The 72,089-nt window shown below is 39.4% G+C and overlaps 1 protein-coding gene across 1 annotated transcript; it reads left to right on the top strand.

The window, feature by feature from the left end:
- The first annotated feature begins 6,014 nt into the window (after window positions 1-6,014).
- On the top strand, window positions 6,015-56,624 carry LOC131227556 (uncharacterized). Its single transcript, XM_058223357.1, has 10 exons — window positions 6,015-6,554; window positions 6,975-7,112; window positions 35,600-35,788; window positions 53,618-53,755; window positions 53,938-54,059; window positions 54,142-54,274; window positions 54,384-54,513; window positions 54,936-55,015; window positions 55,130-55,264; window positions 55,797-56,624. Exons 1-10 carry the CDS (start codon window positions 6,093-6,095, stop codon window positions 56,034-56,036), a joined length of 1,767 nt encoding a protein of 588 aa, XP_058079340.1. The 5' UTR covers window positions 6,015-6,092; the 3' UTR covers window positions 56,037-56,624.
- Window positions 56,625-72,089: the final 15,465 nt, after the last annotated feature.

Below are 72,089 nucleotides of genomic sequence, written 5' to 3' on the forward strand. Positions count from 1 at the left end.
TTCATCGAAGGTAATTTTGATGTCATCGAATGTCTCAACGAAACCTGATGTAATAGCATTTTTTATACATTTCGATTCAAAAATGGAAATGTACAAAAATATATATACCTAGCACGCAAGATCTGTGCATATACCATTGCTCATGCAGGATTCGCAAAATTGCACACATATATACTCAAAAAGAATAATGAGGCCAAAAGAAATCCTTGATATAGCATTTTATCCACAAGAACCATTTAGATTAAGCATTCTTAATTAGATATTTGGAGATCACTGGATTCATTAATCAATGTAGGTTGGATTTTAACCATTGAGACTACTAGCTCCATAGCCATCTGAATATCTGACAAAGATAGTATATATCACAAATGGATATTATGGTCCAAAATTACAATTTCCTTTGGTAGCTTTGGGACTCACCACTTTTATCTCAATTTACTTACATTTTTAGTGCTTATAACAACATTTTTGCAGTTCAAAATTTTTCCTTGCTCACTTATTCTTGTGACTGACCCATTATCGAACATAAGAATTCATCATAGAAATGGGTCATGATCACTAAATGTTTTACTTAGAGCAATCACTACAAGTGCCCGTATAAATATTAGCATGAATCTTAGGGCAATTGTTTTTTATTTGATGCCACACATTTGGTAGCCACTTTCTTTTAGTATGATGTTCTTTTAAAGTAGTTATCTGGGGATGCTTTGAATTCTTGAGATGATTGATCCAAATATCCTTGTTTTAAAGAATTCCCTAATTTTTGTATCATTTTTTTGGTTGATTTGAATTTACTTTTTTAGCTCAACCTGGAAGTGAAGTGAGGTTGTCTGAGTGCAAGACATCAAATTTGTGGTACCCTATCTCTCTACATAAATGACAGGACGTGCCAACCAAAATTTTCTTACTTTAAGTAGTTGAATTGATCACCACAGGTGGTGTAGGGAAAGAGTTAGATTTATCGGTTTCATATCCTGGGCCACTTATATTTTTAGAGTTCCTACCTAGGCCTAAAACTCTTTCTAACTTTTCATTACTTTGAGTAAATTTATGACTAAGTTCTGTTGTGCAATCAGATTTTTCTACTTCTATTTTAGATTTTTGTTTTTGTTTTTTTTTTTTCAGTTTCTCAATTTCGGATTCTATAAGATCAATTTTCTTGATTAGTTTTTCAACAATAATTCTATAATCACCAGTTCCTCCTCCATACTTGATTCTCTCAAGATTATACTTACCTTTCTCTTCAAAGTCCTTGGGAATGACTGTAGTGGTGGACTCCATGAGTATTTTTAATGACTTCTGGTCTCTATCACTTTTTGACTCACTTTTTTCTGAGTTGAAGTCATCATTGTCATCCCATGTGGTTGCCATAGCCTTTCCGTTTAGTCTCTTAGTGGGACATTCCGTGGATATGTGACCATACTTCCTACAGTTGTAACATTGGGGTTCTTTGGACTTGTTGAAAGGTTTGCCTATTTGGCGCTTGTAGTCCGATGATTTCCCTTTGTTGTTGTATATTTTTCCAAAGTTCTTATTGAAGAATCTTTTGAATTGTTTGGCCAGGAGAGCCAATTACTCATTAACATTCCCATTCTCACTTTCTTCTTTCTCTATTGGTGTTATAGTTTTAGAGGCCTTAAGAACATTATTTTTGGATTTTGTTGGAGTTTTGAAGTATAATTCAAAGGTTTGCAGGGAACCCACTAGTTCTTTTACCTTCATTTCATCAATGTTTCTACATTCTTCAATGGAGGTGACTTTGGATTGAAAGTGTTCCGGTAGAGATCTCAAAATTTTTTTACAAACTTTTGGTACTGGTATAGCTTTCTCCATACCCCACATGGAGTTACATATGTCATTCAACTTTGTATAAAACTCTATAAATGTTTCATGCTCATCCATTCTTATGTTTTCAAACTGAGTGGTTGGGAGCTTTGACTTTGATCTTTTTACTACGCTTATTCCTTCATATGTGGTTTACAGTAAGTCCCAAGCTTCTTTAGAAGTTCCAGACATACCGATTTGTTTGAATTCTTCTTGTGAAACAACACAGTAAATAACATTCATTGCTCTAGCTTTCATGGATTCTTTTGTTTATTAAAATCAGTCCACATAGTTTTTGGTTTTGGTTTAGAAATAGTTGTGCCGTTATCGAGTACCACTTGTTCAATTGGTGGTACATATCTGTTCTTAACAATTTCCCACACATCGTGGTTTAAGAATCGTAAAAAGATGTTCATCCTAGCTTTCTAATAAGCATAGTTTGATCCATTAAAGAGAGGAGGTTGAGAGACCAACGGTCCCTCTCCTTTGGTCTTAATTCCAACTTTAGTTAGGATCTCCCTCTAGGTTGTTAAACCCTTTGAGAGGAATCGACTTTGATACCAATTGAAATTGCAGTTAGACCGCTACACTTGAAGTATGGATGTATGACCAAGCGTCATAGAGGGAGGTGAATAGGACTTTTAAAAATCTATAATCCTACTAAAAATAAATTCTACCAATTCAAGTCTAATTAAGCATGATTATCAATAAATCATTTATATTCATGTTCTAAGATAGTAAGATATCAAGGTGCTACATTTCATCAAACATATATTGTGCATAAGTAAACATTTCAGCAATCAATTCATATGAACAAGAATAATCAATCACAAACACAACACTATATAGTGGTTTGACTATGTGCTTACTTCACTCATGGCTGATGCACTCTCCCTTAGAGTGTGCTAGATTTTCACTATCAAATGGTTTTAAATCAAGTTAACCATTAACCTTCACAACCTACAAAAGGTTAGCTAAGGAGTCTATATAAGACAACCTTAGAAGCCTACACAAGACAAACATGTCCTATATAAGGACCAAACCAGGAGCCTACTCAAGGCAACCTATGCCTACACAAGGCAACAAATCCTATACAATGACTCAACGTATTCTCCCGTCGGAGGCCTATGAAGGTCTTAGTAAGCTTGTGAGATAATCTCTGAATCACAGTCCTACACAATGAAAGGTTTTCAGGATCTATGAACTCTAATGACTTTCTTGTAAGTAGGTGAGCCCTGTTTCTAGCACATGCTAAAGATGACCTTCCTTGTCGATGAAGTGTCTTCAGCTCCCTTGATCCACAATAGCTGTAGATACTCTGATAAAAGTTGCTGGTGTTGGGTAAAGGTATTCTACGTAATTTTCTCTATTAAATGTTGTTCTTTAAGTGAATGAGAGATTCCAAAATATTAATCATTCAAAGGATTCCAGCTTAACAATTTGTCATTAAAAGTGTTGCTAAAAGGATCCTTGAATGGTGGAGTTTATTCTTCAATCCAATCTATTGATTTAATAATGATTGCATTTAATAATGAAATGAATGATGAGCTCCCATGAAAAAATAGATTTAAGATAATAGGTAGATATTCTATAGCAATAACTCTCTTAAATATCTCTTTTTTTCTTAATATGGAACCTAAGAAGCAAACCTCTTTAAATAGACAATGAAGTTCAAACGGTAATAAAACGGGCACAAATCTATCAAGGTTCGATGTCATCGAAGTTTCCTTTGATGACTCGAACTGACTTCGATATCATCGAGATTTTCTACTAAAAGTACTTGAGGCTTGCTTGGAGAGTTTTGGGATTCAAAATTCAATGTCATCGAGCCTACCTCGATGTCATCAAAGTTTGAATTTCGATGACATCGAATAATTAATGATTTTCTTCACAAACTCTCAGGATAGAGTGGTCTTAATTTTAATATCATCGAACTATGTTTCAATGTCATCGAAGTTTGAACTTCAAGGTCATCGAATGTAATTCGATTACATCGAGTAATTTGTGATTTTCCTATTGACCTTGCTGGACATTTGGTGCCTATTTTTCGATGTCATCGAACCTACTTCGATGTCATCGAAATTTGAATTTCAATGACATCGAACGAAGTTCGATTGCATCGAGAAATTCTTCAGACATGTGGTTTGGTTGTTAGACATATTTGAACACTTTTTCAATGTTATCGAATCAGTGTTCGATGTCATCGTCAGTTGTAGAAAACTCGTGAAATTTTTATATGCTCTTGTAACTTGATTTTATGTTTTATAATCTTCTAAGGATGTTTTCCTAGTTGATTTTGGGACAGATTTGAACATTTTTAAAGGGGATTATTACCTGAGGTGTTTTGGTTATAGGATGTGAGGTTTAGTTTACCTTTGGAGATCATTGAATACATCTATTTTGTCAAGTCTTCAGCTTGTAGTCTTCACATGGGGCTCACTGAACTCTATGACACAACCGTCACGTTAATTGACAAACAAGGACACTTTCAACACCTCTCATACAATGGATCAATTTGGTTTTGCTCACATTAACAGTAATCAAGTAACTGTTAATTTTAGCTGTAATTCGAATATACGCTCATACGCTGAATTCAGTTCAAGTATCAAACAAATTTGTTCATTTAGAAGAGTTACGTAATTGTTCTCCATTGCCGACTATATGAATTTTCTTTTTGTTTTATTTGTACTAAAGAGAAAAAGTCAATTCATACCAAAGGCAGATGTGTGACCCATATTTAGAGAGCAAACCTCACTCCATAAGGATAGCCTCATTATCTTAAACAATGCTGTGTGAGTAGCTGAATAGACGACTTGTTTTACTAGATTTCAGTTATATATGGTCAATTTCCAACATATTTTCCTATCTTAGCATTTGGAACTGTAACTGTTCAGTTTAAATTGAGTTGCACATTCAATTGTGACATACCTATAATAATCATGTAACCGAGATTGAAATAACATCAACAATATGCATAAATCTACTTCACCCATCTAAGAGAAGTATTATTTTTGCGGTATATTTTGGAGATAAGCTAAATAAGAAACTTATATAAGCTCCACTAACGTGAACCGTACAAATTTTCTGCCAAAATCACTAAAGTTCACACAGGAAAGTTTGTCCATCTTTTTAGTCCGTTGATCTTTTTTCATTTGGTTGATTTTATGTTTTTTTTTTAATTATCTCAATGAAGTACATTTGGTTGAATTATGTGGGGGTAGACTGTGTTTTATGCAAAAAAAAAAAAAAAAAAAAAACCGATCCACCTGTTGGAGAGAAATATTATTTGCACAGTATAAGTTAGAGATAAGCTTAATCAAAACAAACTTTTTTCAATTGGTTTTTTTTTTTTTTTTATTTAAATTTTATCTCAATGAAATACACCTCATTGAATTACACCTATTTAACATTTATGATGAAAGATACGCATTATAATTGGCTTATCCATAAACTTACGGATGTCATCCATTCTCATTTTTCCATATGTTGAGGTTTACGTTGGTCATTGATCAGGCTGATATCTGGACCCACGCTTATGGTTAATGATGGAATCAAATGGGACGGAAAAGCTTTTATATACATTGGGAAGCGGATTCCGATGTGAGTAACCCATTATGCTTAGCATATTGAGTAAACTGTTTGAGGTCTACCAGGATTTATGTATTTTATCTGCTCCGTCCATCCATTTTACCAGATAATTATAAGGCTTTAGCCCAAAAATGAGGAATGTCCAATGATCAAATGGACCACACCATGGTAAACAGTTGAATTGAATGTCTACCGTTGAAAAGTTTTTGGAGCCAACAGAAGTTTTAGATCAAACTTTTATTTTTGTTTTCTCTTTTCCATAACGGTATGTTCTTATGAACATGTCGGATACAAATAAACATCATTGTGGGGCCTTGAAAGGTTTCAACGGTGGAATTTATTGCCCCTACCGTTTTCAACGGTTTGATCCACTTGATCTTTGGATATGCTTCAATTTTGGCCTCAACCCCTTAAGTTAGATGGAAAAATGGATGGACGGTGTGGATAGACCACATACATTCAAGGTGGACCCAACTGAGTATACCCAGAACGATAAGAGCGTAACGAGTAATTCAGTACGCAATCCGATTTCTATACGCGCTGAACGTACTCGGGTTTCGTATAAAATCAAACTCTTCACAGGAAATTCTATTTAAATACGCAGCATTTTACTCATATAAGACCTCTTCTTCTCCGCCATTTCTCTCTCCTTGCAAAAAAAGGGTTGAAAAAAAAAAGCAATGGAAGAAAAGCTCTCACCCGAATCCTCCTTTCTCAATCAAGAGGATCAGAACGGTTATCATCATCATGGGTGGCAAAAGGTCACCTATCCGAAGCGCCAGAAGAGAAAGACACCTTCAGATCCCAACGGCCCCACCACCACAACCCATCTCCCAACCGCAGGATCAAGCGCCTTCCGATCTCTCGAGCAGCAGGCCGATGAACGGATTCGCCTCCGTACCCTTGCGGAGTCTCAGAGGGCCCAGGCCGAGATCGTCTCCAAACCCAAACCCAAACCCCATGCTGCCACCTCCGACGACGACGACGGGGACAGCGACGAAGCAATCGATGGCCATGCGGAGAACGGGACCGATGTGAAGAAGCCTAAGCAGAAGAAGCCCAAGAAACCCAAGATCACCGTTGCAGATGCGGCCTCCAAGATCGATGCATCCGATCTCGCTGCCTACCTCATGGATATCTCTGTAGGTTCAGTTTTTTTTTTTTTTATTTCTTTGTTTAGGTTTCGCGATTTTCTCGGATGCATGCGGTGTAGATGGGAATCATAGGGTCATGTTGATGGAATGCATGCTTCCGTACACGTGGGGACCATGGTTTGTTGATTCAAGTCGTTGATTGGATGGCCTCATGGTGGATGGGATGGAGATCTCCAAGATTCAAAGATCGTAACCATTTGACTATTGGGCAGTCTTCCGTTAATTTATTGTGGGTCAGCGATCAAAGGATCACGAGATTTCATGACATTCGGCTAAAAAATGGAGATTTTTTAGGGATAGCCCATCCGTGATGGGGACCATCAGATCAATGGTTCCGACCACGCAACCATGCAAAGAACGATCATCGGTATTGCGTTTCTTTATCATCCTTCTTTTCCTTGGGTGCAGACTTCTTATGAAGCGAATCAAGACATTCAACTCAAGCGATTCGCAGATTATTTTGCCCGTGCTTTCTCCTCTGTCAGCGCATCGCAGTTTCCATGGGCAAAGATCCTCAAGGAATCACCTGTTGCAAAGACCATGGAAGTAAGCTCCTTCGTTTGAGGGTTTTCATTTTAATTTCATGGGAAGCTGAAGGTGGAGGAAAAACTGAGAATATCCTTGTCATTGTTCTAACAAGGATTTGTGAAAAAGCACAAACTTTGATTGCCTAACATATGCATGTCCATCTAGGGTTCCAATGGGCCGTATAGGGCCAGGTCTGGGTTGGAGAGTGACAGTTATCCGTATCCTACTGACGTGTGTGACCACCTGATAATTGGACCAGCATTTCACTGATTCGTAGGGTTGCCTAGATCTCACACATGGACTGTTAGATAGGGACCAAAATTGTCCACATTGAACTGGCATACTATTTAGACCATGGCAGATCCACTTGATGGGGCCCCCTGATGAACTTTTGCGATCTCACACATGTTGTTGGCAGGTGTGGTAGCAAGTGGATGGTTAAGAGGGACCAATTGACCACATCTAATCTACATGTGTGAAAATGTGATGGTTGTACCAACTTTTTTTTTTTTTAAAATTCCCAGGGTATCTAACTGATCAACTGTCCAGATCTACCACATGCCACATTGGCACGTGTGGTAGCAGATGGACTGTATGGTGGGAGAAATTCTCCTCTTCCAACCTACATGTGGGATCACTTGATGATTGGGCCAGTTGGTTGGGCCATGGAAGATTCATTGGGTGGCCCACCTGATGAATGGTCCAGATTCACACATGTTGCAATGGCACATGGTGGCACATTGGCACATGGTGTGGCATGCCTCGGATTTGGCAAATCCAAGCTTTTATGGATTGGTAAATAACAAGTATTTTAGAGGAAATTTAGACCAAATAACAAGTATTTGACAAATCCATATACTTCGAGAATACCCATTGAAATATAATCAATGGGTTTGATCTTTCCATGAATTTGACAAATCCTTGAGACTAAGCCAATATTCCCAAACAGCCCCCATGGTTGACCACATACATGACCCACCAAACTGTGGATCTCCTGTTTTCCTCACACGCTCATGTAAGATTAGAAGGGCTCAAAGGATTTTGGCCCCAGGTCCTTTGAACTGTTTCTCTTTTTTGTTGTTTCTTATAGAGATTGAATTGGTAACATGCATATTTCTAACTAATTTATAATGTTTTTATTTTATTTTATTTAGGAAGAATTTGCATTAATTCTGGTAATGCAATATTGTAAAACTAATAATCTCTTGTTAAATTTGAGAACACCAAGGTGGTTATTCATTGAAGAGAGGGTTTGAGAAATTGTTACCTTAAATTATCTTCTTAAATTAACCATAAAAAGGAGGAAAAAATGTTAATTTTCATCTCATTGTATTCCTTTCGGTAGTTTGATTTCATTGATTCTGTTTACATTTTTTTCAAAGTTACCTTTTTTTCATCTTTCATTATTAACAATCATTCTTGGATGCTCTTGGAAGTTGTCCTACACTTGCATCGATGACATGCCTTTGCATGTTTGGCTTACCCATCATGATGGTAGTTGGTCTCTTAGTACTTTGATTTATGGTGATGGGCCATAGTGATTGAAAAAAAAAGTATGTGGGACTTCCATGTTATTTTGGAGATGGGAGATGCTATTGTTGTTAGCCTTCCATGTTTTGCCTTTTGAATATTTTTGTTGATTCAAGGAGCATTGGTGAGTCCCTCACCTCATTGTTCAAATCACTTGATCAAATGATGGTAGATGTCGATTGACAAGTGTGGAGCCATATTGGAAGTGCTTCATTGAGTTGCACTGGGTGTGTGCAGTCTCAAATCCTTGCCTGATTTGTTGTTACTCAGTCTAATGATTTTAGGTCTTGGTATAATACGAGGTGATGCTAGATGGCTCACGAGGACATTCTAGCACCAAAAATCAGTTCTGAATTGATTTCCGGTGAGTTGTGGAGGTACAAGAGTGGATTCTAGTGAGATTTGGAGGTGCTGGACTGCTCTTTATATAGATCCGGTGCAAAAGCATGATTAAAATTGGTTTTCGGCAAGGTCTGACAATGCAAGGCTCCTTAAGTAGATTTGGTGCCATATTATGTCCCCCCTCTTGTGAGATCTGCTTCTAGGGATGGCTGCCGTTGGAGCAATCTCTTTTGAATGAGACATGTGCATTACTATTGCATATGCAGGATGGTGATGGGAGTTTTATCCAACTTTCACCATCTTACAGAGAGAAGAGACTCTGATTGACTTTCAAACCGGGAAAAAAGAAAGCAGAAAGGACATAGAGGGATTTGGATAAGAGAAGCTTTGATACCATGAAAAATGGGAGAAGAGGAAGATAGAAAGAGGAGGTGAGAAGGTTTAATTGTATTTGGCGACTGTAGGAGGGCCAACAATCCTGCAAGCTTTTCGAACTTGGTATTGGGTAGGTTTTTATGACAAGGGGGGTTCCACACAAGTGACTCTCCAACCATAGAATAACATTCCATCACACGAACAAATCTGTCAGGGGCAAGACTAGCAATCGCCGGAAACAGAACTTGAGGCGGCTAAGACCCGCACCAAACATCGACCCAAAGTTGAGTGCGATAACCGTTATCAACTTTAAAGGAGATGCCCGTGCTCACCACCTGATGCGTGGCCATAATCGCTTTCTAAGCTCTCGAGGTTCTGTACGTTCTGTACAACAAAGATGCATAATGAGCCTCCAAAATCTATATTCTTACGTGCAGAATCTCCAAATCCACTTGCCCAAGAGGGCTAAGTTCATGTTGGCTAAAGGTCTTAAGCTGGCTCCCCCTTCCTTCATAGGATTAGCCCAAGAGGTCTAAGTTCATGGTGGCTAAAGGTCTTAAGCCGGCTCTCCATTCCTTCATAGGTTTACACACCTCTTCCCATTTCAAAAGGTGAAACTTTCTGCCTTCCTTTGCCCTATTCCAAAGGAAGTTCCTTCTACGCTTCTCCAACTTTTCCAAGACAGATTTCGGGCATCTGAAAAAGGGATATGAAGTAAACTGGCATATTAGAGAAAGCACCCTTAATGAAACAGGGAATCTCTCCTGCAACAGGGAATCTGTTGTTTTTAAACCATACAGCTGCTTAACTTTGGTCTAGCCATTGCCTATCCCATGGGCATGGAAGAGATCATTTGTATCACGCTAATTGATGCCTTTTTGTCTTGAAATAATGTGCCATTGATTTGTTTCCAAAGACCTCATAGGATTGCAGTAGGGATCACCTCTGACTCCCATGCTAAAGAAAGCTACAAAATTTTTGACTCTACTTCCTGCATAACTAATTAAAAAAAATAGCTTGAGGATTCAATTCATATGGGCTGAATTCACTGCCCATAGATATCAAACTACTTTTAAACTGTACCCACATCTCAATGGGGCCCACAAACTAGTTCGACTGCATATCAGGCCCATCAGATTGTATATCATGCCCATCGGAACATGATTTGGGACCTGATGTTGATTCTGAACTTGATTGTTACTTGACTCTTCAATTGGTTAGGCTTTGGCGTCCATTTTTAGCCCTACAGGTATATACAGGATGGATTGATGGCCTGGATGCATAAAAAAGGTGTATGAATGGGCACACATGTTTTTCCCCTTCTCTATTCCTCTTCTCATGTCTTCTTTTGTAGAAGTTGACTGGGTTTGGGAGTACCAAATCTAAATATGTTTTGAAGGTGTTTACTTCAATGGTTTTGATCCAAGATTTGTTAAAGGGAAGTCTTTGTTTATGCTGCAGTCTAGAGTGAAGTGACACCATCCTACAGTGTCTAGTTGTATTCCAAGGAATCTGGCCATGCCATTCTTTTGTTTAGGACAGTTTTACAATGCTTATATGACAATTTTATAGTAAAATTCATCATCGTTTTCTATTTCTTTCCTTGTTTTCTTTTTTGAAATCCATAAGAGTGATCCGGAGTATAATTGCAGTCTGGATGTGGACTTGAGAGCATTCCTTCCGTGGTGCTATCTCAGTGTTTTCTAATAAAATTGCCATTACTTGAAAAAAAAGTAGAGCCAAGGCAAAGTATTTGAAATGCAACTTTAGTAGGAATAGGTATAGATGTATTTTTGGGCAACTAGAAGGCAACATTACAGTACTAGAGATTTACTGTTGTAGAGATGAGGATGTTGAGATGGATGTGTGGGAAGAGTGGAGAGGATAGAATACTAAGAATGAGGTTTAACCTAAGCAGCCTATGGAGTCTTGAGAAGAGAAATTAATGGAGTGTATCAATATGGTTCAATTATGTGCACAACACAGACTAGAGACAACTCTAGTAATGAGGGGGGCATTTATTAGGGTTGAAGTGCCTAAAAGGAAGATGATATGAAGATCTATAAGGGCTTGGATTGAAGCGGTGAAGAGGGATATGAAAGCTTGTTCACTTACCTAAGATCAATGTTTTGAAAAAAATGGGTATGTAATGTCACAAAGATTATTACTTAACTGCGTTGATCACTCTCATTACATGATATGGGGGTGAAATAATCCATTATGAAAAAATGGGCAGTATCGGTCGATTCTGGGTGATATCCTCAGTATTGGCATTATTACTTGATATGGCATGGGGCTGACATGCCGTTACACCACCGTTTTGAATTTTTTTTTTTTCAATTTTCTCTCTTTACACTTTTTATTATTATTTAAATTTCAACTATAAAGGAAGCTTTAAAACTAACTTCAACTATGAAGGAAGCTTTAAAACTAACTTTAAACTAGATCGAGGTCTATTTTGAGGATCAAAACACTAGGTTTGAATAGTATTCGATGAACATCGAAGAGGAATAGACCATTTTTGGTAATATCAGGAGCAAACAATAACTTTTCCCATTTTTCCATCTTTTCATAGTATTTATATGTAACACTCCTTAGTCCACCAAATTATGCTTGATTTGTGTTTGTCTAGGGCCTATTTGGTCGACTTCCAGCAGGTCGTGCTGACATTGTCCAACCAACATCATCATTCTTACCAAATAATTGCCCATTACATCATGAAATACATCTTAAGAAAACTATATTGGGGATCCTCTCAATTTTCTAAAAATTTCTAATATTTATGGTAACTTTTTTCATCCAAAAAGAATTATCACATCAGCCTATATGGCCTGTATTGTATTGGCTTGTATTGTGTCGGCCTGGAGCCCTGAACCATGTCGTCCAATGCGGCCAATGCAGCTTGTATTGTCTCGGCCAATAGGCTAGCCGATAAGGGGGATATACTCAAAAGTCAAAACCTTGCCTAAGATAAAGCCCTAGGGCCTATTTGAATTCGTGGAAAGCATAGGAAAGGAAATAATGTTTCTTGAAAAACCTTATTCCAAAAAATTGTGGTAAAGGAAACATCGTTTTTCCTCATTTATTTTTCAACAAGATTTTCCAAAAAAAAGAAGCATATATTTTTCAAAATTCTTGTTGGTAGAACAAAAATTTTCTGGAAAGATTTTGAGGCAGTCATTGGCATACGCCAGATTAGCACATGACACACATGAGATGCTTGAAGATGGACAATGCACATATCACATACGTGGCATGTGGGGGCTTGAAGTTGAATTGTCGCACACATGGCACATGCGGAGGTGCTTGAAACTATATGGTGGCACATGTTGCACAAGACGCATTGCACATTTTTCACATGTGAGCTCTTGAAGCTAGATGGTAGAACTTGTGCACATTGGTACCATTGGCACCATTGGGCATTGGCATGTGGCATATTGCAGTGATTGAAGATGGACGATGGCACATGTGGCATATTGGAGTGATTTAAGATGGACGATGGCACATGTTGCACATTGTTGCATGTCGGGTGCTTTGCATGTGTGTGGCGCAAGAGAAGATGAATGGTGGTTCATGTGGCGCATTAGTATGTGGGGTGCAAGAGAATATGGATGGTGCACGTGGCATATTAGCACAAGTGGATGATTTGAACATTTGGGGTGCAAGAGAAGATAGATGGTGGCACATGTGAGCATGATGAAAGATGGGCAATGGCTCATCTAGCACATGTGACACATGTGAAGTGATTGAAGACGGATTTTGGCACATTGGGTTTAACCTTCGAGAAACCCCGTTTCCTTCCATTCGGGGAAAATCATTTTCTTAAAGGTGGAGGTGGGAAAATAAATCTGTTTATTTATTTTTCGAGAAAGTAAGTGGGAATGATGTTTCCTAGAAATTCCACATAGAAATGCTTGACAAATAATAGAATTTAGTTTCATGAGAAACAATGTTTCCTATCCGTTACATGAATCCAAATAAGCCATTATATATATATGGCAAATGGTACTATAAGGTCAACCTCATGGGAACTTCCCATGAGGTCGAGCTGTGTGGGCCCCACTGTGATGTGTGTCAAAACATCAACATTGTGCATTTGATTGGTCCCCTTTAGGTTATGAGATATCCCAAAAATCAGCCGTATATGGAACTCAGGTGGGCCATACCATCTAAAACCATGTGAAGACATGCCTAAAACATATAAAAGCACTTGGCGCGGCCCAGTTGAGTTTTGGATGCAGCTGAAAGTTGGTCTGACCCCTCATCCAAGTGGGACACAATTAATGGGCTGAATTTGTGAACCGCATCGTGGTGGGCCCAATAAATGATTATGAATGTTTTAATGGGAGGGTAACCCCTCTCAACTGTTGTATGTGGTGTGGCCCACCCAAGTCATGGATTGACTTGATTTTTAAGCCCGTGGCCAACCATGGAATGGTGTATTTGACTGATGGGGTTGATGTGCGACACACACCTCATGGGAACTTCCCATGAGGTCGAGCTATGTGGGCCCCATTGTGATGTGTGTCGAACATCTTACCCCATTAGTTAGATGCACCATTCCATGGTTGGCCACAGGCTTGAAAATTAAATCAATCCATGGCTTCGGTGGGCCACACAACATACAACAGTTGAGAGGGGTTACCCTCCCATTAAAACATTCATAATCATTTATTGGGCCCACCGAGATGTGGTTCACAAATTCAGCCCATCTATTATGGGTCCCCTTTAGACCAAGTTTCAATAGCATAAAAAACTCTTGTGAGCCTCACCAAGTGCTTTTATATGTTGTAGGCATGTCTTCACATGGTTTTAGATGGGTATGGCCCACCTGAATTCCATGTACGATTGATTTTTGGGATATCCCATGACCTAAAGGGGACCCATCAAATGCACGGTGTTGATGTTCGAAACACATTACGATGGGGTCTAAACAACTCGACCTCATGGGAAGTTCCTATGAGGTTGTCCTCACAGTACCATTTCCCACACACACACATATACATACATATATATATATATATATAGAGAGAGAGAGAGAGAGAGAGAGAGAGAGAGAGAGAGAGAGAGAGAGAGAGAGAGAGTCCCCTACGAACCGTAGCGTAGACTCCTTCTCACTTGTCTCGTAGATTGTCCAAAAGAGAGCCTTACCGACTCTTTCACCACATGACTCAATTGTCTCTCTCCTAATCCCCTACACTCCCTTTTTACTACTCCACGCGGCTCTCTCATTCATCTCTCTCTCTCTCTCATATTTTCATGAGCTTGAATAATGTATAATTTGTGGGCCCACCACAGTTTATGTAAAATCCACACCGTCCATTAGGTTATATCCATGTCCGTGCAACTTTACCAATATTTTGGATGTGAAATAAACATTACTGTGGGCTCTAGGAAGTTTTTAATTATAAGCATTAAATCACCACCCTTACCTGTGGCATAGTCCGCCTAGATTTGGATCCAGTTCATTTTTTCAGAAAATGCCCTAAAAAGAGCCAACAAAATGTAATGATGGAGTTGATATATAACAAATAACATTAAGTTGGGCCCCACGGTAATTGCCTGACCTAACTGATGGAAAAATGGATGGACGGGGTGGATATCTCACAAACATTACGGTGTGCCCGCCTGGTTTTATAGGAAGTTACTGGGAGCGAATTAGCTCTTACCCTTACCGTAACCATATGGGCAGACCTTGATGTATTTGTTGTATATCCATGCCGTCCATATGTTTTCCTATCTTATTTTAGTTTGCGATCCCAAATCTTAAGAAGATCCAAATCTTAGGTGGACCATACCACTAGAAACCGTGATAAATAACCATTAAAAACGTTTTATAGGTCACTAAGTTTTGGATGAAGCTGATCTTTGTATTTTCCCTTTATCCATATCTTATTGACATTATCAACAAGTTGATGGAAAATAAATGTTAATAAAACCTTAATATGCACCCTTTGGAATTTTTAATGGTGAGGCACTCAATCACCAATATTTCTTGTGGTGTGGTCCACTTGAGATTTGGATCTGCTTAGGTTTTGGGGCCCATCTTAAAATGGGCCGGAGAAACGGGTGCACGGTGTGGATATACAAAAAATTATCAAGGTGGGCCCACAATAAGTGTAACACCTAATTTGCAGCAGGAATTTCTTGCCAAAGGGTTTCGTAGGAGATTTACTTGGAAGCGGATTGCGTGGTTTCCCACATCACCGACTTTGGTAGTGTGTTGCCGTCATCAAGTTCTGTGGCCCCACCATGATGTATGTTTTATATCCAAACCATTCATTCATTTGGCGAGATCAAATTAGGCCATGAGCCCAAAAATGTGGCTGATCCAAGGCTCAAAGTGGACCATAACACAGAAAGCAATGGGGATAATGACGACTATTGTTGAAGCCTTCTTAGTGCCCACCTCAATGTCTATTTTCAATCCAACTTGATCAAAAGGTCACACAAACATATTTAAGGGAGAAAACAAATATCAGCTTATCTAAAACTTTCATGGCCCCAAGAAGATTTCAGTGGTAGTAATTCAATCTAGACTACTTTCTGTGGTGTGGGCCACTTGATCTTTGGATCTGCCTCATTTTTTTGGCCCATGTCCGAAAATGATCTCGTAAAATGGATGAATTGTGCGGATATAGCACATGGTAGGGCCTACATAACTTGTTGACGTGCACACCAAGCAATCATCTTCCGGTGTTGTCGTGGGTTTTCAAAACACTAGACCAATGGATCCCCACATGCGCTGTTGAAACGCTCGGTTGGGTCATGCCATTACTATGGGGCCCACCTTAATGTATTTGTTATATATTCACTCCGTCTGTTTTGTCAGCTTTTTTTAGGGCATTTTTTGAACAATGAACCAGATCCAAATCTAGGTAGACCACACCACAGGTAATGGTGGTGATTTAATGCTCATAATTAAAAACTTCCTAGAGTCCACTGTAATGTTTATTTCCAATCCAAACTGTTGGTAAAGTCGCACAGACATGGATAGAACCTGATGGATGGTGTGGATTTTACATATACTATGTGGTGGGCCCACAAATTATACATTATTCAAGCTTATGAAAATAAAAAAGAGAGAGCCGAATGAGAGAGCCGCATGGAGTAGTAAAATGGAGTATAAGGGATTAGGAGAGAGAAAGTCGAGTCGTGCAGTGAAAGAGTCTATGAGGCTCTCTTTCGGACAATCCAAGAGACAAGCAACGAGTCTTTGAAGGCTAAAAAGTTACGTTTGAGATTTGGTGAACATATAGTTCTCTTGTGGTACGGTTCATAGTTTTGCATCTCTCTCTCTCTCTCTATATGTTTGTGCGTGCATGTGTGTGTGTGTGTGTGTGTGTGTGTGTGTACACACACACATAGAATGAAGGAATCTTTATTAAATACTGAAAAGAAAATACAAGCTAGAGCCAACAGTAGCAGAATTTCATCGGTATCACAATGCCACAAGACCGACGTCCCACAAGCCCATTCAATACTGACGTCCCACAAGCCCATTCAATAACTTTCTCCCACACCATGCGACTACATCTTCCTTTTTTGCTACAACATTACGAAAGGTACGGTGATCGCATGATTTCCAAATTGACCAAAGGTCTCCAAGCCATAAAAGACAACACTGCACCTTCTTTTCCTTTCCCAGTTGGACACCCTCCCATCCTTTGAAGAACATTGCAATAGAGCCCAACATGGACCAATGAACCTTGAAGGACTTGCGCACCTTGCTCCAAATAGGAAACTCACAAAACATGAACAAATGGCTCAGAAACTTTGCTTCCTAAAGGCAAAGAGGGTATCCATTAATGATCATCGGCCCATAGTTCCTAAGGTGATCAATTATTAAGAGCTTATCCTTATCAATGAGCCACTAAAAGGCCATAACCCATTGGGGACACTAATAGGACCTTACTTTTGCCATTGGGGACTTCACCTAGCAATTGCTTGCCCCCATCCCCCCCACCCCAAACACTTATAGGAAGACTCTACCTGAAAGGATGCATTATTCCACTTTTTCCATCTCCACTTGTCTCTTTCATGTAGGTTTAGATGTTGCTCATGAAGAAGTTGAAGCAGATTGATTAACTTCTTGATTTTTGATCCAACATATTTCTCCATAGCTAAATATCCCATGCCATTGAAGTGCCATTCCTAGAGACTTGATCTTGCACTAGTGCTTATCTCTAGCTAACCTCTGTGGCGGGGGAAATGCTAGTTTAAGGGGTCGATCTCCATACCAAAAATCTTATTCTTGAGCCATCTCCGAGAACATATTCAACAATTTGAATGAGCTCTTCCTTAATTTTGAAAATATCCTTCTAGACTCTAGACCAGTGTTCGAGTTGTCGATATCGCTACAAGTTTCGCTGGCCAGAGATAAAGATATAATATCGTTATCGCCGATAATATCGCCGATAACTGGAAATGCAGGGAAAAAGGGGGAAACATGGAGAAAATGGTGGAATTTTTCAGTGAAACTTCATGACATGTCTAAATACACATATTTACATATTTAGAAATGAAAAAATTACAAAAAGAATGCATTAAATAAGAAGTTTCCATTTAATGGGGGCCAAAAGGCACGCGTTGTCGTAAGAAATCACTCAAATAATAACCAAAATGAGGTTATATAATACAAATGGAAGCTTATAATAATTAAGACATGCAAAAGTAAATGCATTTAAAAAAAATACACATTTATGGCCACATTTCATCCCTACATAGAATGACAAGGTGACTCGTAATCATTGTTCAGATCTTATGGCCGTTGAGAGTAGTACTGTGGCCCACTATGAATGTGCGCGGGTTATCCATGCTGGCCATCCATTTTTTCAGCTCATTTTAATAGTTGTTTCGAAATTTGAAGCATGTCTAAAGCTCAAGTGGACCACACCACATGAAACATTGGTAATAATGATTTTCAGAGTTGAAACCTTGGTAGGGCCTACAGTGATGTTTATTTGTCATCTAACCTGTCCATAAGGTCACAAAGACATGGATGAAGGAAAAACACAAATAATATATTGATCCAGATTTTCTTAGGCCTCATGGAATTTTAGATGTTATAATTTCAATTCACACTGTTTCCGTGGTGAGGTCCACTTGAGATTTGGATATAATTAGTTTTTGGGCTAAAGCCCTCAAATTATTTGTTAAAATGGATGGACGGAGTGGATAAAATATGTAAATCATAGTGGACCCACATAATTTACTCAGTACGCAAACACATATGTACTCGAGTCAGTAGGGACGCGGCTCAGGTACGATAGGTTGAGCGGCAAAACTTGCCACCGTAGTGACGTGTAGCTGTTATCTGGCCCACCATGGTTTATGTTTCGTATCCACACCGTCCAACCATTGGAAGATATCATTTTAACGTAATAGATAAAGAATGAGTCAGATCCAAATCTCCAATGAACCATACCACATGAAAACAATAATGATTGGATATCCACCGTTAAAATCGTCCTATGGCCCACTGTACTATTTATTTGATATTCAATCTGTATGATTACGTCATACAGACCTAAATGGGGGCAAAAATCAAATATTAGCTTGATCCAATACTTTTATAGGTCCCAAAAGGTTTTTAATGATCTACATTATTCCTGTAATGTGGTCCACTTGAGATTGGGATATACCTCATTTTTGATCTCATACTCTAAAATTGTCTCGAAAAATAGATGGATGGTAATGATACAATACATACATCATGGTGGGGCCTACAGAACGTTATGGTGGCCCAACGAATTGTTTAATGGTGAAAATCATTATCTCCGCTGCTATTTGTGGTGTGGTCCACATGATCTTTGGATATGATTCATTTTCTGGATAATGCCCTAAAATAATCTCTAAAAATAGATGAACGGTGTAGATATAATAAATACATCACTGTGGGGCCCACGTAACTTTAATCTCCTTTGAACCGTTCGTACAACTCGGAGCTCGAGGAGCGTTAGTGCTCGTCTGCGCACGCCACGTACCTACAGCAGCTATACAGCTACTGTGTGTACATCACCCATTCCACTTCCCTTTTTTTGATAAACCGACCCCCGACCATGGCGATTTTAAAGCTCCCAAAAATCTCTCCCCAAATTTCGATTTTTTTTTTCAAATCCCAAATCAAATCCCCGTAAGCCTAGGTAGAATCCAGTTTCCTTTCAAAGCTATTCCATTCGAAGGAAAAAGGGGATTTTAGGTTTTTCGTTCTTCTGAAAGATCCGGCGCTGTTGACCATGATTGGACAACCAAATTCAGCCGAAGGCCACTCCTTAGGTAGATCTTGAGTAAAAAGGTAAGAGAGCTTCTTCTTCTTCTTCTTTTTCTATATTTTTTTCCGAATAAGAGGGTCGTCGCCGAAAACACGGCATTTGTTTTGCCTATTTTATCGAAATCTATAGGGGAGTTGGCTGATTTGGCCAGTGATCCGAAAATATCGCCGATAATATCGAAAATATCGGCGACATTTAGAAGAGAAACGAAATATTGGGGTTTCGGTATCGCAGGTCTGGCGACACCGATAATATCGGCGATATTATCGATTTCTCGCCGATAACTCAAACACTGCTCTAGACACCTTATATTGAGAGCCGCATTTACAGGAGATGATGTGGCACCAAAGGTGATTTGGTTCCACACTTAATCTCTATAGCCTCCTCCTTGAGAGCACCAAATTGATCCCTTCATTGATTTTAATGTCTATTCCCCTGCAACTGATTTCAGACATCCTTCCATCCTTCCATTCTAGTTGATGAAATTTATGAATGCCTATTCCCCTTCTTTGTCCCTTTCTTTTGATTGTCTTTGAATTCTTTTGATTCTCTTTGAATTCTTTCGATTCTCTTCAATAGTGACGGTAGGCATTGGAAAAGGGACATAATAAAGGAGCATGTTGGCGAGGGACATTTGATTAGAGTGATCCTACCCCCAATGGATGGATTTCTCCCCTTCCACATGGAGAGCTTTTTTTTTTGAATCTTTCTATCATGGGGTCCCATAATTGTCTCAGCTAGTTTACCAACATAGAGGGAGGCCAATGTAAGTAGACGATAGAATTCTGGTTCTCCATTTGAAGGATGCAACAGGCGAATCAACCTCCTCCTCCCCCAAATGGATACCTATGATCTTGCTCTTTTCGAGATTGAGTTTAGGCCTTGTACCGCTTCAAAACATTTTAGGACCATTCTTAGATTTTTAACTTGCTCTACATTTGCATCACAAAATATAATCGCATCATCTGCAAAGTGGATATGAGATGCCTGGAAATCTACATTTTTTAACTCTAAAGCCCTCAATAAAAGTTCATTGATCTAGCCTATCTATCATCCCACTTAATGCTTCCACAATTGCCACATAGAGGAAAGGGCAAAGTGGATCCCCTTGTTGAAGCCCCATACAGTCCCTAAAGAAGCCCATGGGGTGCTATTGATAAGAACTGAGTAATGAGTGGACTTCGTGCATTACATCTTCCATAAGCTCCATTGTTCACCAAACACCATTCTTCTTAGCAAGTAATCCAGGAACTTCCAATCCACATGGTTGTGTAAGCCTTTTCAATGGTCAATTTGCTTATGATTCCTAGTTTGCATGCTTCGTATCTTGAATCAAGGATTCATAGGCACCTTCAAGGATCTGCATCCTCTAGATAAATGTGGCTTGAGACTTTGATATCACCTTCTTGAGCAAAGCTCTGAACCATCTACCCAACACCTTCCACTCAAGGTGTTCCGTATCCATTACGATACGCCTGTAAAGGCCGATACGTATAGGTAACGGCCATGACCGTTACGCAATACGGGGTGAAAAGGGGCAGTTAGATTTTTTAGACCGTATTAGCTGTTACGGTGGCTGTAAAGGCCATTATGGGGCATTACGAGTAACGGTAGAAAAACGATCACTTTTTTTTTTTCATATTCAAATTCATTTTTCTCCTCTTTTTTACTTTTCTCATTCCAAAACTCTCCTATATCATTTTACAACAGATTTCGACCACCCTTACTATAGCTTTTAAGATTAAGTTTATAAATTGAAGTGATTTGAGTGAATAGAATCTTTAAGGGCCTTTTTTTTAAAAAAAAATTGAAAAAGCAGTATTTATGCCTTTTTTTGATTTCTAGTTCTAATGCTGGATTGTGATGTGTAAACATTAGAGACGTAATCACATTAAATAATTCACTAGACAGCCCGATACAACACTCTCACCAAAGAGTGGACTGTTACACTACCATAAACAGGTTCAAAACAAAAAATGAATACATATTTTCAACCGTTACGGGGGTCGTAACGATCGTTACCCCCCTGTATCGGCCATTATGGCCGATACCTGTATCAGCAATGGTGGTGAGTGGTGACTGTTACGGCGACCGTTACTGATACAGAATACCTTGCTTCCACTAGAATTTTATAAGGATTCCCAGGCAAGGTGATGAGCTTGGAGTCTTTTAGATCTCCAACTCCCATTTTTTCAGTGATAAGGGCTATGAGAGATCCACCCACCTCTTTAGTAATGTTGGCTACTAAATGACATTTGAATATGAAATCCAACACATCTGATATGACCTAAAAAGAGAATGAAAGCTATAGGGTATCCATTAGGGCCTCAAGCTTTGTCATCGCCTAGCTCTTTGATAGCCGCTAGCACCCCATCCTCCTCAATAGTCCTTTATGACCATGTTGCCTCGTGCGTCATCCTATCAAAGGGGAAATTGTCGAGCTGCGGCCTACTCCAAGTGTCACCACAAAGGGAAGTCAACAATTACTTTACAAACGGGTTCATGTTTTTCAATTCCATGACCATTCACAACAAGGCGCCGGATCTTGTTGCATATTCTATTCACGTTAGCTATGACGTGAAAGAATTTCATATTCTTATCACCCTCTTTCATTGACTCTACTCTCAACTGTTGGCACCATTTAATTTTTTCTTCTCTCACCTTTTTCTCAAAGTCTAGCTTAAGCCCGATTCGTAAGTTCCTCTCTTCTTTTGAGAGCACTGCTATTTCCTCCTTGTCCAAAGACTGAATCTCATCAAGAATGGAGGCTTTCACCCCCTCAATCTCTTCAAAATGATCTTTGCATTGTTGCTTAATGCAACATTTGAGCAATCTGAGCTTGGTCATTAGTCTTTTATTTGCACTACCGATGACTTGTAACAATACCCACCATTCCTTCACTTTTTGAACGTACTCTTCTTCAATTCACATCAACTTGAACCAAATTGGGGCTGAACCCCATGATTCCGCATACGAATCGAGCAATGTGAGGCAATTATTTGAGTTAAGCCTAGCTAGCCCTCTTTGGGAGGCATCTGGATGGAGCTCCTCCCACTTCCGAGACAGAATCCGTCAATACTCGGCATAACATGGTCATTCTGGTTATTGCCCACGTGAATTTAACCCCCCCTCCCACAAGAAGATCAATTAGCTCATTCTTGTCCGCCCAATCTGAGACAACCGACATACTTCCTTTCTTCTCGTAAGAAATCTTATCTTGTCAAAATCTCTACTTACACATCATGACTTATCCCACATCTGATGAAAACTATTAATCTCTTGCCAAAGAAAGTGGATTGTCGGATCATTTGTGCCATAAACCATTGTAATCAACTTTCCCCTCCCCCTCAATTATCCAATTGAACGGACACCGAAAAGACTCCCAACTAATTGGTCCACTTTCGCCTAGGATTTGGATTGCAAATAGTAGTTATACCTTCAAGCAAACCAATTGCATTGATAGCCACCCAATCACTCCTCACCTAGCTCTAACAACATTGATTATCCCTCTATCCATAGCTTGCACCTTCGTTTCCAACATTATCAAAGCTTCAGCTTGCTGACTTCTACACATTTCGTTAACCTGGTCGTTTTTTTCTTAGCTCCCGAAGCCTTCGATATTCCAAGAGACGAATGAAATCATTAAGAAACTGTTGCAAGCTTCTTTCTCCCTTTTCTAGCCCCTTAATTATGCCTCCTGTGCCAGTTTTTGACTCATTGCTCCCTCTATCACAGTTCGCCAAAGAGCATAAGCAAAACAATTCCCTTTTCCCACTTGTCTTTTTTTTGCTTCATTATTAGCATCTTATCACAATCTTTGATGGGCCTCTCTCTCTCTCTCTTCAAAATAAATGAAAAGATCCCTGAAATTGTCTCTCTTCACCAAATGTTTTGACAAGTCTCTCTCCTTGATAAATGAAAGGATCCCTAAAATTGTCTTCCTTTTCACCAAACGAGAGTTCCACCTGTTTTCCAAATGCCACGATCTATTCCTTGAATCACCTTTTCAAACTCCTGACTTCTCCAATTTCATCTCCTGCCGGCTGTAACAAGACCATTCCATTCCTCGTAAGATCTGCCTTTTGTATTTAGTTCTCCTTCATACTTCTCAACTTGACCTGCCCAACTCCTACAAACACTCGGCGCTATCATTTGAACGTGATACCCCCCTGAAGCAGAGCCTTGCCTTGCTTCTGTCATTCATAACCATTTCCTTGTGCTTCATCACAACATCCCCCATCGTGAGGTTGAGTAAGATCCCTTTCCTCGCCGTTGATGTCCTTACCACCCTTTTAAGGATCATCTTTTGCATTGGTAAGGGAGACTTCCTCTCTCTTTGTTAGTGTCAGAGTTGAAGATGAAGAAGGCTCTTGATATATCTCCCTATACATTGTGCCACACATTTCCAAGGCATTCACGTTTCTCCATTTTACAACCTGTGTGAGAGAAACTAAAATATGAAAAGACAGAGATGCTCTTTTCTATACCCGAACACTAGACCCGATTAAGATATGTCGAATATCGAGGAGGTAGGGCGTTGCACCAGATATTCCCTATTTAGACAAAGGATGCCACGTGCGTAACATTGCCATAGAGCACAACTAGCACCAGAGCTTCTGTCACATCATCCCTTGCATTACAATGCCTAGCCGACATGTTTCCTTCTCTTGTGAAGTTGCCCCTCGCTTTGGAGGTCAGTGAGACACCAGAAATTGTTCTCCATGTTCTCTTGGTGACATGCAATAGCTTGGATATTCACAACCATGCCAGTGATGCTGGTCAATTGTCGCCACAATGTTCCCCCTAGGATAATCTACCACCAGATTTTGACTTGCCACCCCTCCTTGGTTCCTCATCTCTTTCTTCCATGGCCACTTTGATTTCTCTTCCCAGATAGCTCCATTCACCTCTTTGATGGCTCTCATTGCCTCTTCTTATGATGTTGTTATGACGAAGCTAAACCTTTTGGTTCTTACCGGAATCTTTGCTCTTAGGAACCACAACTTCACTCACCACCTTGAAGATTTCTTCTAACCCTTTTCTCTTTCCATCATCTGGGATATTTGCGACAAAAAGAGTGACTTAGGTCTCCCACCAAGACTTTGGGGAGAGATGCAAGAACTTTCCCTTTTTGCTTCACTAATGTCCACTCCATCTTTCTCCACCATCTTCGTCTCCTCCACAGAAGAAAAACTTTCTAAGAAAAGGGGAATGTATAAACTTGTCCATTTGTTCAAACCAAGATTTAGCATAGTGGTACTGAAAGTCTTCACGCATTGTCTACATGATGTGATTTAGTGAAATCATTTTCGCATTGTTCAACATTGTAGTCATATAGATGAGGATCGTCTTATTGTTCCATGATTGCAATGAGAAGATATAGTAAAAACATGATTTGTGAAGCTGATCCGAAATAGGTGGGACATGGCTACTATTAGTAGACTACTGCTATTGCTGTTGCTGCAATTACTACTAGTAGTAGCTATTGGCAGCAGTGGTGGCAACTTGGTGCCACATCAAAACCCAGGTACTCGAGATTTTTGACACCAAGGTGTGTAGAAGGCGTTATTTGGAAAAATCCTAGAAGCATCATAGGTTCATTGCTTATCTCTTTCTAGTTTCTAGGGATGAAGAACTATTATTTGGCAAGTTTTTCTAGGACATTATATGAATCTCAACTGGTGTTCATTGTTTATACGTATTTTAACAAACCACGTGGCAGTCTAGCTACACCCAGCTCAGTATCCCAGCCAAGGTATCCCATATCGGTATCGGTTGGCGTAACGGTGCCCTCCGATACCGATACGGATGCAGGGGTGTAACGGCGATACGGGGGCGTAAAGGCTTGTAACGGTGCAAAATTTTTTTTTTGCCAAAAAAATATGGATTAAATCCGAAATATTCTGAGCATTCCAAATATGCATTCATTTATAAATTGGAACATGTTTATGGTGGTGTAACGGTCCACTCTTTGGTGAGAAGTTGTATCGAACTGTCTGATGAATTTATGAACCAGATAACCTGAATTTGACTACAAAATTCATATATTTAATTTTCTAAATATCTAATTTATATACTCAACAATTTGATATCATTTCTCCCAATAGTTCTTTAAAAAAATGAAATTAAATTTAGGTAGATGGTGTTGCCAATTTGGGGCTGACTTGGAGGACCAATCCATGCCCCAAATCAACCTCAAATTCATACAATTTATTGGCATTATCCCACTTATGAATTGGTGGACATTTATTGGATAGTGAATCATGAAAAAAATAAGGCTCTATTTTAAAAAATAAGCGTTCACAAATTAACAATTAAAACTATTCAAACAATTTGATTTTGGCATTGTGAGTTAGCAATTGTAGTCCATAATTTAATTGGTAAATTTTAAGTTAATACATGTCTCGTATACAATTTTTTAAGGGCCCGAATTAGGTGGGACTTGGATTGTGAATGTAACACACGAGTGTCAAAGTTTTTTGGGCCCCAACCGTGATGAATGTGTTATATCCACACCGTCCATCCATTTTGCCAAATAATTTTAGGGCATGAGCCCAAAAATGAGGCAGATCCAAAGCTCAGGTGAACCGCACCATAAGAAACAACAATAATTAAACGTCCACCATTAAAAAATTTTTGGGGGCTACAAAAGTTTTAGATCAAGCTGACATGTGTGTTTTCCCTTCATCCATGTCAGTGTGACCCAATTAATAGGTTAGATGGAAAATAAACATTACAGTGGACCCTAAGAAAATTTTAATGGTGAGCATTCTATAGCCACTGTTTCCTATGCTGTGGTCCACCTGAGATTTGGATCTTACTAATTTTTTGGATCATGACCTAAAAATGATGTGGCAAAATGGATGAACGGCATGGATAAAATACATACATCATGGTGGGGCCCATGTGTCACGTGTACCTTTTATTAACTCCTGCCATAAAAGCGTGCTGCGTACGCAGTCCATTCATTTGACGTCAGCAAGTCCTGTGGGTTTGATCATGAGGCATATGTTATATCTAAACCGTCCATTCATTTGACGAGCTCGTCTTAAGGCTTGACACGAAAAATAATACAGATCTAATTATCTAGTGGACCACACTGCAAAAAGCAGTGGGGGATTGAACGTCTACCATTGAAACCCTTTTTGGGGTCACAGAAGTTTTGGATCAATATGAAAATTTTTTTTCCTCTTCATTTAGGTATTTTTGACCTTATGAACAGATTGGATGTAAAATAAACATTATGGTGGGACCTACAAATTGTTTAATGGTGAAAATCATTATCTCCGCAACTATTTATGGTGTGGTCCAGATGATCTTTAGATATGATTCATTTTTTGGGTAGTGTTCTAAAATGAAATCTAAAAATAGATGAATGGTGTAGATATAATAAATACATCACTGTGGGGCCCATGTAACTTTGATTTCCTTTAAACCGTTCATACAACTCGGAGCTCAAGAAGCGTCAGTGCTCGTCTTCGCATGACATGTACCTACAACAGCGATATAGCTGGTGTGCAGTACACCAGCCAATCTGCTTCCATTCTTTTCCCGACCGAGACCGTGAGAGAGGGAGAGGGAAAAAAGAAAAAATGAGAGGGAAAGAAAGGGAAATGGAGAGAAGAAGAAAACGAGAGGGAAAAAAAAGAGAAAATGAGAGAGAAGGGGAAAATAAGAGCTGTAGCCGCAGCCTGAGAAGAAGAAGAAGGAGAAAACGAGAGGGGGGGCCGCAGCCACAGCAGGGCCGCAGCCGCAGCCCGAGAAGGAGAAGGAGAAGGAGAAAACAAGGGGGGGGGGGGGGGGTGCGCAGCTGCAGCCTGAGAAGAAGAAGGAAAGAAAAGAAAAAAAAGGTATGTGTTTTTTTTTTTTTTTCCCTATTTCCTTTAGGCCCGTAACAGTCGTTACAGGTCCGTAACGGCCGTTAAGGAAATAGGGAAAAAAAAACACATACCTTTTTTTTTCTTTTCTTTCCTTCTTCTTCTTCTCAGGCTGCGGCTGCCCCGTTATGGCCCGTAACGACTGTTACGGCCACAAAATTGGCGGGGTGCCCGTTTCGACCTCGTAACGCGTAACGACCTGAGCCGTTATCGTTACGTAACGGCCGATACGTTTGTATCGTAACGGATACGGGACACCTTGATCCTAGCTGCTGTGTATCACTCTCTTGATGAAGTGTATTCTAGGCAGTGTTCGAGTTGTCGGTCTCGCTACAAGTTTCGCTGACTGGAGATAAAGATATAATATTATTATCGCCGATAACCGGATATGCGAAGAAAAATGGCGAATAATGGGGAAAATGATGGAATTTTTTAGTAAAACTTCAGGGCATGCCTAAATACACATTTGCATATTTAGGAATAAAAAAAATTACAAAACAATGCATTAAACAATAAGTTTTCATTTAATTGGGCCCAAAAAGCATGCGCTGCTGTAAGAAATCCCTCCAATTGTAATCAAAATGAGTTCATATAATACAAATGCAGCTAGCATATAATACTTAAGACATGTAAAAGTTAATAGTATACCTTTCTTGGGACACGGAATCTATATATTGGTATACTTAGTGATTGATGGCTTGGATATGACACTTGTCTGACATATCGACGCATCCATCTAGTTTTCCAGATCATTTTATGGTATAAGCCCAAAAACTAGATAGATCCAAATCTCAAGTGGACCACATCACAGGAAACAGTGTTGATTGAATGCACACCATTAAAAACTTCTTAAGGGCCACAAGTTTTGTATCAAACTAGTTTGTATAACCTAATCAATAGGTTGGATGTCAAATAAACATTACATTGAACCATGGGAGGTTTTTAATGGTGGACATTCAATCGCTACTATTTCTTATGGTGTGGTCCACTTGAGATTTATATATGCCCGATGTTTTGGATCAAGATCTAAAATGATATGAAAAAATGGATGGACAACGTGGATCAAATAAATACATCATGATTGGGTCCACATAGCACCAACCACTAGCTATCTAGCTAGTGGCAATGTCATTAGCCAAATCACGTCCTGGTGGTGTAAGGACTTTGTGGTACCCATCGTATGGCATGTGTTTTATCATGTTGTGAATCAACCCCATTCATCCATTTTAGTAGATCATTTTAGCACATGGTCCCAAAAATGAGGTAGTTCCAAATCTCAAGTGGACCACAACAAAGGAAACAGTAGCGATTAAATCCCACCATTAAAAACTTCTTGGGTGTCACAAAAAGTTTTCGATCAAGCTGATAATTGTGTTTTCGATTCATCCAAGTCTGTGTGGCCTAATCAAGAGGTTGGATGGCAAAAAAACATTACAATGGCCTTAGGAAGTTTTTAATGGTGGGTGATTAATCACCACTGCTTCCTTTGGTGTGGTCCACTTGAGATGCGGATCTGCCACATTTTTGGGCTCATGCCCTAAAATTATCAGGCAAAATAAATGAATGGCATTGATAATGAACCCCACATAACACCGAGCCACCCACCCTTGAGACCCAAAGAAGAAGCCGGAAGTGGAAGTGGATTGCGCTAAATTAGTATGCTGAGTGGACCGAGTCAACTCTATGGGGCCCACTGATTTATATACTTTTATCCACTCCATCCATCCACTTTACCATATAATTATAGGGCTTGATTCCAGAGATGAAGCATATCCAATGATCAAGTGGACCACACCGCGGTAAATAGTGTGAATTTGAATGTCTATTGTTGAAAATTTCTTAGGGGCCATAGAAGTTTTGGATACGCGTAATTTTTATTTTTTACCTTCATCGATGACTATGCGATCTTATGGACAACTTGGATGACAAATGAACATCATTGTGGGCCCTAGGAAGTTTTCAACGATAGGAATCATTGTCCCCACTGCTTTCTATGGTGTGGTCCACCCAAGCTTTGGATCTGTCTAATTTTTGGGTTTATGACCTAAAATGATCTCGCCAAATGGATGGACCGTGTGGATATAACACATACATCATGGTGGGGTCCACGGAACTTGGTGACATCCAAGCCACCAAGGTCGGCACGCCCACACATAGCACCTAATCCGCTTTCACTCCCTATAAAAGGATGCGGATTGCGTCCTACCCCTGCCCAGACGGATTACTGTCCAGGCAGGGATCTGCGGGGCCCACCGTGATGTAAGTGTTCTATCCATGCCGTTCATCTTTTTTCTCAGATCATTTTAATGTATGAGCCAAAAATTGAGGCGGGTATAGGGCTTAAGTGGACCACAAACTAGGGATTGAATGTCCACCATTAAAAACTTCTTGGGAGTTGGAGAAGTTTTGGATCAAGCTAGTATTTGTTTTTTCATTTCATCAACGTCTACATGACCTTATGAATAGGTTGGATGGTAAAAAAGCATCACAGTGGCCCTTAGGAAGGTTTCAACGATGGGTGTCATTATCCGAAGGCGGACGATTCTCTTATTTTTTCCGAAGCATCGAATGAGAAGGTAGACAACTTGGGCACGACCATCCGCTGCTTTCAAGCTATTTCTGGGCTCAAGGTGAATATGGCTAAATCAAAGATATTTGGGATTAACATGGAAAGTGAGCAAGTGAACAGATTTGCTCTATCTCTTGGTTGCTCCATAGACTCGCTCCCGTCTTCATTTGTTGGCTTACCGCTTTGTATCGAAAAACCTCCCGTTTCTTCTTGGGACAAAAGTCATATGCAGGTTCCAGTCAGTTCTCTGGAGATGGAAGAGCCGATATTTGTCTCTCGGTGGTCGCCTAACGTTAATTAAAGTCGCTCTCTCAAACTTGCCCGTTTATTACATGTCTCTTCTGAGATGCTCGGTCTCGGTTAGAAAGTCGATCGATAAATTGCGACGCGATTTCCTTTGGCAGGGAAAGGAAATAGGTAAGAAATTCCATCTTCCTTAACTGGTCGGAGGTCTGCACCCAATTATCCCATGGCGGAGCAGGGGTTAATGATCTTAAAGATATGAACAAAGCTCTCCTCAGAAAGTGGATTTGGAGGCTAGGGGCTGAAGATGGCAGTCTCTGGCGGTCTATAATGAGGGGTAAATACAGCAGCTGCTCCGATGGTTGGTTGCTGAAAGAATTACCGTAAATCAAGTCACTCACATATGGAAGGAGATTATGAGAATGAAAAAGGAAGTTCTGCCTAACATTGGCTTCATCCTGGGCAATGGTAACAAAATCCGCTTTTGGGACGATGTCTGGATAGGAGATCAACAATTAAAACTTAGATTCCCTCTCTCCTATTGGATCGCGACGTCAACAAAAGGGCTTGTTGCTGGTTTTCTCCACGTTATTGGGGGAAAATTCGTCTGGATTGTGAACTGCAGAAGAAATTTAAAAGACTGGGAGGTTTCGGACTACACACAGGCCTTTTGGAATGTCTCTATTCCTCATCTCCCTCAACCTCCTCAGAAGATGAATTTTATTAGAAACCAGAAAAGTCGTCCCTATTCTTAGTCCGCTCCCTATACATTCTGTTGCGCAAGAAAGAATCTGTTCCTCATTACAATCACTCTTTTATTTGGAAGTACATTGCCCCTCCGAAAATCCTTATATTTGGATGGCTGGTAGGAAAAAAGAAAATTCTGACCATAGACAACCTCAAGAAGAAAGGTATGATCCTTCCCAATATATGTCTATGTTGTATGCGATCGGAAGAGACCGTTGATCATCTTTTGCTTCACTGTCAGTTTGTTCAATCCATCTGGGCTGAGTTTATGAATGGTTTTAATATATGTTGGTGCTTCCTGGCGGCGACAGATCTTTTCCTCCTTGCATGGCACGGGACTTACTTGGGTAAGACGAAAACTTCTATCTGGAGAATGGTGATCCTAGCAGTGTGGTGGTCTGTATGGGGGGAAAGAAACAACAGATGCTTTAGAAATCTCTCCAACTCGGCTGAGTTTGTGGCGTCTTCGGCTAAGTGGCTTATCATTGCATGGGCTCTGCATGTAAAGGATCTGTTGGGTCCTGATTTCTTTTTTTTTTTGGGCGTGTAATCTTGAGGCCTGCTTTCTCAGCAACCTCCCCTCTTTTTTAATGAATCGTTTTCATCTTTCAAAATAAAAAATAAAAAATGGTGGGTGTCATTATCACTGTATCTTCCTTTGGTGTGGTCCACTGGAGCTGTGGACGTGCTTCATTTTTATGATTACATCTTAAAATGATCTTAGAAAAGCGATGAACGGTGTGGATAAAATACTTACATCACGGTGGGCCCCATAGAGCCCCGCCGGACGGATTACCGTCTGAGCGGGGGTAGGACGCAATTCACATCCCTATTAAAGGGGGACGTGGATTGCATATTGAGTAACTCAGCATGCTAAGCGTACTAAGTAAAGTCTGTGGGGTCCCCCATGATTTACATATTTTATCCACTCCGCCCGTCCTTTTTAATAGATAATTTTAGGGCTCTAACCCAAAAACTAAGTACATCCAAATCTCAAGTGGACCTCACCACAGAAAACAGTGTGGATTGAAATTCTACCGTCCAAAATTTCTTGGGGCCACAGAACTTTCAGATCAATCTTTTATTTTTGTTTTCCCTTCATCCATGTCTGTGTGATCTTATGAGTAGGTTGGATGACAAATAAACATCACTATGGGCCCTAATAAGGTTTCAATGGTGGAAGTCATTATTCCCACTGTTTCCTGTGGTGGGGTCCACTTGAGTTTTGGGAATTCTTCAATTTTCGGCTCAACCACTGAAATGAGCTGGAAAAACATATGGACGGTGTGGATAACCCACACACATTCACAGTAGGCCCAACTGAGTTTACTCAACACGATAAAAGCGTTTCAAAACCCGAAACCCTCGAAAAAACTCACCGGAAAAAGCCGATAGAAGAGGTTCTAGAAGGGAATCCTAAAATCTCGAAAAATCTCTCCAAATTTCTTAAGATTTCGCATATTCTTCGCCGAGATTTGCCCATTACTTCCGATCGACGATCCTATTCTGCAGTTACATACTTCCAAAAGTTTCTTTTTCCCCCTTTTTTTCCCTTTTTTTTTTTTTTGGTATTTACGTAGCCCCTGATATTATCGTCCCTTTTATCGTCGAAAAGGAGTTATCGGCTACAGTTATTCCTTGACAGGGCTGTGATTTTTGGTCGACAACTGTATTTTACATTAAAAATCGATAAAATCGCCGAATATTCACCAATATTAGGAAGAGAAACGAAAAAAGTGAGTTTTGGTGTCGCAACTCTGGCGACATCGATAATATCGGCAATATTATCGATTTTTTGCCTATAATATGAACACTGATTCCAGGATTCAGCCTTTCCACGGGCATTTGGTGAATGCCTTACCAAAAAAAGTGGCATCTAACAATTCGTTTATGGCTTATGGCCTATGGTGAAACCTATTTCTCGTGGTTGTCTTGTTTTTGGTGTCTTCCATGCCACTGAAAAACTTTGGGTCTTCTCTATTCCCCCGTCATTGCCGAGTGTAGTTTGAATAATTTCACGTCTCTTGTTTTTTATTTTTAGTTTTTTGAATAATGTCAATGCGTTACCACATCATTTTCACGAAATTTCTATGGTGGCCTTTGCTTCTTTTTTTTATTTTTATTTTTTTAAAAGTTTTTTTTTATATATTTGAGAGGAAGGGAAGTGTTACTAAAATGGTCTGTCTTCATTTTAATGAGCATGTCATTTGCATTGCTTAAGCCTATTGTTTTGCACTTAGGAGATAATTATTAATCTTGTCCCAAATCTATAATCAATGCTTTAGAAAGATGTAGAAGGGTTTTTCTATGGGAAGGTGCGGCCGTGCGGGAGAGAACAAAAATTTCATCTCATGAAATGGGAAGAGGTTTGTAAACCGCCCAATCGAGGTGGTGCGAGAATTTCTAAGCTAGAAGAAATGAATCTAGCACTTTTGGGGAAATGGGTTTGGAGATTTAGGGAGGGGCTAGATGGAGTGAGGTCATAGTGAGAAAATATGGGTAGAGGAAGGGTGGTGGTGGACTAGGGCTTCTTCGTTATATGAATTTTCTTAGTTGTGGAAATCAATTGCGTCCCAAAAAGAGAGTTTGGGATGGCATAGGCTTTCATTTGGGAGATGTGAAGGGAGTTAGATTTTGGGAGGATAGGTGGGTGGGTGATGTGAAATTGGAGAGGCAAGGTGTACCGTTGCGGTAACCGTGGGTGTAATGGTGCCCACTGTTAACGATACGATTACGGGCCATATCGGCCGATATGCCCCCTATAATGGTTGGAAATCTTTTTGTTCTAAAAAAAATCTAAAAAAATATCCATTAAATCTAGAAAATTTTAAATATTCTAAATATGTATTCATTTATAATTCTAAACATGTTTATGGTTGTGTAACGGTCCAATCTTTGGTGAGAAAGTTGTATCGGGTGGTTTGATGAATTTATGAACCTAATAGCCTGTAATTGACTGCAAAACTTATATATTTAATTTTCTAACTATATAATACCAATAATAGATATATTAGAATGAATTTAATATCAAAATATCTCACATGCTAGGTGTTTAATTTTTAAAAATTGATCGAAAATAGTCTGAAAAAAAAATACAAAAAATAAAAATAAAAATAAAATGAGTTGCATAATATGTAAAATATACATTTATACGTCCTAATTTGAATGACGCATCATATTCAACCATAACAATAGGGATTCAAAAAAAAGTTATAAATGCCAAATTTTGAAGATTTTCTGAAAAATGGCCCATGGAGCTTCAATTCAACAAAATTCTTGAAATAACTTGTTTTGATCTTCAAATTCAAGTTAAGAGTGGTCGAAATTTGCAGTACAATAGTTTAGGAAAGAATTTGGAAGAGAAAAGTGCGAAAAACTAAGAAAAATCACAACTGAAAAAGACAAAAAAAACTAGCCGTTTATGATGGTTATGCCTTGACCGTAACAGGGTAGTAATGGCCGCTATTATGGGGTTTAATGGCTGTTACGACCTCCATAACGGCTGATCTGAGCCTAAAACTGGGCGGTCATCGTTTCGACCGCCCATATCGTGTTACAGACTCAGCCGTTACCGTTACCATTACGTGTCGGCTGTTACGGCTGACATGTAACCGATTTTGTACACCTTGGGGAGAGGTTTCCATTATTAGTAGGGCTAGGCAGGGAAGTGGGGGTGAAGGTGAGTAGTTGTTACTATGTTAGGGGTGAAGAGGTGGTATGGACTTTTATGTGTAGAAGAAATCTGTTGGATGAGAAGTTTGAAGAGCTGATTCAATTGCTCGTTCCTATTTTTCCAGTGCTATCAGAGGTGGATTCCATGAGGTGGTTAAAGGCTAAGTCAGGTTCTTTCTCAGTTAGATCATGTTTTTGGTTGCTGTGCACAAGAAATGAAGACATTGGGCTCTCTCCAACGGCCTTTCGTTGGCATTATGGCACCCCTACGAAGGTGGCGGCATTCTCTTGGTTGGTAGGGAAGAACAAATTGCTAACGGTCGACAATCTCTGCAAGAGGAAGATGATCGATCCTTCCAAACATTTGCTTGATGTGTCTAAAAAATGCAGAATCAGTGGATCACTTGTTTACTCCTCGTGCATTTGCTTTGGAGGTTTGGAATCTCTTTCTTCTGTCTTATGGGTGTTCCTGAACACAATAGAGGAATTCCTTATTGCTTGGCATGGTGGGGGGAAGGGAAATTAGAGAGAAAGGTGTGGAGATGAGGCTTGTTAGTGATCTTTTGGGCTTTACGGTGGGAAAGAAATGATCTTTTAGCGTTGCTTCAAAATCAAAATGCAAGTAGTGCAGGTCTTTAGATTGGTGATTCAAAATGTAAAGGAGTGGGCGGAAGTGTAGTTTTGGCTCTCTCTCTTTGTTTTTGAGGGATGTATATTTTGGTGCAGCTGTATAGTTCTGTATATTTGTATGTTTTTGGCCTTGGCATTTTTAAATGAAAATTTCATCATCATTCATTTTTTTTTTCCCCCTATCTATGAGATGGAATGATCCTTCAACTTCTTTTTAGTAAGTTATTGACCTACATTTTTTGGCAGATACCTCTATGCTATATTTCTGAAGCTGTTTATAAGACATCTGTTGATTGGATCGGTCAACGATCTGTTGAGGCTCTTGGTGACTTTCTTATATGGTCATTGGATAACATCCTTGCTGATTTGGCTAGTATAAAAGGACCTGTCAAGGGAGCAAAAAAGTCAACTCAACAGGTTTCTTTAAAGGCACAGGTAATTAGTATCCGTGTATCCAGTTCTTTGTTTGGTTGATGCATCTCATTTCAGAAAACAGGTTAGTTGACGTCAATTACAACCAATTGCTTCAATGTGTTTTAATTGATCTTCGGATGCTTGTTTTTTATTATGTTAATTCATTTTCTGTTTGCTTACTTTACTGCATTCTGTTTCTTAGTGAAGATGTTCTATGCTTATGTACTTTGTACACAGACGTAGGTTTCTTTTGTTTGGAAAATTTGTTCTTCAACAATTTCAGCAGTGAAATGAATTACTACATAATAAAATTGATTCAATTTTGCACCTGAAGAGTTTGTAAGCTTTCCCCAATGTCATGTTCAGAGGAAAAGTGTACTGCACCAAATACAATCAAGGAGTATGCAATAAGGTGAAATTTGAAATATGAAACATTTGCACCTCAAACCTGAGTGAAACACTATTATGGGTTCACCAAAACCAAACAACAGAAAGTGAAAGATTCACACAGTACCTCCACCTTATCAAAATCGAGATTGAGGCGAACTTCAAGGAAAGGGAACACTAGTCAGTTGCCTAGGCTATATATTATCAAAGGGGGATATACAAAGGCAAACTGATTCAATAATAATAAGTATTCAACTTCATACAAAACATTCCATCATAACTTATAATCTTAAACAATCTATCACAATCGATGTTCTTATTTTAAATATGATAGTTTGTGAAGAGAGTAATCATTTTCCTATCAATCATTTCCTCATTCTAAATAAACCTAGATACATAGTGCTCAATTTCTTTTGATCACTACAACTAGCAACCATTTACCATTAAAACACATGACTATCTATGTCCCTCTAACTGATGCCAATATCAACTCTCATGGATACCCAAGCAACACTGGCTAGTCACTTAGGCCGTTTCTTAGTAAAAGAGAGGAATACACTATATGAAGTATTGAACTTCATACAAAACCATTCAATATCGAAAGTATTGAACTTCACACAAAATAGTCATAGTTTATAATCTTAAACAATCTAACACAATTGATGTTCTTATTTCAAATATGGTAGCTTGGGGAAATCTCAAAACCTACTTGCTTCAAGGACAATACCTGGCTAGCAATCCGATGGTTAAGAGTTAAACTATTAACCTGCAGAAAAAGTATAATTTGTAGGATTGATGTCAATGAGGATCTCATTACGATGTCATAAACTCATTATGTAGGTGCTTGTTAAAGAGCAGGATTGGTGTGAATGATATTGAGCAGTCTGTCTGTGTTGTAGATCCAATTTTCTCCCTTTAAGGCTCCTTTTGGCAATTGCATTTCTGATTCTTATCAGGATGGTTAAGAATCAAACTGTTAACCTGCAAAAAAGTATAATTTATATGATTGGTGTCAACGTGGATCTCATCTTGAGTTTCTTTATCTCATTGGGGATCATGAGTCATGTCATTGTCCTTTTACAATCATGAAGAATGCGTGCGTTAGCTTGAGCAAGATAGGGTCCCTGTGGAGAGAATTTAATTTCATTTAGTGGCCTAGAAACATCTTACCCTGTTTGATCGAATTCAAAAACTTTTGCTAATTGTTATCAAGATTGTATAATGTTCAAGTTAATATATTGTCCATAATTTGGATTTCAGTCTCAGTGATTAAGAAGCTTGAGAAAATTCAGTGCAATGGTGCAATTTGGGAAATAGGCCAACACTTCCATTGTTGGAAGTTGTCAGTTTTTGATGTGGAATGATCAAAAAGATAATGTGGAAAAGTGGTACACCATGGTTATGCATCTACAGTTAAAATCCTAAAAATGTTATGGCACCAATTTTGAAGTGTCTGAATGGCAGAGAATTTTCTCTTATTGTGTTACTGAATGATTGCAGTTCTGTGTCGATAATTTTCATTGAGCTTTTGATTGGCCAGATGATGGGGGGACTACTCTTCGGTCTCACTTAACCCATCTATTTTAAGAATGCTTTTGAATGCTGGTTGCATGTGTACATCTTTTCAGCTAAAATATCTTGGTGGGTCCTATATGCGGAGATAGTCCTTCAGGGTGGAATGTTGAGGGTTTTTTTCCCTTCCTGATATGCCAGAGGTTTGAATGATGGGAAAAATATTTGATTTTGGGAGGATCTTTGGTTGGAGAATTTTAATTAGCGATTTTGCTTAGACTTTATAGATAACCTCTTGAAAGAACATCTAAGGTAAAACACTTATAGGATATTCTTGTTTGTAGGTTAGTTTTGAACATTACCTTTGGACATTGATAAAATTTGGCGGTGCCAGCTGTCTTTCAAAAAAAAAAAAAAAAAAGAAAAGAAAAGAAAAGAAAAAGAAAAGGCATTAGAACCTTTGGGTTTTTGAAGTTGATCTTTTGAAAATGCTTGTTCTAGGTGCTTGAAGAGGTTAAAATCCCCTTGGATAGCCTGGATAAAAGGATTTGGGCTCTGTACTTGGGGGATATTATCTCCTCTATAGCTTTGTCTGTAACCTTATTTCTATTAAATTTTGAGGGCTTCTTTTGTAGAGGTTTGGATTATATCCATTCCCACCCTGGCCAGTGGCTTTACTTCATTTGATTTTTCCTTTTGGACAGCCATGGAAAATAAGATCGTTACTTTGAAAAACTCCAATACAGATCATCTGCCGCCCAGTATATTCTGTGTTGGAGTGCAGAGGAGTTGTTCAATCATTCTTTTTTCGATTACTTCTTAACTACTTTGTATGGAACTTCAAGCTATCCATTATTTTTGACCTATTATCATGGTTGGAAGCGAGGGCCTTTAAAACTCCTGGTTAGAAGTTTGTAGAGTATGTTCTCCTTTGCCATAATGTGAAGTGTTCATAAGGAGAAATACATGCATCTTTGATGATAAATCATCTCCCATTGGCTCATCATTGCCTTCATCAAACATCTTGTTGTTGGATTGGCCCAGGGTTGAAGGAGTTCTGTGGAATCTCTGTGGCAGTTTAGAATGGGATTGGGGACTTCTATCATCTCTATTGCAAACAATCCAGGAAATGCTGCATTATGGCCTGCAACCCCTCTGGCAGGTTGGTGGAAGTTAAAAGTTGATGGTAGTTCTAAGGGGAATCCTGATTACTTTGGGCCTGCGTTAGGAATGAAGGTGGCATCATTAACTTGGTGGAAGTTAAGAGTTGATGGTAGTTCTAAGGGGAATCCTGACGACTTTGGGGTTGTGTTAAGAATGAAGGTGTGGCATCATTAAATTGGTCCTCTTGGAGAGCAAGCAAACCCAAAGCTGCTCAAATCAAGGCCTCTTTTTAGGAATGTTATTGCAGAAGGAGACCCCAGTGATGCTATTTCATTTTCATCTCGGAGTTGTTTGGAAACTTGGAATCTCACTTTTACCATCAGTGAAATTTTACAATCCTGTTGTCCTTAGGCAATCCTTTTGTTGCGTTCATTGTGAGGCAAACTAGTAATAGCTAGCTCTTTTGGCAAGGAAGGCACATATCTTTGTTGGTTCCTTCCATCCAATTGTCTCTCTAGATGTTTGTTTTTTAATTCATTTCGTTTTATAGAATGGGTTCACCATTTTTCATTGGTAATAAAATTTTGCTGTTATTTATTAAAACAAGCTGATTGAGCAAAGATTAGGTGAGTCATTGAAGATCAATGACAAGTGGATGAATATGTTGATGATTTTGATTGAGAGTATAGGTTTGTTTTTTATTGTTCCGATGCCTCTAGAGCCATTTGCTTTGGTGTGATGCCATTGGGTTTCCATGACATATATCCCTTTATTTACTGTTTTTTTTTTTGTATTTTTTTCTTCTCTCTCTCTCTTTCTCTCTCTCTCTCTGAAAAAAGAGAACAATGAAAATGAAATATTCTACTATTGCTGAATTTGGAGTGATTGAAGATAAATTGTGGCACATTGGTGAAGGATTTGAGCTTCAAAATTGGTACATCTTTATCCTTTATTAGAAAGTTCAGGATTGTTTCCATTCCAATATTGCTTCATCAGAAATGAAATATAGATACGGAAAAAATGAATCTAGTGGCCATAATGTATAGTATTGATGTTGTGACAAGTCCCTACCAGGCTTGTAGAGCCGGTTTTCATTAAGTTTCATAGTTGCCACTGGCCCTTTCTAATATATTTCAAGGATGGCTATAGCCTTTCTTTGTTTCCCAAAATCAAGTAATCTTCTTGATTTTGTGGAATTGACTCCAAATAGGCCTTTGTTTTGAATTCCTGAGCAAGGACTACAGTCATGGATTGGAAAGCGGTTGGGCACCCTACTCCATCAGCAAAGAATGGTCTCTACTCGTGGAGTATGAGATTCCAACGATTGGAACCTCAATAAAAGGTTGGTTGGTCCCCAAAGTAAAAGAAAGAAAAAGAATAAAGAAAGAATGAAGAGAAGTTGAAAGAGAGGGGGAATGTGGCGAATTTGCTCCCATATGGTCTTCTTTCAACAAACTCGATTGCATGATCTTGGCTTTCGCTTGAATGTGAATCGGAACTCTTTGCTAAAATATTCTTGGGTCTCGAAAAGGAATTGGGAGAGAAACAAGAACGAGGAAACACTTAACCTCAAAAGGTTACAAAACCCATAGCTCATCACTCCTAGGAGTAGATCTATACTCTGCCTTTAGAAGGAAGAACTTTGCAAGTCTTCGAACTTCAGCTCACCTTGCTTTTCTTTCTCCATAATTCTAAGTTTTCTCTCTAGCAAGCTAAGTATGGCTACATGGGAGGGTATGGGCTTCTAGAAGGGCTATAAGACTTGGAGTTTTCAAGTGGCAAGACCCCTCTATTGGAGAAAGGGGCCTCTGTTTATAAAGGATATGGGCAGTAGTGTTGTAGTTGAGGGGGACGGCTGGGGATGTTCCAAACGATAGGAAAGTTGGGGATTTTGACAAGTGGGAAGATCGTGGATGTTAATTGGGAGTTTGGACGGTAATTTGTATTGAATTGAGAGTTAATTGGACTAGGGGAAGGTTCTAGGAGGTTTTTAGAGGGTGGGAATTGAATAGTTGAGATTAAAACACTCGGGAGAATCCCATAGCTTGGAGGGGTAGGTTTTGGATTTTATTTATGGTAGTTAGACCGGTAGTTTTGTAAAAATGTGGTAGCTTGGTCAAATTAAGGCTTCTAAGGGTATTTTGGTGAATTGGGTCAAAGGGTCAAAGGAATTTGGGTTTTAGATTTTTAATTTCCGTGTAAGGACTAGTAATTTCAGCAATTGTTTCCTGCACAGTTCAACACATGCACCTCTCTCTCTCTTTCTCTCTCTCTCTCTCTCTCTCTCTCTCTCTCTCTCTCTTTTATTTTCTTGGATCTTGGTGCTTGGGCATCAGAATTGGTTGATCTCCAGCTTGCTGGAAAGTTGACTTGATAGGCTAACTAATGGTTTTCGTTTGAAGCAAAAATTTCCTACGGGTTAGGGATATATGGGGTTCACAAATTGGATCAATTTTCAGTTTTGCAACAGGCAACCAATCTTGTGCAATGTCCGTTATTTCGATTATAATTTGTAGTCCGTAGATCAAATTGCACTGAAATTCGGTTCATTGGAAAGAAGATTTGATGTGCTACAAGATGGATATATTGATAATGAGATTTGGTAATAAAACACTTGAGGAATTGGGTCTCAAAATTGGCCCGAAAACAGGCCTTGTACATGGAATAGTTTGCCTTGTACATGGAATAGTTCCCTGTGTCCAAGGCCCCTTTTTTGTGTCAAACATTATGGACGGAAAAAGTTTTTCTGTATCCTATGTTTTTTTTTCCAAAAGACAGATCTGGGGCCCAACCTTGGGTCAGGTTGGTTCCTGCACCATCTCGGGTTTTCCTTTGTCCCAATTCCCTGGATTTCAGGGGCTTGGATGAGGTTTTGGGTCATGGTCGAACGTTGGCTTCTCTGGTTGGGCTTGGCTTGGGGGCGAATAGTTAGTGAAATTCTGTAAATTCTTCATTTCCAACTCAAGGTAGACCCTCCTTTAAGGATGGATGGCTTAATTCGCCTAATACTGATAAGTGGGGTGTCTACATGTAGCAAGGTTGATAAGACGTAAAAGAGGGACACCAAATGTTTTTTTCTTCTTCTTTTCATTTTTTTTTTCTTTATTCTACTTCTTTTTTCTTTTTCCTAAAAGGAAATAGAACTCTCATTAGCCTGCAAAGGTTCATTTCCAGTCTTGCTACATTAGAAATGAAATGTAGATAATGGAATAATGAATTTAGTGGCATTAATGTAGCGAGGTTGGTAAGATGAAGATGGGACACTAAACGTTTTTATTTTTTGTTGGGAAAGAATCAAAGCTCTCATTAAACCTCAAAGGTGAGAGGAGATTGGGTGATAACCTTGTTGTCAAGTCACATATGAGGTCGTATGCAAGCAACATATGCTATCGCATAGGCCTCGGGTTTTTTTTTTTTTGGTAAAAAAAAAAACACAAAAAAAATATGTAAAGAGGGGAAAATTGAATAAAATTCTAAAAAAATAGGAAAAACTATGGCTAATTACTACAAGTGATTGGATTGGGTTCTTTTACCTATTGCATTGTAGTTTTGGGTGTTTGAGACTATTAGACCATCTATAAATTAAGTCATATACGTAATTACTTATATTATATGTACATTAAAAAAAATCAACAATGTATATTAAGAGAGAATGATGAGGACATTGAGCCATCATATAGGGTCTACTAAAGGAGGAGGGTCCCAACTGCAGCCCCAACTTCACTATGGATGGACGACATATACATGGGCTCCGACGGGCCACTTTAAAGACCCCCCATGCGTAGTTCGTGCATTTGGAAGACGCCATGCTAGGAAGATGCATATGGGCAGCTATCAGAAGAGTTTTCAACCATTGGATTGCGACTGTTGGCCCATTTGACCTAGCCCACCTTTTTTTAGAAAAAAAAGAGAAATCTCTTTTTTTCCTTCTTCCTCCTTGCATGTGATTTGTAGGTGAAGTTCTAACGCTGTCCAGGGATTGGAGAGAGGGTGCGAAGCTTGGAGGGTGATCTTCATCTATCGTTCTTCTTCTTTCTTCCAAGTTACTTTTCTATATTTTTTTCTTTTCACATCCAAACCATGAAACCCCATTCTCTTCTTCTATTTTCCTTTTTATTTTCTTCTTCCCTTAACCTAAATCCACCCAAGCCCCAAACCCCTTCCAAGCCCCTAGCCGTACGACTGTCCACGTGGCCATACACACGTACACGCGCACACATGCGTGGGCGTGTACTGCCCCTTCCTTTTCTTTCCCCCTTTTTTTCCTCTACAAAATCCTACCAATAATTCCTAATTTCCTTCTATCTAAATCCTAACCCTATTTTTTTTCCCCAAATCCTAATATCCTAAGTTTCCTATTTTAATTTCCTAACCCCCAAATTGATTCTAAAACTTGAAATCACAAATCTATTTGAATGTCGGGACAATCCTAATATCCTATGCTAGAACGGGATTCCCACATCTTGTAGGGACCTCTCTTTCATAATTTTATATTAATCGTGCAATGTGGGATGATAATTCTGATTGGAACCAAGATGCTTGAATCTGAATTTTATGTTTTGTGGTAGAATGCATAATTCTTATGCTTGGTTTTATTGTAGTAATCTAAATTTTGGTCTCAACCAGTGTTCGAATTATCTCCGATATTATCGAAATATCTCCAATATTATCTTTATCTCCAGCTCAGTGATACCGATAACACTAGTAGTATCAGAAATTTCAGTTATTAGCAATGAATTGCTAAGTATCGCCAACGTATCAATATCGCTAATGTAATCGCCAATATTTTCAACTATGTAAATTCTAGGTGTCGCTTGTATTTGCCAATGCATTAATATTGCCAATTTATCGCCAATATTTTCGACTATGTAAATTCTAATTAATGCTTGTATCATAACTGTATGGACGATATTTTAATAATTTCGCCAACTTATTGATATCATCAAAATTTTGTTTATTAGAATTTTTTTCATGGGCACATGGTTATATGTAGTGTTCAATTTGTTAATATCTCGATATTATCGATATTGCAACATGTGCGATATTGAGACCACAATCTTTCGTTTCCTTTCCAATTGTTGATGATTTCTTGGTGAAATATCACGTGTTGTTGATATTTTGCAATATCGATGGATGTTTGGATGGTTGAATAGGGCGGATGGGATGGTTGGACTGATTTCTTATAACACTGCATGCTTTTAATGCCTTATTAAATGGAACCTTGTCATATATGCATTCTTTTTGCAATTTTTTATTTCTAAATATGCAAATATGTACATTTTAACATGTCCTGAAGTTTCGTTGGAAATTCCACCGTTTTTCCCTTGTTTCCCCGCATTTCTGGTTATCAACGATATTATTGGCGATATCGATATTGTTTCGATATCCCTGGCCAACGAAACTTGTAGCGATATCGATACTTCAAACAATATCGATATCGCCAAAGTATCGATATCACTACAAGTTTCGCTGGCCAGGGATACTAAAACAATATCGATTTCGCCGATAATATCGTTGACAACCGGAAATGCTGGGAAACATGGGAAAAACAGTGGAATTTTCAGCGAAACTTCAAGACATGTTAAAATGTACATATTTGCATATTTAGAAATAAAATATTGTAAAAAGAATGCATATATAACAAGTTTCCATTTAATAGGGCCTTAAAAGCATGCACTGTTATAAGGTCCAACCATCCCATCCACCCTATTCAACCATCCAAACATCCATCGATATTGCAAAATATCAACGACACATGATATTTCACCAAGAAATCATCAACAATTGGAAAGGAAACGAAAGATTGTGGTCTCAATATCGCGCATGTTGCGATATTGATAATATCAAGATATTATTAATATTATCAATGACAAATTGAACACTACATATAACCTTGTGCCCATGAAACAAAATTCTAATAAACAAAATTTTGATGATATTAATAAGTTGGCGATATTATTAAAATATCGTCCATGTAGTTATGATACAAGCATTAATTAGAATTTACATCGTCGAAAATATTGGCGATAAATTGGCAATATTGATGCATTGGCAAATACAAGTGACACCTAGAATTTACATAGTTGAAAATATTGGCGATTACATTTGCGATATTGATACGTTGGCGATACTTAGCGATAAATTGCTAATACCTGAAATTTCTGATACTACCAGTGTTATCGGTATCGCTGAGCTGGAGATAAAGATAATATTGGAGATATTTCGATAATTTCGGAGATAATTCGAACACTGGTAGTACCTAGGTATAAATGTTATCTTTTGTCATCGCATAATCCTCATCCCTTGTCTAGAAGTCCTTATGGTGGCATCTAGTGGAGTTCTTAGTGTATGCACACTCACAGAGGTCGTGGCTTTGGTCTTTCTCCCACAATGAACATGGAACAACTTGCTGTGGCTATTGAGAACATCAAACGTCGCCTCACAAACATTGAGAATCACAATCGGACCACCACCATCCAACCGACTGCAACTAATCAATGCTTAGTTTAGTTGGAAGCGTCCCATCAGGCTAACCCCAACATTGGGGAAGTTTGCCATTCTCAAGTTGAGGAACAAGTTGAATGTGGTTATGATAGAGAAGAGCCTGTTAGGGGACGTGTGAGGTATCAATGTTGTGAAGCGATCTTAAAGTGTCAAGGAAGTCCCACCCTAAGTATCTATATAGCATAAATGCTGGTGAGTTTTGGATTTGGCGGTGTATGCCCTCGTAGCTAGAGAGGTTACATCCTAGGTAAACGTAGAGTTGCCACGTGAAGTGAATCCAATTTTCGAAGAGTTCTGAGATTTTTTTTTTCCCCGATGATTTGCCCGACGAACTCCCACCCATGAGGGACATACAACATGCCATAGATTTGGTCCCTGGGTTGACTCTACCGAACCTTCCTCACTATTAGATGATATGGAGCATGCAGAGTCGAAGAAGATACTGGAAAGTATGAGAACATGCATTGTGCCCGCCCTTCTCACGCCTAAGAAAGATGGCACGTGGCGCATGTGTGTGCACAATTGCCCATCAACAAGATCACCATCAAGTATTGGTTTTCCATACAATGTCTTGATGACATGTTAGATATGATGGTCGATGCCACGTTCTTTTCGAAATCGACCTCAAGAGTGGGTAGCACCAAATATGTATTCGCCCAAGAGATGAATGGAAGATTGCCTTCAAGACGAAGAATAGGCTTTACGAGTGGTTGGTCATGCCTTTTGGTTTGACTAACGCTCCGAGTATGTTTATGAGGGTGATGACTCATGTGTTGAGACCCTTCATTGGGAAGTTCTCGGTGGTATATTTTGATAACATTCTAATTTATAGTACTACTAAGGAGCAACATTTCCACAACTCGAGGCACGTTTACATGGTCCTCGAGGCACGTTTACATGGTCCTTAGAGCAAAGAAGTTATTTGTAAACCTAAAGAAGTGTACACTCATTTCAGATAGAGTCATCTTCTAAGGATTTGTCGTGTCGTCTGAGGGCATGTCTGCGGACCCCGAGAAAGTCAAAGGTCATAGTGAGTTGGCCTGAACCACAAACATTCATGAGGTTTGCTGCTTTCATGGTGTAGCCGCTTTCTATAGGCAGTTCATTAGAGGGTTTAGTTCCATTATGGCTCCCATCACAGATTGCATGAAGAAAGGGGCGTTTAAATAGACTAAGGTGGCCTCTAGAGCTTTCAAGGAGATTAAGGGCAAGATGATAGAGGCTCACGTCATGTGCCTTCCTGACTTTTCTAAAGTCTTTGAAGTTGCGTGTGATGCTTCAGGGGTTGGTATAGGTGGAGTTCTTACTCAAGTAGGGCACCCCATTGCTTATTTTAATAAGAAGTTGAATGAAGCCACGCTGCAGTACTCTACCTATGACAAGGAGTTCTACGCAGTAGTACAGTCTTTGCGCCATTCGCGTCATTATCTTCTACCGCAAGAATTCATCTTATTTTCTGACCATGAGGCCTTGAGATATCTGAAGTTTCAGAAGCAGTTGAACCCAAGTCATGCCAAGTGGGTCCATTTTCTTCAGGAGTATTCATTTGTATTGAAGCACAAGGCCGTGATTGAAAATAAACCAACTGATGCCCTTAGGCACAATGTGATGCTACTCTAATCCATGAGTATTGAGGTCACTGGGTTTGAGCGTTTGAAAGAAGACTATTTGTCGTGCCTAGATTTTCGAGATGCGTACGTGTCATTTTTAGGTGATCAGACGTGGAATGGTCGTTTGTCATTGTTGATGATTTCCTATTCAAAGATGACAAACTCTACTTCTCTCGTCCCTCTCTCTGGGATTTTTTAGTTTGTGAGCTTCATTTCGGAGGGGTAGCTTGTTATTTTGGGAGGGACAAGACTATTGCCCTTGTGGAGGACACATTATTGGCCAAGCCTCAAGAGTCAAGAGAGATGTGGCCAAAATTATTGGGCAATGCAGGACTTGTCAATTGACAAAGAAGAGAAGGCAAAACACAAGGTTATACATGCCTTTCCCAATATCTCAAGCTTTGTGGCAGAGCATTAACATGGATTTCGAGCTTGGAATTTCCAAGACTATCAAGAGACACGACTCCATGTTTGTTGTGTGGATCGTTTTTCTAAAATGGCCTACTTTTTGCTGTGTTCAAAAATGTTGGATGCCTCCAACATAGCTAAGATTTTCTTTGGGGAGGTGGCTCATTTGCATGGTTTGCTGAAAACCATAGTGTCTAATAGGGATGTGTGCTTCTGCTTCATGAGTTACTTTTGGAAGACGCTTTGGCATATGATGAGCACGAGACTTCAATTCTCTTCGGCTTACCATCCTTAAACCGATTTGCAGATGGAAGTAGTCAATAGGAGCCTAGGAAACTTGTTGTGTTGTTTAGTGGGAGACCATACTAGGACCTGGGATGCAGTTTTACCCATGGTGTGCCGTAAAGGCCGTTACGTAAAGGTAACGGTGGCAACCATTATACATTACGGGGTCGTAATGGCCGTAATAGCCATTATGGGAAAAAAATGACCCGTAATTGCCGTTAACAGCACGTTACATCCCCTATAAAGGTTATAATAGCCCTGTAATGGTCTATTACGGGACATATACATGTTTTTCATACTTTTTAATCAACATTATGGGGCAGATATAGGTTTTTCGGGGTTTTTTTTTTCAATAAATAAAAAAATAAAAAAGAGAGACCGTAACGGCCGTTACGGGGCTGTAATAGCCATTATGCCTCGTATTGTAAAGGTAACGGTGGTGGCCATTACGGCCACCGTTACCGTTATGGAACACCTTGGTTTTATCTGTTGCAGATTTTGCATACAACAGTTCAGTAAATAGGTCCATACGTATGCGTCCATTTGAAGTCGCTGCATGGGTACAAACCTAAGAAGCCTATAGATCTCATCCCCATGTCCATCAACAAGATAATAGTAGAGTTTCGCTTTCCTATTCCACTCCTAGATGACATTTGGACATGTTGGCGAATGCTACAATCTTTTTGAGGATTGATTTGCGAAGCGGGTACCACCATATAAGAAATCATCTTGGAGATGGAATGGAAAATTGCTTTCAAGACAAAGGATGGATTGTATGAATGGCTAGTCATGGCTTTCGGCTTGACGAACGCACCTAGTAGTTCATGTGGGTGATAATGCAAATTCTATGGTCATTCATTAACAAGTTTGTCGTCGTATACTTCGACGATATCCTCATCTATAGCCGTTCACGAGAAGATCATTTATACCATCTTCGCCAAGTGATGAGAGTATTACGCCACGGGAAACTCAACATCAATTTGAAGAAGTATACCTTCATGAGTTATAGCGTGGTTTTTTTGGGGTTCGTCGTTTCATCTGAAGGGATGAAGGCTGATTCTGAAAAGATAAGGGCCATTGTTAAATGGCCTACTCCCATAAACATTCATGTGGTTTGTAGTTTTCACAGGCTTGTGACGTTTTATCGAAGGTTCATTTGGAACTTTAATTCCATCATGGCGCTCATTACCTCATTCATAGGGAGTTTGTGCTCTATTTTGATCACGAGGCACTACATTATTTGATTTCTGAGAAGAAGTCGAGTGCTAGGCATTTTAAGTGGAGTGCTATCTTCAAAAGTTCACATTTAACCTAAAACTTCGCGCTGACATTGAAAATAAGGTAGTAGATGCTCTTAGCTGAAAATCACACCTATTTGCCGACCTTATTAGTTTCCATTGTTGGATTTGAAGAACTTAAAAGGGACTATGCCGCAAATGATGATTTCGGGAAGGTTTTTCGACACTCATTTCCCGTGTAGGCATTGAATACCCAAGATTTTACTTGCATGATAGGTACTTATTTTATAATATGAGGTTGTGTTTTTTTAAAAGTTCCTTGCGAGAGCTTGTTATACATGAGCTTCATTAAGGTGGCCTAGGTGGTCACTTTGGTATCGATAAAACGACAACCTTGGTCAAGGATCGTTTCTACTGGCCAGGTTTGAAGAAAGATGTTAGGATCATTGTTTGTCATTATCGAGCGCGCTAGCTGGGTAAAGGTAACAAGCAAAATATTGGTCTTTATACGCCATTAGTTGTGCTAGATGCTCCATGGGAAGACATAATAAGGATTGTCTTGAGAATGCTTAAGACTCAACGTGGCTATGACTTATGTTGTGGTTGATAGGTTCTCGAAGATGGCTCATTTTGTTGCTTCCCTTGTAAGCAGACATCAGACGCCATGCACATTGCCAATGTTTTATTCAAAGAGGTGGTATGTCTACATGGTGTTTCCAAAACGATTGTATCTGATCGTGATGTTAAGTTTATGAGCTACTTTTGGCGCACAACACCTTTCGAAAGTGCGACGGGTATGTGACTACGACAACCTATTAATTTAGTCCCACTTCCTAGTGTGACTTGATTGAGCTAGGACGCTGAAGCTTTTGCACAACATGTTAAGGAGATACATGAAGAAGTTGGGTGAAAGATCACTCTTGGTAATGAAAATTGCAAGGGACATGCAGATGTTCGATGACATTCTGCACAATTTCAATAAGAGTCATAGTGTGCCTTAAACCCGAGCGGTTTCTAGCAACCTCTTATACAAAGATCCACTCCGAAAGGTACGACCTTACCATATTTTGAAGAAGCTAGGTGATAATGTATACCTAATCGAACTTCCACACGAAATGAAGATCAACCTCATTTTTAATGTGGAAGACCTTATAGTGCATCTTGGACATATCATGAGTTTCTTGTCAAATGGAAGGGCCGATCAAGATCTGATAACACGTGAATTTCAATAAATGATTTCAAGTGCATCAACCCAGAACTTTAATAGTACATAGCAATTAACTCAATGGAGCTGAGTTGTTCCAAGTCGGGGGGAATTGATGCAATCGCCTCACATCCCACAGGTGCACACTTTGCAAGTGTGTCAAGAAAAAGACCACTTTTCCTTTTTAGCCAATCACTACATTCATTTTCTTTCAAATCTCTACATTAGGAAATTTCCTTTTTCTTTTATATCTTTATATTAGGCAAGAAGTAATTTTAGAATTTTCTTATTTAAGTGCTTTCTTATTTAGGCTCTTTCTTAAGAGCTGAGTTTTTTTCCCCACATCCCACAATGTGCATGCTCCACAAGTGTGTCAATAAAAGGACTACTTTTCCTTTTTAGCCCATCACTACTTTCCTTTCTTTCAAGTCTCTACATTAGGAAATTTCATTTCTCTTTCATATCTTCATATTAGGCTAGAAGTAATTTTAGGCTTTTCTTATTTAGGTGCTTTCTTAATTACAGTGCTTTCTTATTTAGGTAGTTTCCTATTTTTTCAAATCTTGGCTAGTTGGGAATTTTATTTTTAGATTCCTTAGTTTTTATCGCAGATCGTAGGGACTGATTGTAAATAAGGCTTATGACCTATGGAATAAGAGAAGTTGATCGATATTTTCTTAAGTGAATCATATTTCTATGATAGCTGTTGAGAGAGGTGTAGTGATCTCTAGTTTAAGACTAGAGGACTGTTGAGCTTGCTCACAGTCTTGCATTCATGATCATTGGCATTCGGCTAGAGGATTGTTGGGTCCTTTCCCACAATCTTTCTTCATTTCTTTAATCTATTTGCTTCCCCTTTCGGGGTTTGCATTAATCCTTCTCTTCTAGGTTGCTCATAACGTCCTCTAAGAAAATTCATTGTATAGACAATTCAACAGGCTTATCTTCCAAAATATACCATTATTTAGCTTTGAAAATTACCTTGGAAACAAATTGAAAATAACAAGATACTGAACATCTTGTGGTACTGAATTGCCAGATTCTCAATTACTAAAATTCATAGTCTTTCTGATATATATATATATATATATATGTATGTATGTATAGCACTATTTCACAACTCATCACATGTGATGTTGGCCCAAAATCTGAACTGTCCATGTGATGCAGCACCCCATGAAACCCCCAGTGCTCGACTTTCACTCTGATCCAAAACTTTGGTGGGCCATGGAAAAAGGAAACCGTTTCCTCCCTTGATTTGTCTCTCTCTTTTGCCATGGCCCACCAAAGTTTTGGATAAGGGTAAAAGTCTAGCCCCGAGGGTTTCATGGGGTGCTACGTCACATGGACGGTTCAAATTTTGGGCCCACCTCACATGTGATGAGTTGTGAAAAAGTTCTCACGAGTTTCTTGTGAGAACTGGTTCACACATGAGCACTCTCTTATATATATATATATGGGAAAAGCTACTATGCGCTCGACCTCACGATAAGCTCCCGTGAGGTCAAGCTGTGTGGGCCCCACCGTGATGCGTGTCGACCATCAACACCGTGCATTTGATGGGTCCCCTTTAAATTATGGGATATCCTAAAAATCAGCCGTATACGGAACTCAGGTGGGCCATACCATCTATAATCATGTGAAGACACCGCTAAAACATATAAAAGCACTTGGTGGGGCCCACCTGAAATTTGCATGCGTCTGAAACTTGGTCTGAACCCTCATCCAAGTGGGACACATAATGGATGGGCTGGATTTGCAAACCACATCTCGGTGGGCCCAAAAAATGATTATGAATGTTTTAATGGTGCACGGCCCCTCTCCACTTCTGTATGTGGTGTGGCCCACACAAGTCACGGATTGACTTGATTTTTGAGACCTAGGCCCACGATGGAATGGTGCATTTGACTGATGGGGTAGTTGTTCGAAACGCATCACGGTGGGGCCCACACAGCTCGACCTCATGGGACGGACTCGTGAGGTCGAGCGCATAGTACCTTTTCCCTATATATATATATATATATATATATATATATATAAACTAAGCACACAAAGTAATCACCTAGCTTTATGCAAAGATTTGAAATCTGAAATGGCAAATCTTGCAAATTTTTTTGAAATGTTCCTAGGGCTCAAAGAGATTTCATAAATTTTGCCTGGAATGGACAAGTAGGTAGGTGAAAAGTTTTCATGTACAAGTACATAAAATAGACAAGTGGGTGAAAAGTTATGCCTAGAATGGAAAAGCAGGTGAGAAGTTTTCCTGTGCAAGATCCCCCTTTCTTGGCCCGACTTTGGCTTGCCTTTGGACATGTCTTTGCTAAAAAAGTTTTTTTTGTGATTCTGAAAATCACTTTTTAAAGCTTTAAGTGTGTTTGGTTTGCCACTTACTCATTTTTAGAATTCCAAACCCCCCCCTCCCCGTTTCCTAAAGTTGTATTTACTTCTACAATCTCACTCATAAAATTGAAGATTTTTCTTTTGTTGGGTTTGTTAATTGCACACAAGTGTATAGCCGGTACACCTCCACTCATGTGCCATCATGGCATGTAGGTTTGAGATCAAATCCATCCACTGGCTGGTCTGACCATTTTCCCCTAAAAATAAGTCCACTCAGAAGGTGGGCCTCAATATTGGAAACAGGTGGATGGGTTAGATAACTTCAGCCAAATGTTTCAGAGCCATACATTGTTTGGCAAACTGTGGCCCACCTGACCAGTGGATCAACCTAATTCTTGGGTTAGAGCATCAATATGTTGGTGCTTTTCTAATGGATGGATTGGATCTCATACCTACGTGCCTTGGTGGCAAACATGTGGAGTGTGCATAAGCTGTATTGCAAACGCGCATGGGCTTAGCAAATCTTATCTCTATAGGTGGATGGACATGATTAATCATCCATGATGGAGCCCATCAATCTAGATCACTGAACCATGTGTTCCACTCATATGGAGTCCTATGTGTCAGCAAATTCTATGTTTGCAATGTGCATGGCCTCCAAAATTTCTAGGTTGTGATTGTATTCTATCCATGTACTGATGCACATGTGCATTTTTTATGCATCTAATGCTGCTGAATCATATTTGTATATTGTAGTTGCTAGTGTCCCCACCGTTTGATGTTGTCTTATTTTGAGCTTTTGAATATCCGAGCTCTTAAGACTACTGAGAATATTTGCCCATTAGGACAATAGCCTTATGGTGGCTGCTGCCCAGTTTCAATGTCAAAATTGCTGCCATGTTTGTATATGTGGCCAAATGTTTTAAATGGAAAATTTAGATCCTGAAAGCATCCTTTTTCAAATGTCTCTCTACGCATGAGAGCCAATGGTGACATCATTGTCATCCATATCCAAGCCTTATCCCAACTAATTGGGGTCAGCCACATGAATCCTTTTCCACCATTCCACTCTTTCAAGTGCCATAAGCCCATAACCTCAGACCATAGGTCATCAAGTCATTTCTTGCTACCTCCCCTCATGTCCATTTAGGCCTTCCCCTTCCCTATCTCCTTTTAGAGCATTTTTAAGTGATTATATTGTAGGGAGCTCAAAAGCTTACAAAACTAACCAGGGAATGGATTGCAATTGGAACTGCAGGTTGCAATATTTGTGGTCGTGGCAATGGTATTACGGAGAAAACCTGATGCATTAACCAACCGACTTCCAGATCTGAAGGACAATCCTAAATATCAGGGACAAGATAAACTTCCCGTTATTGCGTGGGTGATTGCTCAGGTAAGGTTTGATAAGTTTATGCAGATTGTGGATTTAGCAAATGATAAAGAACAACCATTACTATACCAAATGATAAAGAGCAACCATTACTATATGCTCTCTCTCTCTCTCTCTCTCTCTCTCTCCCCATTACTATATGTTCTCTCGCCATAGTTTGTGAATTTTCCTTTTTGCATGTATAGGCCTGCCAAGGAGACCTTGTTGTTGGGATGCATTCATGGGTGCAAAAGCTCTTGCCTATTGTTAGTGGCACATCAAGTTGTAATCCGCAGTCCAGGGACTTGATTTTGCAGCTGTTGGAAAGGTTTGGTCTCTTAGAAGGTTTGACCCAAAGTCATCTTTTGTTCTTGTGAAATTGTCTTTTAATATCTGAAACCCATGTACAGGATTTTGTCAACCCCAAAAGCTCGCCCTATTTTGTTGAATGGGGCAGTCAGGAAGGGGGAGCGGCTGGTCCCACCTTTTGCACTTGAGCTGTTGATGCGAGCTACTTTCCCTACACCGTCTTCTCGGGTCAAGGTTGGTTTTAAGACCATGTGTATTTGTCTTGGAAGGTGCCATTTAGATTGGTCCATCCATAATATTTAGGAATGTAGGTACTTTTTCTGAATGCGGCTTTTGTGTGTAGGCAACTGAAAGGTTTGAGAAAGTGTATCCCACCTTAAAAGAAGTGGCCCTTGCAGGTTCTCCGGGAACTAAAGCAATGAAACAAGTTTCGCAGCAGCTTTTGCCTCTGGCCGTCAAAGCAATGAGTGAAGGTTTGGTTTTTGTGTTTTGTATTTGGTAATCTATATAATATAAGATACTGTTGTATGGTTGGTGATTCTGGACCATCTATTTTGTGGGCCCTACCATGGATGACCCACAGTGGAAAAAAGTACAACAGACAAGCAAGTCTAGCTGTTAATTGTTCCCTTCAGATGGATGGCAAGAACTAAAAAAGTGTCAATGGCCCTGATTCAAAAGGCAAACATCTATCAATCAGATCATAGTATTATTTAAGGTGGCTTCTGTACCATGGTTATCCATGGTATGTACCCCAGTTGGAGATCTTGCTTTACCATCCTTATTGCCATGAGTTGTAGGGCAAGGAATCATGATTGATTCATTGCACAATTGGAGAGCTCAACTTGATGAAATTAACTGTATCGAGTGCCTGAGATATGATTCTTTTTTGCAGAAAACCGTGAATTATCCGATGAAGCAGCTGGTATTTTCATCTGGTGTTTGGCTCAGAACATTGATTGTTACAAGCAGTGGGTGAGCAATTCTTATCATTGGCTTTCCGGTTTTGAACTTAAAGAATATCCAAATGCACAACTCTTCTAATGTTTGAACTTATGTGACTCTTATGGCTTTGATAACTGGAAATAGGAAAAGCTTCACTTGGAAAACTTAGAAGCAAGTGTTGTTGTTCTGCGAAAGCTGTCTGATGAGTGGAAAGAACACTCGAAAAAACTTTCTTCTGTTGACACTTTAAGGGAGACTGTCAAGAGCTTCAAGATGAAGGTAAAATCTATTTCTACTTTATTTCTTCTTCAGAGGTCAGATGGTAAATAGAGAAAAAAAGGGGCCTTAAATGTATATGTTGGACATGGAACGTGCATTGGTGGAAGCCATAGCAAATTTGGGAAAGCTCAACATGAATGTGTTTTTCTGAGGCACATTCCTCACCCAATACATGTGGCAAATCTGTTTGGCAATTGGATCTATTGTATTGGCGGAGCACCCGTTGATAGGATGATCCTGTTTGGCTGTTGTTTGCCCCATTGTATGTGGGCCGTTGCTCAGTTCTTGGTCAATGCCAATGGGAAGTTGCATAATGTTTTTGTCTACGACTCTTATGCTTTAATTTGTACCTTCAAAGAGATCTCCTGGTGGAAATGAAAATACACCATAATAAGAGATGGGTATAAAGGCACTTCCCAGTTGTGTTTACATGTCCCCAGCAGCAAATGAAAAGATAAAAGTAAGATAAAAGTAGTGTCCTTCTTGCACAGCAAAAACCAATATTGTATGGGCCTTGATTGAGTGGGTGCAGAATGAGCAAGCATTGGAAGAAGAAGCAGATGCTGGTCGCCTAACCCTCATCAAGGATGTGGACAAATACTGCAAGGTGTTATTGGGAAGATTGACGCGTCGCTTCGGCTGCTGCACGGTGAGTGGGCTGTGTGCTCTTACACTTGCAATCACTTTGGGTGCTGTCCTTGTGTCCCCCAACATGGAGACTTGGGACTGGAAGAGGCTTCATGTGATGTTTGGCTTCCCACAATCCTTCTGAGCATATACCAACCACAAAGCAAACACACCCCCTGCATTTGGGAGGAACAAAGCAGGCGTGGGGGCGGCAGAATGAGTGTGTCAGAGAACTATGCATCTGGCTCTGTTGAAGTTTGGCAGAGAATGCATGGTGAGTGCTTACTGATACTTTTAGTCAGAGGTGTTATACAATGCTCGACTAAAAAGAAAATCTATTTTCTGTTCGGATTTTCAGTTTGTACCAGTGGGGCACATGCCACTGATCCAAGCTGTACAAGTGGGGCTTTAGGATCTTCCAAGGAATTTTAGCAGTCTGCATCGTATCAACAGTTTGGAGTGAGAGATGGTGGCCCCCACTTGTTTACAAATTGGAAACCTGAGCAAACTGTAGATAATCTCACGTTGAGATTTTGTAGAATGCCCCTTAATTTATAGAGAGATGTGGGGGAGTTCAAAACTCTGTTTTTATGATGAAGTAGCTAATGGTGTAAGAGTGGCGAGTCACTTAGTAGTCCCCCAGCCAAGACTGACCTGTTTTTCCTACTACCTTTTGTATTTTTGATGCTAAAGGTTGAGAATATTTCTCTTTTAAAGTTCTTATTTAGGTTTATGATGCAGTGTGGATATGACAGTTAATAAATGCATTGACCCTCTAAAAACTTGATTCTTCACTTTGGTTTAGATGGATATAAACTGTCCAATTAGTGGACCCCCATTCATTTAATGAGCAATGAAGCTCTGAGATGATGCTGATTTTCAAGTCCATTGCTTTTGGATCCTCCACTTGTTTTTAGCGAATACAAAGATTCGTTCAGTGGTCTAGGAAAGCTTCTACAGGTCGAATGTGTAGCAATGTTCAATTTTTGCAAATTTTTTTCCCCAGCAGGTCTATCAGTTGGTGGGTTTAGATTGTTTAACGGACATAGTTGCCAATCCTGCTCTGTTCTGCATTTTTTTTTTTTTTTTTGGAAGGCAAGGAAAATTTTATGTGAAAATGTTCCGTGAGATCGAGCTCTGTGGGCCTCACAGTGATGCCGTTAGATATCCACACTGTGCATTTGGTGGGCCACCTCAAGGTTATGGGATCTCCCAAAAATCAGCCGTATCTAAAACTCCGCTGCATTCTGAAACCATGTAAAGTCATGCGGATAACATCTAAAAGCACTTGGTGGGGGCCAACTTTAGTTTTGGAATGGCCTGAAATTTGGTGTGAATCCTCATCCAAGTGGGATGCACAATGGATGAGTTAGATGTCTGCTGAATCACATCTCCGTGGGCCTGTAAACAATTAGCAAGGTTTCAATTTGTCTAAGGTGTGGCTCACCAAGGGATGGTTGGTCTGATTTTTAGGTCCATGACCCACAATGGAAGGGCGCATCAAATTGATGGTATGGATGTTCAGCTCACATTACAGTGGGAGGCCCACAGATCAAACTAAAGAGAGAAGAAACCGAGATGCCTACACCAGGACAAGGAAGGGAAAGCTCACACCCCAGGCCAGTGACACCCAAAGCCCGTACCCTAGACCAGAGAGAAGCAAGCCTACAACCCAGGTTATGGAGATTATTAATTTTGAGGCGTCTCAAATGCAGTCGGCGAGTCTTTTGATTTTACATGGTTTGGGTGTGAGTGGAAACAAAGTGTATGATCCTTGACCTGTGGATATGGGATGGACGGTACTCTGATAGCATTGTCAAGTCCTTTTCTAGCCCTAACATTTAGAGGCTTATAAACATCTGTACGTTGGAGAAGAACATTGGTTCTCTCTACCTCCCTTTTTAGTAAAGGGTTTCCTACCCTTGCCTTGTAAACAGAGGCTTCACATTCACAGGTAGAGAGACTCGAACTTGAGGTCCCCTCTTTTATCAATTTTCATGCCTTTCTACGTTAGCATGACTGATATAGGTGTGAAAATCAGTAAGGAATCATCATTCTCTCTTGGTCTTTTTTCTGCAATCAACAACTAGGGTGTTAACATGAGTAATATTATTAAAAGCCAAACAGATTGACAAATAAAGGAAATAAGATAGAAAATAACATCAACCATACATTTACACACACATGCGTGCGTGCATGCACTCACACTACAATGGGTACTCAAACCCATGACCTCGTGTTGAAACTCTTGTGAGTCTACCTTTGAGGCACGAGCAAGGACCCAACCATAAATTTATATATTACAAGCAGTTTTACTTAAGTATATATTGAATAAAAAAAATAGAAGAATATCCCAATTTTAGAAGTCATAAAATTAGAACTAGTCTTTCCTCTTGTCATCATAGGTAATGCTCGTCTTCAATTTGGTTTCCTGACTTTCTGAACTACTAAAAAGAATAAGAATTGCACACATGAATAGTTGCCCTCAAGTCTAGGCATCAAGAGTTACTAGGTCAGGACGCAGATTTGTTTTACAGAAATGATTGAGCTTCTTGCAATAGAAACAGGGTTCATTTTGCTTTCTGGTCAATTTTATTGCTCCTTTTCTTTGACTATATATATATATATATAGAGAGAGAGAGAGAGAGAGGGAGAGAGAGAGAGAGAGAGAGAGAGAGAGAGAGAGAGCTTATTGAAGCAGCCATCCCATTTCTTTGACTATATATATATATATATATATATATATATATATATATATATATATATATATATAGAGAGAGAGAGAGAGAGAGAGAGAGAGAGAGAGAGAGAGAGAGAGAGAGAGATGCTCACCTGCGCACCTATGCACGTGCACACCTTTGCACACACGTCGTGGCTGTAATTCGAATGGTCCATGTGATGCGGAATCCCATGAAACCACAAAGGACAAATTTTCCCCCTGATCTAAAATTCTGGTGGGCATGTTTTCATTTTTCATGGCCCACCAGAGTTTTGGATCAAAGTAAAAATTGGGCCCGAGGTGTTTCATTAGGTGCTGCTTCACATGGACCATCAGATTTTGGAGTCAAACAACGTATGATGAGTTCTAAAAAAAGTTCGCATGTTCCATGCCAACTGGTGTGGGCAGCTGAGCCTTGGGGTTTTTCCAGCCATGTATCCCACCTTTTACCCACCGTCTTTTCTAAACGCTCCCAAATTTTACTTTCTAAAACTAAACCATCTTGTATGGAAGTACTATTTGTGAACGAAAATACCCTTGCATTCACGATGGCAACGTGATATCCACGATGCGACCATGGAACTTTGTCTTGTCCACGGTGGCACCATCCAGTAGCAGAAAAAGGGTCCAAGGCTGTAGCTAAAGACCTATGACTACAAATTATAACCGTAACCATTGCTTCATTAGATTCATGGCCATCAATTCTATGGCTACAAATTTAATCCGTAGCCATTTCTTCTGTAGTGAAAAGTGCATACAACTACGGATAATTGAGCGAGCCTAATGTGAAATTGAACGAGCCTAACATGAAATTGAGTGAGATTCAAATGAAATCGAACGAGCCTAACATGAAATCGAGCGAGCCTAACATGAAATTCGACGAGCCTAACATGAAATTCAACGAGCCTTAAAGGAAATTAAGTGAAGTAAACATAAAATTCAAAGAGCCTCAAAAGGAAATTGAGCGAGGCAAACATGAAATTCAATAGGCCTCAAGGGAAATTGAGCGAGGCAAACATGAAATTGAGTGAGGCTAACATGAAATTCAATGAGCCTCAAAGGAAATTGAGCAAGGCAAACATGAAATTCAACGAGCCTCACGGGAAATTGAGCGAGGCAAACATGAAATTGAGCGAGGCAAACATGAAATTCAACTAGCCTCAAAGGAAATTGAGCGAGGTTAACATGAAATTCAATGAGCCTCAAGGGAAATTGAGTGAGGCAAACATGAAATTGAATGAGCCTCAAAGGAAATTGGGCAAGGCTAACATGAAATTCAATGATCCCCAAGGGAAATTGAGCGAGTCAATCATGAAATTGAACGAGGCTAACATGAAATTCAACGAGCCTCAAAGGAATTTGAGCGAGGCAAACATGAAATTCAACAAGCCTTAAGGGAAATTGAGTGAGGCAAACATAAAATTCAGCGAGACTAACATGAAATTGAGCGAGACTAACATGAAATTGAGTGAGGATAACTTGAAATTAAATGAGCCTAACTTGAAATTGAGCGAGGCTAACATGAAATTGAGTGAGCTTCAAATGACATTGAACAAACCTAGAATGAAATTGAGCGAGGCTAACTTGAAATTGAGCAAGTATGAAATTAAGCAAGATTCAAATGAAATTGAGCAAACTTAACATGAAATTGAGCGAGCTTCAAATGAAATTGAACAAGGCTAACATAAAATTGAGCGAGGCTAACTTGAAATTGAGCGAGCTAAACATAAAATTGAGCGAGCTTCAAATGAAATCGAACGAGCCTAACATGAAATTGAGCAGTGCTAACTTGAAATTGAACTAGCCTAACTTGAAATTGAGCGAGCTTCAAATAACATTGAACGAGCTTAGAATGAAATGAGCGATGCTAACTTGAAATTGAGCGAGGCAAACATGAAATTGAGTGAGTTTCAAATGACATTAAATGATCCTAATATGAAATCGAGCGAGCTTCAAATGAAATTGAACGAGCCTAACATAATATTGACTGAGGCTCGTTGAATTTCATGTTAATGTTAGGCACGTTCAATTTCAAGTTGGCCTTGCTCAATTTCAAGTCAGGCTCGCTCAATTTCATGTTAGGCTCGTTCAATTTCCTTTAAAGCTCGCTCAATTTCATGTTTGCCTCGCTGAATTTCATTTGAAGCTCGCTTAATTTCATGTTTGCCTCGCTCAATTTCATGGTTGCCTCGCTCAATTTCATGGTAGTCTCGCTGAACTTCATGTTTGTCTCGCTTAATTTCCCTTGAGGCTCGTTTCAATTTCCCTTGAGGCTTGTTGAATTTCATGTTTACCTAGCTCAATTTCCTTTGAGGCTCATTGAATTTCATGTTTGCTTCACTCAATTTCATGTTAGCCTTGCTGAATTTCATGTTTGTCTCGCTTAATTTCCCTCGAGGCTCTTTGAATTTCATGTTTGCCTCGCTCAATTTCATGTAACTTCATTGAATTTCATGTGTGCCTTGCTCAATTTCCTTTGAGGCTCATTGAATTTCATGTTAGCCTCGCTCAATTTCCTTTGAGGCTCGTTAAATTTCATGTTTACCTCGCTCAATTTCATGTTAGCCTCGCTGAATTTCATGTTTTCCTCACTCAATTTTCCTTGAGGCTCATTGAATTTCATGTTAGCCTCGCTCAATTTCATGTTAGCCTCGCTCAATTTCCCTTGAGGCTCGTTGAATTTCATGTTAGCCTCGTTTAATTTCCTTTGAGGCTCGTTGAATTTCATGTTTGCCCCGCTTAATTTCCTTAGAGGCTAGTTGAATTCATGTTAGGCTCGCTCGATTTCATGTTAGGCTCGTTCAATTTCATTTGAAGCTCACTCAATTTCATGTTATACTCGTTTAATTTCATGTTAGGCTCGCTCAATTATTCGTAGTTGTATGCACATTTTGCTACAAAAGCAATGACTACTGATTAGATCCGTAGTAATAGAACTAATGACTACGAATCTAATGAAGCAATGGCTATGCTACCAATGACTACTGTTATAATCTGTAGCAATAGGTGTTTAGCTACGGCATTTGGCTCTTTTTATGGTATTGGACGGTGCCACCGTGGACAAGGCAGAGTTCCACGGGGGCATTGTGGATGCAAGGGTATTTTCGTCTGCAAATAGTACATTCATATAGAATGGTTTAGCTTTGGAAAGTAAAATTTGGGAGTGTTTAGAAAAGACGGTGGGTAAAAGGTGGGATTCACAGTTGGAAAAAACCCCTGAGCATTCACTTATATGAGTTATGCTCACTTGCGCACCTACGCATATGCGCACCTTTGCACACGTGTCATGGGCATCTAATCCGAATGGTCCATGTGATGCGGAATCCCATGAAACCCCAAGGGACAAATTTTTACCTTGATCTAAAATTCTAGTGGGCCATAGCAAAGAGAAATGCAAATCAAGGAGGAAAATGTTTTTATTTTTCATGGCCCACCAGAGTTTTGGATCAAAGTAAAAATTGGGCCCGAGGTGTTTCATGAGGTGCTGCTTCACGTGGACTGTTCAATTTTGGATTCAAATCATGTATGATGAGTTCTCAAAAAAGTTCGGACGTGTGAACTGGTGCGCAACTGAGCATTCGACTATATGAGTCATGCTCACCTACGCACCTATGCATGTTTGCACCTTTTCACACTTGTCATGGGCGTCTAATTCGAACGGTCCATGTGATGCGGAATCCCATGAAACTCCAAGGGACAAATTTTCACCCTGATATAAAATATTTATGCCACTGATCACTATTTAAAATCTTTATGCCACCGATTCGTTAATAGATATTTTTGCTCTGGATTCTATTCCCCATCGTATACAAACTAATAATCATTTCACATAACCACACATGCATCATATCTTCTATTACATAATAGAATCCATGCAATGGTTTCTGTCCCTGTCCCATACATAAATTGTGAAATTGTATATAAATAGTTCAGGATATCGCCCGAACCTATTAACTGTTAGATACATCTAAATTATTATATGTGGTAAACAAATAATGCAATAATAAAAAATAAACCAAACGTTAGAGTTGTATGGTGTAAATCTTAAAAGATGATCTCCTAGATTAAGTGATTTTTGATGCATCTAAACCATTAGATGTCCCCAAACTGTCAATATTAGGCTACATTTAAAGTTTCAGCTTAAACGACCTAAAAAGCAATTGATATCCAGTGTGATCTTGATTAACAGAACTACCAGTTCAGATATGACCATCAAACATAAGATATGTTTCATCTATTATTTTTATCATGCTATAAAACATATTATGAAATTCGGAACCCGAGTACGGTGACCTTGATTCTGAGTTACACAATGTGAACTAATATTTCATACATTAATTCATCACATTCATACTTAATTTATCATACATCCAAATCAAACAATAATTAAATCATCCAAATTATAATAATTAACCTTAAATTTTAAAATAAACTTTATAAATCCAAATTCCATATCCTCTACCACTACTAAATCACTCACATAAATCTCTACTTTAAGATTGTTAAAGTTCTCAAATAAAAACAAAATAAACTAAACTTTATAATATAATGAAAGTAGGCATTCAAGTATTTATTATCCATTGCTCCTCTCTGATCTTGAAAACTTGCAAGAGTTATCAAATACAGTGAGCTAAAATGCTAGTGAGATCATATCCACCATAAGTTTGAAATAGACTCAATGATAATAAGGAAAACATGATTCAACACATAACAAGATATAATGGCAGGATTCATAAATTAATTATAATGTAATAAGTATAATGCTATGACGCATGAATCGTGTAAGACATATATTTAATGAAATCCCCGCTCGATAAAATCATCGAAATATACAAAATTCGTCATTGAGATATACTTAGGGAACCTTGTTCAATAATCTCATTGAAAATTATCATTGCCATTTAGGTTAAAAGAACCCTTGCTCGATAATCCCACTGCAAATCATCCTTGATGTGCTCTTAAGGGAATCATTGCTCGATAATCCCACTGCAAATCATCCTTGGTGTGCTCTTAAGGGAATCATTGCTCGATATTCCCACCATAAATCATCTTTGCTATATAGAGAAGGAAAACCTCGCTTGATAATCCCATCACAAATCCTTACATGTAGACAAGAAAACTCGATAATCTCACCGAAACAAATCATCCTTGCTATGTAGATAAGAGAAACCTTTCTTGATAATCCCATCAAAATAAATTGTCCTTGCCATGTAGACCGGGGAACCTTGCTCGATATTCCCACGGATGCAAATAAATAAAATTTAATTTATTATGTGATGAGACAAGCAATTCAATTTTTAAGTATTCCATGATTTCAATACAATTTAAGCAATGTAAGTAATGCAAGAAATTAGGTTTTAGGCACTCGCAATCATGATGCATGCCAACTCAAATATAATTTTCAATTGAAATCAATAATGCAATGAAGAATACACTTGTTAAAAAGCATTTGTAATTCAAAAAATTACATAAGATGCGGGTGCACAGGATAATTTTAAGAAAATACCACCGAACAAACTAGGAATTAAAACACATAAAGCAAGGGCTATCATAAATGGAACACAATGTAAGAACACAATTCAGTAAACATAATAGAGGGAAATGCCCCTGGGTTACAATGAAAGAAAACGGGCTATTACAAAGTAAAAAGGACTGGAACCAAAGCGAAAAAGTGAGACCCAAGGCCAAAAGGTTAAGCTTCAAACAATAAGAAATTATTTAAGAACTCGTGACAGTGTGATTCGAAAGTGGAGAAGATCCCTTATTAGGGATTGTGAAATGCATAGTAAAGAAGGAAGAACTATGTAACTTGAATTATAAGAAAAACATAGGATGGTTTCGAAAGGGAATAAATCAAACTAAAGTGGCAAATCATTCACATTCCGCTATTATCAACTCGAATCTGACTTAGATTGGCTCGAACTAGATAGACTCAGTGAGTCAATTCAACTAGTCAACTCAGTGGGTCGACTCGAGCTCTCTCTCTCTATCTCTTAGTTTCTTTCTCTCTTCTTCTTTCTAGTCACATCGAGGCAAGGGATGCCAGACTCTGTTGAACGCTAGACTCAGACAACTTAGTGAGTCAGCGACTCGTTCTCTCTCTCTCTCTCTCTCTCTGAATTGTTGTGATATTTCTCTATTGAGAGAAGGTTTTCATAAATTCTCGTCTCTATAGAGGGTTCCGGAAACCCATTTGAAGGAGGACTCGGCGGCAAGTTCACGGACAAGAATTCCCGCATCACGTTTGGTGCAACACTATCTCCGGGGGTTCGCTTAGGATTTGAATCTGCTACATTTTTGGGATCGTGTCCTAACATGAAATGGCGAACGGATGGACTGGATGAATTTCTCACAAATATCGTGGTCAGCCTTGGATAGTTTCAACCATAGGTGTTCAATCACCACAGTCCCCTATGGTGGGCCCATTGAGATTTTCATCTGTGATGTAGAGTGGGTCGCGGACAGTTTCATGGCTAAGATGGATCAGAAAAGGCCCGATTGACGACAGAAGTGATCCAGAATGTCAGACCTTAGATCGGGCGTATCTCGCAATCCGGAATGAGTCATTGGGTGTAAAATATATGATTTTGGGGTAGAACGAGCTACTGTAGCCACCCATATGCCGGGTTGCGCAAGCCGGATTTGTTAAATACCCTCGGATCGACGGTCGTTTCCTATTTTAATTTCGTTTTTACTATAAATAATAAGTTTTAGTTTGATTATAACTCTTCATCCATTAGGCTCTAGGAGTTGCACCCAACGTGAAAAGATCTTAGAATAATTAGGAGAACAGCTTGGTGAAGCCAAATAGGACACTTACTATTTTTGGCCGAAACCTTGCCCACTAGTAGACATCACGATCGTTTATAAATAGTAAGTTTACTATTTATAGTAAGTTGCGATTTCTAAGAGTTTTAGTTATAGTTTGCTTCTGATTTCTCTCCCATTGCTTGGTACCCCAATTTAAAGGGTTATGAACTCGTTTATTTCATTCATCAATTAATTTTGAATTTTATATAATTTATTTTCTATTTTGCTTGCTTTCTTTCTCATGGATTCGAGAAGTCTTCGTGAGGAGTCCAGAGAAGTTCCATGGATTCGGAATAGTTATTCCCCTCGAGGAAGACGGTGCTCGACCTCACGTCCTTCCCTGCGTCAATTGGTATTAGAGTGAGGCTTTTCCTCAGATCTATGGCTTCTAACGACAGGTCGGGTAACAATCCTGTGGATAGTGCTCCATAGGGTCATCTTTGAGCACCTTTTTAAGCAGCACAATGAGAGAATCGACAAGCCATGTAAGGGTTGCAGGCTTTTATCGCTCTCGTGATGGAAGGCATAGGGCAACTCTATTTTCCTGATGGTAATCCTCCACCACCAATTGTTTAAACTCGTAATTGCCCTAATCGTGGGATAGTGCCAGTAGTGCATCAAAGGATCACTCCCGAGGAAGGAGGATCCAGCGAGGAGGAGATCGACGACATAACCCTCAAATATCTTAGACAAGGCGGCAATCGAGTAGATCGAACAGATCGAGAGTTCAAGATGAGGGTCGATATTCCTAGCTTCAATGGCCAATTACACATTGAGAATTTTCTCGATTGGCTTTCTGAAGTTGAGCAATTCTTTGACTATATGAACATCTCTGAAGAAAAAAAGGTCAAGCTTGTGGCATATAACTTGAAGGACGGAGCTTCAGCTTGGTGGGAACAATTGTAACTCGCATGGACCAGACAGACGAAAGCACCAGTTCGCACATGGTTGCCGATGAAGCAACTACTACGCGCCCGATTCCTCCCTAGTGACTACGATCAGGTATTATTCCAACAATACCAGAATTGTCGACAAGGTAGTCAGTCGGTGAGAGAATACGTAGAAGAATTCTACCACTTAGCTACACGTAATGATTTGGTCGAGATTGAATCGCAGCAAGTCGCCCGATTCAACGGTGGATTGTGTATGGCGATCTAGGATTGGGTCCAAATGCAATCCGTTTCGACGATGAATGATGCAATTAAGTTGGCTACCTGGGTGGAAGTGCAGCTTGAACGTTCTAATACACGGACCTATCCTATCACAAGAGTCATCGCAGCAGGTCTGTCCCAGGGAGCCCCACAGCCTAAGGGGAAGGAGCCCGCACTCAACCTCCTACACTCGTGAACCGGGATCAAAGAAATGGACAAATCAGGCCCCAAAGGGATGTATCGACTGCTGCTAGCCTAAGCAGGATCCCAAACTCCTATGCTCGGCCAAGGCCGGACCATTGCTTTCATTGTGGCCAGTCGGGTCACCTATCAAATACTTGTCCCCAGCGACAAGTGGCGAACCTCGCCATCAATGATGGTACTGCTGAAAATGCCGATGAAGATCTAGGTATTAAGGAACCAGAGCACACCATAGAAGATGAGATAGATGAGTTAGGTTGGGTCCAGCAGGATCGTGGCGAATCACTAGTTGTGAAGCGACTATTGAATGCACCAAGGAAAGAAGTTCACCAACAGTGACATAACATCTTCTGAATTAGGTGTATGATGAATCGAAAAGTCTATGATGTGATCAAAAAAATTGTAGAACATCATCTCCAGGATAATGGTAGAAAAATTGTAATTGAAAACGGAGCGTCATTCCTCCCCATATACGATTGGTTGGTTCAAGAAGGTCAGCGAAACAAAGGTAACTGAATAATGCACCATATCTTTTTCCATTGGTAAACATTATAAGGATGAAGTAGTACGCGATGTGGTTGACATGGAAGCATGTCACATACTACTCGGTCGAATGTAAGGGTCTCATCAGAGAAAGCATGAGCCCATTCGCCATACTAGCTCTATTAACTCCTAAGAAAGATGGGAGTTGGCGCATGTGTGTTAGCAGTCGAGCCATCAACAAGACCACCATAAAGTATAGGTTTCTCATACCAAGGTCAGACGATTTATTGGACATGCTCGAGGGCGCGAAATTATTCTCTAAATTGGATCTAAGGAGCGGTTAACATCAGATTCGCATACGGTCGAGTGATGTGCGGAAAATGACCTTTAAGATCAAGAAAGGATTGTACGAATGGATGGTCATGCCCTTCGGTCTTTCTAACGTGCTTAACACATTCATAAGGTTGATGAACCAAGTTTTAAAACCTTTCATTGGGCGGTTCGTTGTGGTTTATTTCGATGATATTTTGATATACAGTTAAGACAAAATCACCCATATGGAACACCTCAAGAAGGTCCTTCAAGTGCTCACTGAAAATAAATTGTATCTCAATTTAAAAAAGTGTAGCTTCATGATTGATAGTATATTGTTTTTGGGATTTGTCGTGACATTCATGGGCATTCGGGTGGATGAGGAAAAGGTGAAAGCAATCAGGGAATGACTGTTTCCCACTAATATTCATGAAGTACGAAGCTTTCATGGACTGACAACATTCTTCGTTGGTTCGTGAAGAATTTTAGTACCATCGTGTCACAAATCACAAATTGCATGAAGAAGGGGGCAGTTTCAATGGACTAACGAAGCTAACAAGAGCTATGTTGAAATTAAGCACAGGTTGTTCACAACCCCGGTTCTTGTAATTCCCAACTTCGATGAACTGTTTGAAGTTGAATGTGATGCCTCATATGTCGGAATTGGAGGAGTTTTATCTAAGAAGGTAGGCCGGTAGCGTTCTACAGTGAGAAACTTAGAGATGCACGCAAAAAGTGGTTTACATATGAGATTGAATTATACGTGGTGGTCCAGGTACTGCGACACTGGCGACATTATTTGGTTCAAAGGGAATTCATACTTTACACAGACCATCAAGCTCTCAAATTCATTAATAGCTAAGTTAACATTAACCGTGTGCATGCTAGGTTGATTTCATTTATGCAAGAATTCACATTCGTACTGAAACATAAATCTAGGTAACAAAACAAAGTAGCCGATGCACTGAGTTGTCGAGTAACTTTGTTAGTCACTATAAGCAATGAGGTCGTCGGGTTCGAGCGCCTCAAGGACATATATGCCGACGACAATGACTTCAAGGATGTATGGGTTAGATGCCAAGAAGGTTATCCTAGTGACCTAGATATGCAAGACAAGTTCCTGTTCAAGGGGAATCATTGTGCATCCACAAAAGTTCGTTAAGGGAACAGATCATCCAAGAGTTACATGGAAGTGGCCTTAGTGGACACCTCGGGCGAGACAAGACACGGGCTCTTTTGGAGGAGCGGTATTACTAGCTGTAATTGGTATGTGATGTGGGAAAAGTAGTTCAATGTTGTTAAGTTTGTTAGACCTCCAAGGGGCAATCTTAGAATACGGGCCTCTACACCCCGTTACCTGTGCCTAACAGCCCTTGGGAGGATTTATCTATGGACTTTATGCTTGGTCTCCCACAAACACAGAGCGACATGGATTCAGTGTTCGTGGTGGTAAATCGTTTCTTTAAGATGACACACTTTATCCCATATAAGAAACTCACGATGTAACACACGTGGTGAATCTATTTTTCATAGAGGTTGTGCGACTACACGGGGGTTCTCAAGACTATTACTTCTGACCGAGACACAAAGTTTATTAGCCACTTTTGGCGGACTTAGTGGACTCGATTCAATACACGACTTCAATTCAGCAGTGCCTACTACCCATAGACTGACAGGCAGACCGAGGTCATGAATAACACGTTTGGAAACCTCCTTCAATGTATTTCAGGAGAAAAACTGAAATAGTGAGATTTTGCCTTATCTCAAGCAAAGTTTGCATTCAACAACATGGTGAACCGCTTGATAGGAAAATCTCCATTCTAGATTATTTATGGACGAGTGCCTGGCCACACACTTGACATAGTCCCTCTGCCCAAGCTCCCAGTCATGAGCATTGTAGAAGAACATATGGTAGACAGGATCATGGGCATTCATGCGGAGGTGCAGACCAAGCTACAAGCCTTGAATGAGAAGTACAAGGAGTAAGTAGACAAGCATCGGCGACAAAAAGTGTTCGAGGTGGGTGACCACATCATGGTCATCCGTGGAAAGAAAGATTTCTGATCGGAACGTATAACAAGTTGAAGAATAAGAAGACTGGACTGGTACTAATCATCCAAAAGATCAATGACAACGCTTACGTTGTTGACCTTTTATATGACATGACGATCTCACGGACTTTCAACATCGCAAACCTGACAGAGTATCATGAACCAGAGTAGGACGAGAACTCAAGGATGAGTTCTTTTGAAGTGGAGGTGACTAATGTAGAGCGGGTCGCGAATAGTTTCATGGCCAAGATGGATAAAAAAGGTCCGATTGATGACAAAGGTGATCTAGACCGTCAGACCTTAGATCGGGCGTATCTCGCAATCTGAAATGAGTCATTGGGCATAAAATATATGATTTTGGGATAGAATAAGCTACTTTAGCCACCCAACCCCGCTACAATAGGTTACGCAAGCCGAATTTGTGAAATACCCCCAGATCGACGGTCGTTTCCCTATTTTAATTCCGTTTTTACTATAAATAGTTTGTTTTAGTTTGATTATAACTCTTCATTCATTGGGATTTAGGAGTTGCGCCCATCGTGAAAATATCTTAGAATAATTAGGAGAATAGATTGATGAAACCAAATAGGACACTTAGTATTTTTAGCCGAAAACTTGCGCACTAGTAGACATCAGGACCGTCTATAAATAGTAAGTTTACTATTTATAGTAAGTTACAATTTCTAGGAGTTTTAGTTGTAGTTTGCTTCTGATTTCTCTCTCATTGCTTGGTACCCCAATTTAAAGGGTTGTGAACTCATTTCTTTCATTCATCAATTAATTTCAAATTTTATATAATTTATTTTCTATTTTGCTTGCTTTCTTTCTCGTGGATTCGAGAAGTCTCTGTGAGGAGTCCAGAGAAGTTCCATGGAATTAGAACAGTTATTCTCCCTGAGGAAGACGATGCTCGACCTAACGTCCTTTGTTGCTCAATTTGCCTCATTTCTAGGCACAACCCAAAAATGGGCTGGAAAAATGGAAGGACAGTGTAGTTATACAGTAAGGTGGGCCCTTGTAAATTTCAATGGCTATTTATTATGATCGGCCCCACTGGGATTTGGATCTATTGCAACGTTGGCCCCTTTGAAATTTTCAATGTTGGGCATTTAATCTCATAGTCTCTAAAGTGAGGTCACTGGATGGATGGTGGGATGAACCCCATACATCACGAGGGCTCTAGGTGTTGGCGCTCGGTTTGTTTCCTATTTTGTGCAATGTGCATGGGCATGCCAGAATCAATATAGCGGTATGATCCAAACCGATCAACTTTGACCCCAAGCACCAAAATAGACAGATACGATCCAATATAAATGTATATGATTAGATTTTGAGAAGATTATTGATTACTCAGCCACTTGCAGAATTTTATAATAATCATGCTATAATTGAAGGGTGGGGTTCTTCCTCCAAAGATGGATTGCTTTGTGCCTTCTACAAGAAAGGACTTTTCAAAATACTAGTGTAATTAAACAAAAGGAAAAACTTACAATTGGTCACTAGAGTGACTGCAAGAATGTGGCTCTTAAAAGTACTGTGTGATATTGGATAAATGACAAATATAGTATATGAGCGTAGATTTAGATTACAACTAAAAGACTAGAGCTAAGAAATGCCGCTACTGGATTATCGCTACTCCTAGGATAAGCTGAGATAAAAGATAGATTCGTTTGATATTGGATATGTAGATGATTGGTTGTTGTGTTTTTTTTTTCTGTGGATTTTCACCACTATTTATAGATTTCTCTTGCAGCTTGTTCTTCCAGATGCTTCTTCCATTACTGCAACGGTTACAATAGTCGAGAAGCCTTTCTCTAGATCTTTCTTTTTGTTATGCTTTCCTTTTGTGATTGTTCCTCTTATGTCAGTCAAGTTATGTTCTGTTTCTCGGTCATCTTCTGTATCTTGAACTACTCGACTTCGTTTCTCTTTTCGCTCATTAAATTTTGAATAATTCGGCGGCATTACTTTGTTGGCTATCCAATGGCTTATAAAACTGGATTTACGCCAGTTATGATTTTGTAAAAAGTGCTCTAAGTATTTTAAAGATCTTTTTCTCCACCTCCTATTTCTCATGCAATGCCACATGTTGCACTCCCATTGGCTATTTCCAAAATGGCCATAACTAGGGTACAACATTTCCACTCACATCGCTTCACTTTTAGGAAAAAGGTGAAAGCAACGTTATTCTGTTACCTAATGCAATTAATGCAATTGCCTATTGTTCCACGTGTTGTCTCCCCATTGATTCTACTTAAGGTTGTTACCTCTTCCCTCCAGGCTGTCCATGTGACACGTCGCATAAAATTGTACGTACGAGGAGTCATGATTACCCTTTTATTAATACGCACATTTCGCGCCCGATATATAAACAAAACTTTAAGGCAGTGCTTATCTTTCTTCACCCTTTGCTTCTTCTCTCTAGTATCGAAACTCCATTTCTAGTCTTCTTTCTCTTGAGTATCATAGAT

Source organism: Magnolia sinica, chromosome 15 (assembly GCF_029962835.1).
Source record: "Magnolia sinica isolate HGM2019 chromosome 15, MsV1, whole genome shotgun sequence".
Classification (NCBI taxonomy): domain Eukaryota; kingdom Viridiplantae; phylum Streptophyta; class Magnoliopsida; order Magnoliales; family Magnoliaceae; genus Magnolia; species Magnolia sinica.

Coding starts and splice junctions, on each gene's coding strand:
- LOC131227556 (XM_058223357.1), top strand. CDS start 6,093: ATGGAAGAAAAGCTCTCACCCGAATCCTCCTTTCTCAATCAAGAGGAT. Junction 54,275..54,383: donor CACCGTCTTCTCGGGTCAAG/GTTGGTTTTAAG, acceptor TTTTGTGTGTAG/GCAACTGAAAGGTTTGAGAA. Junction 54,514..54,935: donor CGTCAAAGCAATGAGTGAAG/GTTTGGTTTTTG, acceptor TCTTTTTTGCAG/AAAACCGTGAATTATCCGAT.